Genomic DNA, 72,089 nt, shown 5'->3' with positions numbered 1-72,089 from the left:
TTATAGCCTAACGTTAGCTTTTTACTTCTGACAATTCCATTTAGGCTTCAAAAATCATAACAGCTGTGTTAACTTGTGAAGATTATCTTGATAAAAACATGTGAATTTAGCAATAATCCAAAATCTAAGAAAATATCATTCCTGCAGCACAGGTGGGAAGCACTGATACTGCAATCATGAAAATAACGTTAACATTGACGCTGGCCTTATGTAGGTTTGCTTGCACCAATTTAAAAGCCTATAGACTACTAGCTACAAGATAAGTTGGCTTATAAAAAGGCATACAGAGAATCAAAACAACGTTTAACTTCAAACTGACCCACGATACACACAGTGCAAAAGGAACAGTATAGAATAGAAACGATAATATATAAATAAATAAGAGCAATCAAGTGGTGCAAAGATGTAACTGCAGTCAATCCAAATGTGCAACTATTCAACAATTTGAATAGCAGCTTGCATACCAGACAGGAACAGTAAATGGTGAATGAGTATATGAAGTTTAAAGTGCCTGGTGCTTTTTGGGTAATATGGTTAGTATAGGTAATCAGTCAGTGGGGGTGGGTGAGATGGTGGGGTCAGGGCCGTGTTGTGTGTGTGTTTTGTGTGTGTCAGACTGCAACGCTGCAGTTCACTGGGGGCTGGGGGTGGGGGAGAGAGTTCATTGTCCTGACAGCTTGGTGGATGAAGCTGCTCATGAGTCTGGTGGAGCAGAAACGAAGGCTCTGGAACCTTCTCCCTGATGGCAGGAGGCAGAGGAGGTTGTGTGAGGGGTGGATGGGGTCACCCACAATGCAGAGGGGTTTGCGTGTGAGGCGGGTGTTGTAAATGTCCCAGAGGGATGGGAGTTGAGAGCACCAATGATCTTTCCAGCTGCAGGGTCCTGCGGGTGTAGTCAGTCACTACTGGTCAGGATAAATGTTACACATAAGAAAAATGAACAAAGGCTAGCTAACACTAACTACATTTTCACCTACAGTATGTGCATCCAACCCGGTCTTAATCTTATCCTTCATGATTCAATCTCATCTGTGAGGCTCCTGTCTCTCCTCTATCTCCCCCTGTCTCTCTTCCATTTACTTCTGTCTCTCTTCCTGCCTCTCCTCCTCTATCTCCTCCATCTCCTCCATTCTCTCTACTACTTGTCATCTGAGAAAAAATATATTGATGCAAGACATGTGTACAGTGGGACAATCTGAGATGCAACAGTCATAGATTTTGATTGTTGTAGCCTGAGGAAAACATACTGTATGTTTTACAATTGTGTAATTCATTAAACAACATCTGAATGTATATAGGCTAAAGAACAGCCATAATGTCAACACAAGTTAGTCAGCTTCATCATGTTAAACATAAATAAAATAAATCAACAAAAATGTAAATGCTCCAAAACCATTATAATACAACTGTGTGCAAAATGTTGCACTTACACCTAGTCTGAGTGGGCGGAAGTTCGCTGCAGAGATCAGCCTCTCATTGGGCGGAACAAACCACCCGCTGAAGTCCCGCCCTACCACCTCCGGCTGTGTAGCAGTTTTCAACCGTTTTCAACACGTCCTTTACTAACTTTTGCGGTGTTTGATCTTGCGGGGATGTAGCCATTTTTCTGCCATGGTTCGTGTCCTGTAGGTGATATTTTTGTGGGCGTGTTACACCAAAACCTGTTTGACCCCGGCAATATTTTTGCAAGCGCACCGTTGCTGTGGCACCGCCCAGAACGATTGTGATTGGTTGAAAGAAGTACAAGCAGCCGGGGCGTTTTTTTCTCCAATCTCAAAGTGAGAGTCAGCCCAGCCAGACCTTTCCTTTCTTGAGAAAGGTCTGGTGAGCGAGACTACATTTACACCCAATATCTATTACATAAATATGTAATAGTTTTGGTGTTTTTACTGGGAGCAGTGGATCTCTATTCTCCTAAGTCTCTCCTTCACACACCATGGATGCTGAAGACTGTCACTGAAGGAGCTATTATTTATAGTGTTTACACTTTATTTATTCAGATTGTTTCTATCATGTCATCTTACTCTCTTGTGAAGTGGAATTTCATGTTCTCTGGCATATAATATTGATCTAATAGTTGCCAAACTTAGCTCAGCTAGTATTAGCTCGTTAGCATCTCATTATCTAGCAAAGAGTTGCCAAGGAACGCCATTCAGTTAGCCTAACATCAACAGGTGTTGGCAGAAAATACGATTTTTTAGCTTATTTATTGAACCAACCGACTCACATCTGTTTTCTTTCTTTTCATCCAGTTCATCAGCGACTGTGGTTGGTGCTGGGCCTGCTGGCATTTAATTTTTCAGCCACGAAATCTGCACGTGTTTGTTTGTAGAATGCGAATTTGAAATGTACGCTGTGCGCGCGACATATCAGGACCATAGACAGTCACAGATCACTGGCGCGCGTTCACACTTGGCGCTCCAGTGTGGAGCGCTAATGGTGACACGCATGTATGTGTCGTTCCCTCATGAACTGCCGTGAACTGTACGTTGACGCGCACCCACAAAGTCAGTGGGGAGTGCAGCGCTGGGGAGGACCAATCACATGTTACCAAAATAACGGTAGAGCCAATCGATGAGCAATACGAGGTTAGAGGCGGGACGTATGGTAGACGCCAACGATTGTTAACCCTTTGTGTACCGTATTGAGCGGACGCCGACAGCCAGTGTTTATATTGGTAGGGACAATACAGAAGGGGCTGAATATTGGTAGGGACGTGTCCCTACCGTCCCTACCCAATCCTACACCTATGGAGACTGCCTCTTTCTCTGGGTTTTGCTCCATCATCGTCACAATATGGTCAAAAGACAGGTGGTGCTTCTTTTTCTTCAAGGCACTCAGTTTTTGCATTTCGAGGAGACTAGGGAGAAGAAGGTATAAATGGCAAATGTAGCAGAGTAAAAAATTCATTACTGGCTCAAAAAAGAACTCAAGTAAAGAGTAGTTCAGGTTGAAAAAAAAAGGAATGTGACACTTGGTTTTTCAAAAACGTACTTCCTTAGTCATATGTGTTACTTGTAACATGTTACTATCCATCCAATCCATCCAGGTAGTTGAGATAATTCGGTAAGCACCACAAACTGACCTAATGGTGGCGCTAAAGGACACTCAGGGGATAATCAAGGTCATCAGGTTCATCAACTGGGAACCATGAATGTCTGCACAAAATCTGATGCCAATCCATATTTAAGATATGAAAATATACAAGTGAAAAACTGGCCAGGTGCTGCCATGTAGCCACAGTGCAAACATGGCAAAAAAAAACAAGCAAAACGAAACTAAGAAACACAACAGAAGGTAACTTCAGGGGAGTGTTTGTTAATGTGGTAGCAATAAGAACTTGGTAAATTGGCATATTAAGGCTTGTTTCTAAAAGTTTGTATGTATTTTCTTCACATGGGCAGCCAAAAACAATTTAACACAGCTTTAATATCAGCACTGAAATAAGCTATACGAAGAAAACTTTACTTCCAATCTTATCATTCTCTCTTATACAAGCTCAGTTCCACACAACACCACAGTAACTGCTCCTACCACCAACAAAATAAATTTCAAAATAAGACAAATAGATGAAACAAACCCATAAACCAATACCTTTCCAGGGTGCAGAATTATAGCCCTGTCTGTCAGGATTCGATTTGTTTGTGCATCCTTTTTTTATTCCAAGGTTTCGCACCTGTCTTGAATTTGTTATTAGTGGAGCTGACAGATACAGACTGTTAATGGCATCAGACGTTCTTTTAAATCATCATTCACGGTTGATTTTGCCAAATGTTTGAGCTGCTACTGTAAGACAATTAAAATGAAAGTACTGTTTGAAAGTGAGATTTTGGACAGGATAACTGACAGCTCTATTTGATCTGATTTGTGTTGTGATGGTGGACAAATATCAGGGAAGAAAACAAACTGTTTACCCTACATTTCTTTTGTGTTCTCTGTGAATACAGGGTATTACTTCTCTCAGTTGTGCAACCCACTGTGCTCCCTCTGATGTGATCTTCATCTTTGGGGAGTAGAAGTAGAGCACTACCCTCAGCTGAGAAAGGCTTAGAGTTTCTTGGCATGCCTGGAGGCCCATGTACCTGAGGTGATTTGGGATTTGTTGCGAGAGACTTTGCTGTAGTGGCAGCGCATGGGAGGTGAAGAAGTTGCACCGAGGTAATGGCCCATTCATTTTTGTTGACAATATGCCACTGAATCTGGACTTAGGCCATGTGCTGAGGTTTTGTGTGGTCGTCTACAGCCACATTTCCAGGAAGCGTAGTTTAATCCTCAGCGGATCAAAGGCTGAAAACGCATTTGCTGAAAAACAGCAATTTGTTTAGTGGTGTGTTGGCTCTCTTGAGGAAACTCAACAATTGAAAAACGTGTAATGAAAGTCAGCAGTCTGAATAAAAAGGAGATCAGCTAACCAAGTGACAGGTTTTAGTATTTTTAAAACAGACCAAAAGATTGTTGCCAATTCAGGCCACATAATTGAAAACTTATGAGTCAGATCATTCAAGACATCACTGCTTTAGGCATTTTAAGTACAATAGACGACAGCATTTATACATTTTTCTGGTAAGCAGCAGCTTATTTAACACCGATTAAGAAATAGCTGTGTGAATGTATCAACTTCCCAGTTAAGAAGCAACAAAATACACATCAGGTGCATTGAAATAATAAATTCAACTTGATAGTGATAGTGGATTTTTAGTCTACATCACCATTTTGGCAGGAAAACCTTGTGATAATGCTGATGCTTTTCACCTGTTGTGCCTGACCTGCAGGAGAGAAATTGTGATTCTAGCCACCTGTTTTTATGCAAATTTTCAGTTTGCACATTAAAAGAAAAGAGAAAATAAAACGGAAAGGAACAGCTTGCTGGCATTTGTGAAAAATACTGGTCTCTTTTATTCAGGTTGTGTGAGTTAATTTAGTTGCCATTGTTGTATGGTGTCTACAGGTCTACAGGTTTCAAAAAAAAAAAAAAAAAATGTGTAACCAAATTTAAGACTGACAGTCAATTATTGAGAAAGTTGGAGAGGAATGAGATAAGAGGTATAGTTTATTCCTGGTTGAAAAGCTACTTGGAAAACAGACAGCAATGTGTGCAAATTAATGATACTCTGTCAGGATTTAGGATGGTCACCTGTGGCGTGCCCCAGGGATCAGTGATTGGGCCAAAACCTTTCACACTATACATAAATGATAGTTTCAATGTGACATGATTTGTTAAAATTTGTTATTTTCACAGATGATGAAAATTTGTTTTGCTATGGGAAAAACGTATATGAACATTTATGTGCTATTGAGAAGGGGTTGGAAATTCTTAAAATCTAGTTTGATGTCAACAAACTGTCTCTCAATATTAAGAAAACTAAATTAATAGTTTTTGGAAATAAAAAAAACTTGATAGCAATACTGGATTAAAAATCTGTCATGTTCTGATTTGTTGAGTTTTTGAGACAAAGTTTTTGGGTGCTGTAATCGATCATAAATTAACATGGAAACACAAATACTGACTATATTAAAGGAACCATTCCAAAGTCAATAGCAAGCCTGTTTAAACTAGGAATATATTAAACTATAAGCCCTTGTATAATATTTATAATTCCCTCATACTTCTTTATATAGTATCTTATTGTGTGCAATTATGGAGGTCGACCTTTAAAACAGTTACAAATTCACCAGTCAAGCCATACATATTTCTAATAAGGCTGGTTACTATGGCCACACTAATGTGCTGTTTTTAAATTCCCAAACCATGAAATTTAATGACTTGGTATATTATAAAATAATGGAAATTATATCCAGAGCAAAAATGAGGTCACTCCTAGAATGTGTACTGAAGTATTTTATAGTACAGAAGAGCAACTACAATTTGAAGGGTGTTTGTAAGTTCACTTTACAAAAAAATAAAAGAGATTAGAAGGAGATGGGTTTCTATTGTTGGGGTTAAAGTGTGGAACAGTGCCAATATAAATGTAAAAATCATTTTTGGTTTTCAAAGAAGTGGTTTGTTTTAAGACTTTTGATTTTGTTAATACTATTTGTATGATTTATATTTATTGTATTATGTGCGATAATAAAACACTGAACTGATTTTGGGATGAACTATCTTTTTCTTATTCAAACCATAAATCCTAGAGAAACACTCTTATTCTGCCTTGCACAGAGATGTGTGCTAAACTGACAACAAACTTGATTTGACTGAATAAATATGATTTTGATTGAAGCATTGCAGGTAGGTATATATATCTAGTCCTGTGCAGATGTAGGTTTTATGTAGGAATATGGTTATTTGAGTGAGTTAGGTTAATCTACATTTTGCCGACAGGAAAGAGCAAGTATAAAGTAAAAAAATGTATAAAGTATTAGAATCAGTGGTTAAAAGGTTTGTAACATCAGAAATGTGGACTTTCATGCAGAAAAGCTTGACTCATTTTAACAAAAAAGAAATTAAAAGATGGATAAATAAAATTAGATAAAATATTTCTGACAATTGAGACCTAACAAATTTAAATTTAAGGCTATTTAATGTCTTTTAAGGTCTAATAGTTAAAAGATTTAAGACATCTTAGGACTTTTTAAGGACCAGCAGACATCCTGAGTATGTTGAGACAAAACCCAACTTAACAAACAAAGACGACAACCAAAGAGTGTCATAAAGATAATCTCTCTACCACTGAAAGAAGCTTAGGCCATTAATGAAATTAGGATTAATGAATTTTGGATTGGCTTTAATGGGATTGTCTATAATTAGGAATTGAACAGAGAGTTAGTTTGAAGTGAGGACATAGAAAAAGGTCAAATGAAAATATGCATGACGCATTCTTGTGATTTGCTTCACAGGCTTTATAATTTAAGTGTTCAAGTTACAATGATCAATATGACTTTTTTAATTAGATTCTCCAAAGATATTTCTTGCATTTAAAATAGACATCTCAGATGGATGTGAGTAAGAGATAAGACATCCAGCCAGATATATCGTACAGCGAGCAACTGAACAAAACTGCAGCTGAATTATTAATGCACATTTGTAAGCTTGGATAGATGGCGTAGCTTGCTGTGATCTTATGTATGTCAGTTTGGATGTCTTTACCATGCATGTGTGTGTGTATTCATGGTATATTCATATTGTCGCTTGTCGATGCATGTACTGGGACTGCAGTGTCACAAGCCGAGGCTGGTTTTCATGGCTTGTGAAAGTGGTCAGGTGGAGGCCGAGCTGTCAAACACAGAAACACTTTACCAGGCTGCATCTGTCGTGGCTGTGTCAGAGCATTCAGAGTGAGAGGAAAACAAGGGGCGAGGAGCCATTTTACAGCACAATGCCCTGCTGTTTAGACACCACTCAGAGGCTGTTCAACTGGAATGTGTATTTTGAGAAAGATACTGAGGCCCAAAAACTGCAGCTCTGAGCATTTATCAAAACCCTCAACACCACCAATGCCAGTAGCGCCTGAGCTGAGAGGGACCACAACATGCTCTCACTCCAAACTTGTCAAGTATGGCAGCTTGGTCAGTGGCCTTATGCTTCAAACTATGATGCTCTTGGTACCCCCAGGGACCATGTGTCAATTTTTACTTGCTACATGCATAGGACCTTTTTAAAATAAACCTCTGTCTTTATTTTGTTACCAAAACTACTTCAGCTTTAGGCAACCAAACGACTTGGTTAGGTTTAGACAAAATATCATGGTTTGGGTTAAAAGAAGCACATTTGTTATCAAATTAAAGACATTTATTGAGTATTTGACACAAGTGATGTGTGTCAAGTGACAAATTTGTCACATGAAAATTATATAAAGTAGTTAAAAAAAAATGTTGGTGTCCTAGGTGAAAGTCCTGTGCTTGTTTGACCCATCCTTCCTGACCTACACAGATCTTCTAACTCACTTAAACTATGGACCATTGGAATCTGACGCCGACAGCCACTGCCGTATTTGATGCCCTGGGAATGAGAACAATTGTCTGAGTTGGGGATGCATACTGCAGGGGCTTGATTGTAGATATGGTTCAGGTGTGCAGGTTCACCAGCTGCTGGCACTCAGGAGGACTGGCAGGAGGAGAGAACCAGAAGGCCACATCCAGCAAACGCACAGAGACAGACTGAAAACATACATGAGACTCTAGGAGGGGGAAACAGGAAACACAAGGGAGAAGCAAAACTGAAACCCTAACTACTGTATACTTATCATAGAATTAGTGACCGATGGAGATCATATTAAACCTCAGTTGGTCCATCAATGAGCACTGAAAAATAGTTGTTGGTAGCTTTTATTTCGACTTAAAGGATGAGTCTGGTGATCTATATTTTTCTTTTCGCAACAAATCCCATGAAAAGACCAAAACCAATGATGATCTGATCCCTCTAATAATGAGTTGTTTGTGTACAGTGTTGGGGGTCGTTACTCAAAAAGTAATGTATTACACATTACACATTACTTAGGAAAAAAAGTAATCCTTACTTTACTTGATTACTCCCTGGAGAGAGTAATTAGTTACAATACTCATTACATTACTAGTCACTCTGTAAAATGACCTGAATTGCATTGTCACGTAATTTGCCAATTAACGATATAGCATTAAACCTTACATATGTGTAACAATCCTAAGGTGGGTATAGTTAACTAGATGGATATGTACTATATGGATATGTACTTGCCCACTGCCCCACAGTTATTTAGTTCATTTTTGCATATCAGCGCCATGTTCATCAAATAAAAAAAACACTCTTTACAATTATAAACTGAAAATGTGTGCTCCGCAGCAAAGAGTAGCGGAGTGAGACGTCTGTCCTCGTTCCTGCTATCTGCTGTAAACACATGAAGCTGCACCCGGGTCTCGGTGCTTGTTTGCGGCAGAAACTCTCCCATCCTCTGGCTCGTCCCCACATCTGTGTTCGCCGCTGACCGGCTGGACATGGAGGACGATCCGTTGGCAACAGCCTGAAGCCTGTTGTCACTAACTCTTAAGTAAGGGAAAGATCTAATGATGAATTTATGCAATGCAAGTAACGACTTAAGTGTTTGATTAGTAACTGTAATGTGATTACTGCATTTAGGGACAGTAGTGCCTTACACTACTCCTTACTGAAAAAAGCCATTTTTGGTGGTAACGTGTCACTCCCAACACTGTTTGTGGAGCCAAACCCCAATAGTCCTCTATGCCAGAAAGATCCATTCTTGTCTTGAAAGTATTAAAAACACTTGAATGAGCCACACTGTTAAACTGGGTGACATGTTTCTTCATTACTACAAACAAGGGCACTGTATTTTTTCAAGTCAATACTTGTTGCTGTAAATATTCCATAGAGTATCAGTGTTCAGTTTGATGGGCTCACCTCTATCTGGCTCAACACTTGTAATGGTGTACCCCAGGGTTCTGTGTTAGGTCTGCTGTTATTTTCAATTTATATTAATAGTCTTGGTCAAAACATGGTTGGTGCCGACTTTCATTTTTATGCCGATGACATAATAATATATATTTTGCAGGCTCATCCATCATCGAGGCTGTGGCCAAATTGCAGGCTGTTTTTAATGTTATCCAGACAACTAAAGCTGGTTTAAAATGCTGATAACACTAGGGTAATGCATTTCTCAAATGCTAGGGAGAAGCCTGCGAACACAGCTGGTGTTATTACTGCTCAGGGAAAGAAGTTAGAGGTTGTTACTTGTTACAAATATTCGGTATTTGGCTTGATGACTCCCTGTCTTTTAAACCTCAGGTTGGTGATCTTCTTGAAAAGCTGAGGCTGAAGTTAGGGTTTTATTTCAGAAACAAGTCTTATTTGTCCTTTGAGGCTAGGAAAAGTCTGGTTGCTGCTTTGTTTTTACCAGTTCTGGATCATGGTGATCTGTTGTACATGAATACATCTGTTGAATTAGATACTGCATATCATAGTGCACTGTGATTTGTACTGAATTGTAAAGCCCTCACTCATCACTGTATGCTTTATTCCAGGGCTGGTTGGCCATCTTTGACTTCTCGTATGCTGGTATTTGTTCATTCATAGAGCCATACTGAGTAAACTCCCTTCATACATTTGTACTTTGATTGAACAGAGACTGTAGCTATAGTCTGAGACCTCAAGTATTAGTTTTGTTGTCTTTTACAAGTCCACGAACTGAGCTGGGAAAAAAAAGCTTTAATGTGCTTCGCTCCCCTCACTCGGAATAACCTTCAAAAAGAGTTGATGCTATTTGAATTGGTCTCTCTGCCTGATGTTAAAGCTCTCACAAGTACAAGGATTAATGAATCAGTTGGTTCTTGTCATTGTGCGTAGGTGTTCTAATATTTCTACATGTTACTGTATGTCTTTTATGCTTTTTATTGTGTTGTTGTTTAGCTGTAACTTTTTTTGTATGTTGCTATCTTGGCCAGGTCTCCCTTGAAAAAGAGATCGTTGATCTTGATGGGGCTTACCTGGTTAAAAATTGGTTAAATAAATAAATGAAATAAAAATGTGTATTAATCCGCAGCTGAAAATAGTCCAGGTGGTTATGTAAATTTGTTAGCATTTTATAAAAATGACACTTCATATTTGTGAGCCATCTTTATAGATCTATGAATGCCTTTAGTAGGAACCTATCTATCTATCTATCTATCTATCTATCTATCTATCTATCTATCTATCTATCTATATCCATACACTATCCACACACACACACACACACACACACACACACACACACACACACAAACTGACTCTAGCCTCTGTGGTTCACTTGTTCTTTTCCTCTATTTATTCTCTTTGTTTTATAAAATTCCTCTTGTGATGTTTTATTCTAGGTCCACTGATGCGCTGTTAAAATCTAACGTCTTGTTATGTATTTATTCCCGGTACACTAGATTCATATGAAACTTTAATGATCTCTGTATAGAAACTGGGTCATTGCGGCAACTGTGAACACGATATAGCATAAGACAAGCAGAGGGTACTGAGAACAGCGCAAGTATTAACAGCACTTGGACAAATTGAAAATAATATACAGATGTACAAACTGGAGCAAATTTATGTGTCCGTATTTAGATATGAGAGAAGATTTTTGTATTTCCTTGTACTTAAGATCACTGAAATTATTTTGCAGTCAGACTCTCAGATACTTGCAGTTTTTCCTCCTCTCAGTTTCCTCGTTCACTGTTCAGCAAGGAAATGATCACCAACAGTGGTGCAAAAGCTAAGATTTGGGCCTGTGTCTAATCATTTTCTGCCAATTCTGCCATTCCTAATTTTCACAGTCTCTCTCAAACATTCAAATCCTCTCCACCTCTGCCACTCTCAGATCTGCATCTGCTGTCAGTCCACCCACATGTTCTGCTGCTCTCCCTATCCATCCCTTTGTCTTGTTTTGTTACTTCTCTTCTTTTTTATTCTGCTCATCTCTTTCTCTTGGGGTCCCCAGACAGGGAAGCCCTTGGGTTCTGCAGATGGACTCAGCTCACCTCTGGGAAAAAGAAAAAGAGGAGGTCTCTGTTGTAGGGGTAAAAGAATAATGACATAGTGGACGGGTTGTGCTCAGCCGGCTGATTGTGACGTCCATATCTGTAGCGGACAGTTGAAATGGTGTGGGAACTGAATGGATTTCCCTTCAGAGCAGTGTGGGAGGACAGATTGGATGGGACATGCTTCTGTATGTTCTGGGACAACTATAATGTTGCTAATAAAAACACAGAGTCATAAAGTTTCAAGGCAAAAACTAAGGGTCCAGTCGCTTTTTAAACCCCACACATGAAATACATAGGATCTGTCTGTGTGCCTTGAATATACTGTAATATGAAAAATTAATAATAAATAAATAATAAGTGGCAGCAAGTGCCAAAAGTCATCAAATTAAAATTAGCTCATACATTAATTTAACTTTTTTTGTTTTATCTCCCTCTTCTCTTTGGAAAAAGTCCTGATTCGTTCAGTGACAATACTGATTCAGTATAATCACGTCACTTCGAAGATTCGGTGTTTAAGACTTTTTCAAATATGTACCGAACACCTGTGTAAAAATATTGGTCCTTGGCTTCTGAATTCCTGCTGTTTTTGTTGCAAAAACAACAACAACAAAAAGCAACATCTAGCTAAACAGTAAGGGGTTCAAAGACATTTTTCCTGACAAAATCCTGACAAGTTTTATAACAGGGAGAGACACATTTGATAGGATAGAGAATAGCGCCACCTGCCACATGATATTATCAAACTGTCTTTGTAGTAGAGATTAAACATGTTGGCGCTCTCACCCTCTTCCTCTGTCACAGACACTTCAAACATGTTCGCTCGCCGTCTTTCTTTCCCTCTCACTCTTACCTGCGACTTACCTCATCTCTGTAGTTTTGTCTTAATATCCTCACACCCTTTCCTGCCAGCTGTCCCTCACACCGGCAGCCTCAGCTAAAATGATTTCTAAAGTCCTGTCTTTCTTGGACGTAAAAGATTTGCACAAATATCAAACATGTTTGAAATTACATTTGCATGATCGTTATTGTTATTGGTTACACAAATAACCCTAGCACCAAGCTCTTTAGATAAACCTCGCTTTTCTGTCTTTGCCTGCAGTTTAATGGTGATGCATTCATTCTTTTTCCCTACAAATTTTATTAACATCAGACTGTTACAAGGTGATGACATACTGGGCATTAAAAGGTTCTTTCGTATATGACATTCAGAGGAAACCACTATTTGCTATGTTAGATAGTGGATTAATGGTGTCCTGAGCAGAGAATGAAGTCATGCTTCCTCTGTGTGAGTTTGGCATTTTGGACATCGCCAGCTTGGCTTTTTCGAGCCAGGAGTGACCATACTTGGACGAGAGGGTGGAGCTTTGGAGGAGCAAGGGCTCATAGACTGCAGGGATGTCTCGCAGACAGCCAGTCACTCAGGTAGCCCCGCCCTTAATTACATATAACATTAAACCTTAATAACATTTTAACATGGGAGTCTAGGGGAATTGACTCCGTCTTGGAGCCAGCCTCAAGTGGCAGTTAGGGGAACTGCAGTTTAGAGGCAGCCTTAGAGGTTGCCACTTTGTCCAGAGAGGATCTCATAGTCGTTAACTGTAGAATGACTTTTAATTGTTGTGTGATTCTAACACATTTAGTGAAAAACAGCAAAAATGTTTAAAAAAGGAGGAAACTGGAAGCTGTGACATCAGATTTACACCTAGAATATGTAGTGTAGAAAAAATTCCAGCCAATCAGAATCCAGAATTCTCAGTGGCAATAATACAGTGACTTAATAACCTTTGTTTCATGTGTCTCACTCACGGACAATGATAGCTACATAAATAAATAAAATAAAATAAAATAGAATAAAATAAGCATTTTTTATTACTGGGAATGTTTTATTTTCCAGAGTAATTTCTTATTTTTGTGTCTTTTGTCATAGTTGGTGCGTGGTCTGTAAACCTGCACAATTTGGCAGATTGTAGTGAAATCAGACAGCATAGAAGTAAACAGAATTTATTTATCTTTTCCCCAGATTTGCTGACTGCACCTCTGAGAGAACAGTGTGCCTTTTATCAGTGAGATACAGCTCTCGCACAGCTCATAATATCATTTTCTAAGAGATGTATTATGCATCTTTACTCTTATCGCTAAAATCTTACAGGAAGGAGTCTGATAACAGCAACTCCTCTCTCTGTCTCCACTTAGCTTTATTTGGTTTCAAGATCCCAGGGCTAAGTGCTTCCTCTTTTGTGGGCCACATGTGCCCTGTCATTGCTATAGCACATGCAGCTTCTGCTGTTGTACAGTAGTAATGGAAACATACTGGTATAGCTACTCCAGTCAGTCCCCACTGGCTGCAGGCCTCATTAAAGCTGTGGAGGGCTCAATGGCCTGTCACACCACATCTCTCTGCCCATTTATCTGAGGGTGACCACTGTTGCATGGTTGTGTGTGCGCTCTGGTGTGTCAGTGTGTGAGAGACCCGGGATGTGTGCTAGGGTATCAGTAGGTCACTGTGTTAGCAATGTTCACTGTCTGTGTCTATTTACGGCTTTCATTTCACCACAGGCATCGTGTATCAGATGCTATAAGGACTTTGGCCTGTTCATTCACACAAAAACACTTCAACACATCCTCACAATAAACCATTTGGAATGGAATGGAAGAATTGCCCCAAATCATTTTAGAGATATCCCATTGATAATAAAGGTTCTAATAAGGATAAAGGGTAATTTATTAAGTCTTGTGTTTGCCTCCCTTCACACATACACAAATGCAGTCTACAATAGCTGGTAATTTATGCTGTGGATAAACTGTTGGCTCCTTACTTTTGTATGTTTCCTCTGCAGCCTGTCTAAAAGTCCTTGCACTTTTGGCTTTTTTCAGCTTATTAGAATTCCCCGCAGGCATAATCCAAGGACGCCCCCATTCTGCAGGTGGATCATTTCAGCTGTCAGGCCAGATTTCTGCAGGAAACATAGTAAACAACACGCAAGGAGGAGTGACAGAGAGAATTGGCTCCATGACACTCAGGAGAAGAATGAAGGATGTCTTGTTGCATTGTATTAAACCCAAGGTGCATAAAGGACATGGATTCCAACACATGCTCTACATCCGACTGCTGTAGCCTGCTGTCAAACTCTAACCCATGATGAAATGAATTAGTGTGTGTTTTCTTCACATCCATGCATCACACACAAATCTCTCAAACTCCAATTATCTGATTTTAAGGCTGTATTAATTGACCTGGACCATTCCCAAACTCTTTCATCTGCTGCAGTTCAGTGGACTGATCCACTTTTAGTTGAAGCTCTCTTGCATTTCTGATGAAGACTGTAATCTTCCCTCTTAACTCCACCTTCCTCGGTGACCTCCAGCCTACTTTGATCCTTTATCTAAACCAGGGTTCATATTCTGTACAGCCCACACAAACACACCAGCGTGGCATTTGCTACTGAAGTTGGAAACACACTGCACAGTAAAAGCTGATTGTCTCCCTAATGTGCCCTTGATAACTGATTTTGAGAACTGTGGAGTGTCTGCACAACCAAAGATAAGGCAAATCACCTTCAGTCTCTCGCCTCCCAACTGAGATTCAGCAACCCAATCGCCAGAATTTTTTTTTTGCATTGAACAGTTCTGCAAACCACAGATATGTTACATTTGTGCATTATTTTGCATGTTGAAACTTTATGTTACATTTAGGTACAAAAATCACTTGGTTTTGTTTAGGGAAAAATGCGTTTTGGCTTAAAACATCAATGTTTAGGGGCACAAAAGCCACGGGAAAAGCAGGAACGGGTCAATAAAATACACCAAGGTTAGGTGCTGCTATGTATTGGTGAAAAACACCCAGGTTCTGTGAAGAAAGAATGCAAACACAGTTACTGTGGGGGATATAAGCAAAGCACATTATGGCCTGTTCATATTTGCAGTTGTGATGATGCTATCAACAGGTGAAATACACTGCGCGCTGTCTGTTTGATTAGAGTAGTTGAATACAGAAGAATGTTTGAATGGTCTGAAGCACAAAGACTATCCCTATAGGAGAGGCTGCGAGAACATACCCCTATATAAGGACTGTAATTTGTATTACTTCCATTAGCTAATTATCCAGTCTAAGGGGAGAATGATGTTTTCTGTATTGATTGCGATTGCTGATTTTGGTTGATAGTGTCAGACAGAATTTGGACCAGACTGAGATTGCAAGAGCAGTTCAACTGCTGAAAGATATATGAAAGGGTCTGTGCCTGCAAGTGTGGTCAGCTGACTATGGATACATTACCAGGAGACTAGGCAGTACAGGCGGAGACAAGGACAAGGTCACATGATAACACCTAGGCAAGACTGTTATCTCATCAACTTGTCTCGTCGAAATCGCAGGAGTACAGCTTGATCCTTGGAAAAAAGCTTCCACTGTGCCACTGGAGTTCACTTATCCAAACATGCTTTTAGAAATCGACTCCATGACAGTCATATGAGAGCTAAACCACTGGTCACAGTTCTTATTCTCACTGCAGAACATTATACAGCACGATGTCGGTGAAGATTCTCAGTCATCCAGGTCATGGTAATCATAAGTGCTATATCGTAAGCAAGTGGACTTGCTTGCGTTTCTTGAAGATGTTTCGCCTCTCCTCCAAGAAGCTTCTTCAGTTCTAAATGACTGGTACAAAGTTGCAGGCTATAAACCTTGTGTGGGTGGGAACCCTTGCGGAGTCGTAGGGGTCATGTGAGCTCTTAGTTTCAGAGTCGTTAAGGTCACAATGTGCCAGACCCACCTGGCCACCATGTCAGTCATTAGGGTCAGGTGGGCCCAGGGGTTAATGGGTGTGAAGTCGTCTGGGGAGGGATCCTAAGACTGCATTGTAAGTAGGTGATAAGTATACAGCACAATAGAATTTGCACATGTACACAAGAACTAGCAACCTTGGCACTTGGAGCTGCTACTCTTCACAGATGAAAGCAAGTTGAGTGTTTCAGCCAATAGGCATGTCAGAGTTTAGAGATGCAGAGGGAGTGGTATGCTGACTACAGCATTGTGGAAGTCGATAGGTAAGGTTCCATCATGGGCCAGAGTGTGTCTGGGTGGTTGTACAGACCTATACATATTGGACAGAGGCATGACTGTAGGGACATCGCACAATCAAATCCCGAAGCCTATTGTCAGACCGTTTGCAGGCCTGTTGGTAATGACTTCATCCTGATGTAAGATAATAAGTGTCCCCTAACAGCTCAGCTGTCCATGACCTCCCTTGAGGACAAAGACATCTCTGTGATAGACTGGCTGGCCAAACCTCCTGACCTAACCTTGATCATGTCTGGGTCATGCTTGATTAGAGGCAGAGAACATCCCTCAGATAATGTTCAGAGCCTGTCCAGTGCCTTAGTGAAAGACTGGAAGGACGTACCCCAAAATAACATTGTGTGGATCATCAGGAGAGTTCCACATCATTGCCAGGAGTGGGTGAACACCAGAGGGGGGGCACATGAGTAGTTAGAAAACATTTGTGATGGAAAAAAAAGTAGTGCTCAGGTTTTGTTTTCAGTCTGTTTTGTACATATTTTTGCATGACTGTTCCTGAAGGGTCAAATTGTGTTTCCTTATTTCTTGGATACTGTCTCTAACTGAACAATGCAACCACACATTATGCTATTTTGGTCATACCATTTGGCAATAAAAACATCATTTTAATTTTATCTGTTCCTTTTATTTTTTGATTAGTGTAATTAAAACTTCTGCTATATTTATCTTTAAGGCCATACTAGGGACAGACAGCATTCTGTTAACAGTGGCGTTGAAAGCACAGGGCAAGAAATGAATGTAGCACATGTCCAAAAAGTTGCTGAAAGAAACCCATTTAACTTCAGTTGGAGCTGCAGAGGTTATTCTGACTTTTAGGGTGGAGTATATGTCAAGTTGCAAAAAAACTGGATCCTACATTTCAGTTTGTAATGCAGGCTTCCTGTTGAAAATTTCAGGCTGTTCTCATTCTGTAAAGTAATGCACCAAAATTCGTATGTCCTAATCATGAACAAGTCATTTGTGTATCATCCATGTATTTGGGAATGCTGTGATCATGTGACCAATGTGCTGATGAGGGTAAAGAATAAAGGACAAAGCGGTCCTGCTAGGTCAGAGGTCGGGGGGTGGACAAGTCACAAAACACAGACTTTCCTTAAAGCCGCTACAAGGAACTTTTAACTGGATATGCAAAAGTCTCCCGTTTCTGCTGATGTCTGTGCGTGACCTACAACAGCAAATGAGACCATCAGTGTGAAGATAAGCTATTTCTATATAGTGTATATCCATACCTTTAGGAAACTGTGTCTGGGTCGAAGCGATTTACGGCACTCAGACAGCACACTTCATCTTACCTAGCTGCTTATATTTAGTGACTTATAAATAGTTGCTATTCCTCCTCCTCGACCCGACGTCCGCGGGGAGTTAAAATAGCAGCAATCATCGGGTAAAAGTTCTGTGAAAGCACTGGACTCACCAACAGTCAGCCACGTCTCAGTCACACAGAGAAAATCCAATCCTTGGGAACTCCGGAAATCCTTCAGGATAAACGTTTTGTTCGCTAGCGATCTAGCATTTACCAGCCCAATCCTTGCAGGAGCCAGCGGGTCCACGGCGTTAGCTGTCCGGGGAGCCACACACAGAGGCTGCAGGTTGCGCAGATTCACCCCGCGCCAGCGGGGACGAGGAGAGCAGGGGCCGCGGGGTTGGAACACCTCATCCGGGCCGACCACAGGTACCAACCAGGTGTCGACAGGGTCCAGCGAGTGCTGAGAAATAAAGAGGCGAGGCACCGCTCCATACTCAGTCCAAGAAGCCGTGGAAGTGCTCGCCAAACAGGCTTTCAGCCTTACCAGCCGACCGCTGCGTTTACGCCAGAGAGGTGGGGCTGGGGCGTGGCAGAGGTGAGCTGGGATCCCCGATAGGAGCGGGGGCAAAGTTTTCCCGTCTTGTTGTTTCATTCATCCCCAAAACAAACACATGCGCGAGCCAGGTAAGCGTCTTTACGACAATACGCGCTAGAGCTCATGGGAAATGTAGGCTTCATTCCGGCAAAACACTACTGCTTTTGTCCACAGGGTCGCCAAAATCAACTCAAAATGAAAGTTTCTTGTAGGGGCTTTAAGAGACTGGTGTTCAGAACCATGTGAGCCGAGTGAACTTTGAGTCACTTTAAGGTACATCCTCACCCTGTTTCTTTCCCTAGACCTAACCTTCATAACTTTATGTTAAATACGTAACTCATTCATTCATTCATTCATTCATTTTTCAAAACTGCTTATAGTGTATGGGGTTGCAAGGGGGCTTGAGTCTATCCCAGCTGACATTGGGTGAGAGGCGGGTCACCATATTATCACAGAGCCGACACATATATACAGACCATTCATGCTCACAGCCAGTTTAGAGTCACCATTATTAACTTAGCCTGCATGTCTTTGGATTGTGGGAGGAAGCCGGAGTGCCCAGAGAAAACCCACACTGACATGGGGAGAACTCACCTTGAGGTTCGAACCAGAAACCCTCTTGCTGTGAGGTGACGATGCTAACCACTGCACCACCGTGCTGCCTAAATAATCTTTTCGTTAGATACGTAGCATCATGGGGTCCAAATTTGTAGGTCGTGCTGTTGTATGAGAATATGTTTAAAATTTGTAGTCTTCAAGAGCAAGTTGAGGTAACTCTGATGACAATATCATGGGTCATTTTAGCTTTTCTCCTCAGACTTTACAAAGCTCCTACAGAGCCACAGAGGACATCATACAATGCTCCTGGCTGAGCAGTGTTCACCACGGTTAACAAACTGACTCTTTAACCCCTTTAACAGCTCAACTCTGAGTGGTGTTGCCTCACTAATGATACTTTGAGGGTTTTTTTGGACACTTTTCCCTATATTAATTTCTCATTAACTGGAGGCAACTTGAAGTGACCCAGTCCACTTCACTGTTTCATGACAATCATTTTCTTATAATGTGGTAATGACTATGTAGAGCAGTAAAAGCACATTTTAGATAATACGTCCTCCCTCCCCCTCCTGAGTTATTCCTGTACCTCACAAAAACACCCACAGGTGCCTTATAATCTTATCCGAAATGTTCCATTTGTTTCTTAAGAGGAAATATGTTTAAATTCCTGTGGTGTTGCCACCGGATGAATGTGAAGTAAATGACTGTCACATCTAATGTTTCATGTTCTTTTAGGAGTGCTTTTCTGCCAGTGTTCAGTGTTCAAGTGCAGAAAACAGAAAATGAACAAGGTAACACTGGGAAGGAGATTATGCATGCACTGCTTAGATAAAACATTGCAACACTGTGGGGAAGTCAACAGGAAAAAGTATATTTAATGGCCTTGGCTATTGCCTATCAATCATAAGTTAGGTGTTGAGAAAAAGAAACAGAGCAACAAGAAAATACACTGTTTGGATGCCTGATTTAATTAGAAAATAAATAAAGAATTGCTGGGAATTATCTAATACCTCGAGACAGATGTGAATTCTGCACTAAAACATGTCTAATGAGCCACATCTGCTGCCCAAAAGATAATTGCAAAGTTGGGCTGAATTGCTTTGAACAATAAAAAGTGCAGAAGCTAAAAGAATATAAAATATACTGTCAGATTGTGTTATTAAGCCTCCCAGCGAGGGTTTTCTTGGCACACAGTGTGAATTTGTGGCATACTGACCCTATCAATTGGAATTTCTGTCCCACTTATTTAAGAGAGTGTGATGAGATTAGAGGTTTTGTTTGTTTTGTTTTATGGTTAGAGAATTTATGCTGCCGCTGTACAAAACCCCCAGTGTGTTGGTAACCTGGTTTTCTGTGACGCATTTATCTTGCTGTGGCGCATTAGTATTAGCTGTTTAATGGCAAGATCCATTAAAAGCTGAACTGAATAAGTCGCGCAAACCTCATGTGGGAAAAAATCTTGGGGTGTAGAGTGAGAAAGAAAAGTGCTTACAAGATCTTTGTAGTCCGCTCCTCATCTCTGCTTGAGGCTAGGGGCTCGAGGCTACATTAGCTGCTATACTAGCATATCACACCTGAATGTCTGACTCAACTGTTGGTGGTTGACTTGCATTGCGGGCAATGTAGTCACCAGATGGAATAAAAAAGACGATATCTTTGGTTCTGCTGCATTGATTTTCTTTTCAAATTGTCCATTGTGACTCCAATAATGTCATAGAAGGGCAATGTTAAATTGGTGGAGTACTTTCTTAAGACATACCAACCCGGTCTCATTCCCACCTCCTCACATACAGACGCTTGGTCAGTAATTCTTGGCATCAGGTACTGATGCACAGAGGCACCCTTTAGCGGCGGTATGAGACGCATTTTTTGACACTACAGGCAACTGCTGTAGTATAATGAGCAAAAAAGTCTGCATACTGTAGGCGGTTGGGGAGGTCAACAGGTCAAACAAACTTGGGACTGTCACCTGGGAGACCGCTTCTTGTTTCCTGTGTAAAACTGTCATGTCCCTGGGCTAGGAGAACCTAGACATAACATGCAGTGTGACTCCCCACTCTTCCCACTCCCAAGAAACGCCAGCTACGCAGTGTTTCAGAAAATAAAGTTAGCAGTTTATTAGTCTTCAGAGATGAGCAGAGCCCAAAACAACAAACAAAAGTACTGACCTTAAACTTACCTAACAAAAAAAAAAAAACAAACAGAGAAGAGAAAAAGAGAAAAAAGAGAAGTTTCTAACCCAAACTCCTGCAATATGAAACAAGGGAAAACAACATCGCAATACCAAACAAAAAGGGCTTCTCAATCCTACTTAAACTGCTATGACCAAACAAAAAAATACCTGAAAACTAATAAAACTACGCTACAAAGTAAACTGCAAACAAAACTCAATTTACAAAGTCTTAAGTGACAATGTTCAATAGTTTGCCTGCAGTTAAAAACAAACAAATCGACATACACAGTCTAAATGCTGGCTTTTGTTGGCATTGGAAGGTGAAAAGGAGAGAAGAGCTTCTGTCAGCTGGAGTTAAAAAAGTCTTCTGTCACCCACTGGACCAATCCAGTGAGAGCAATCTTCTAGAATTAGCCAATCAGCAATCACCACCTGCCTTTCATCATCCACTCACGCTCAAACACATGCACTCACTCTCAGGGGAGGAGAAAGACATCTGACAGATCACAGCAGAAAAAATCCAAACACATCAATACAGAAATGACCAGGGTCATAACAAAAACCAAAAGTCAATGGAGTTATTTTAACGATGTAGTGTGTTGGTATGTGTAGCATCCTGTGCACGTATCATGTGAGGTATCATGTGATGTTACATGATGTTAGTAACAAACATACTTATTGAAAGCCAAAGCATGATGTTTTTTTAAAACCTAACCATGTCCTTTCGTTGCCTAAGCATAAGGACGTAAAGCTAATTTTTTTTTTTTTTTAACATATGTTCTGAGTCTTACTATATAATGATGAAAACTCTGTCTTTGGGTGTGTCTGTCTGTGTGTCTGTTCCACATTTTTCTCCTGACTGACTTGGTCAATCCATGTGAAATTTGACACAGTGGTAGAGGGTCATGGGAGGATGCGAATGAAGCAATATTACATCAATTGGCCAAAGGGGGGCGCTATAGCAACCGACTGAAATTGCAAACTTTGAATGGGCATATCTCATGCCCCATATGTTGTAGAGACATGAAACTTTGCACAGAGATGCCTCTCCTCATGAGGAACAAATTTGCCTCAGGAACCCATAACTTCCAGAGATATAAATTTTCCGCCATTTTGAATTTTTTGAAAAACTCTGAAAATCGATCTCTTCCTAAGAATTTTGACCGATCTGCATGAAACTCAGTGAACATAATCTAGGGACCAATATCTAAAGTTCCCTCTTGGCAAAAGTTCGAAAACTTACTAAAACTGAGCTTCTATAAGGCAATGAATATTGCGGAGGGCGTGGCTCATCACATAAAGGTGTATAACATATCAAGGGTTTCACCAATCTGTAGGCATATGACCACACATAATCTGTGGGGACCCCTCCATTATTGACCCGATCAAACAGAATGGGGGCGCTAGAGAGCTCTAATTTCTTATCTAGGCCTAACCACCATATCGATTTTTACTAAACTTGGTAGATATGTAGAACAGGACGCCTCAAGGTGACTGGAGAAATTTAACTCTAATTGGCAACTGGGTGGCGCTATAACAACAGAAAAATGCTTAAAAATGGCTAAAATGCGATCGCTGTGGCTCCCCCTGTGGCCCAGTGTTGTTGTTTTTTTCTAATTTTTTCATGGTATGGTATGCTGTACATAATCACGGAAACTGTCAGTGTGTCATTCTGTCAGTCAGTCATTCTGTCTGTCCCACGTTTTTCTACTCACTACTGCTACTGGCATAGGTAGAGGGTGACAAAGCTACCAATGGGTATGGACTAGTTTATTTTGAAAAGACACAATGCATGTAACAAGTGCAAACTGACAAACAGTCCCCACACGTACAAAACAGATGCAGGAGGGGTACCTAGCATGTCATCATTTGAAGCTGAGGGCCATTGTCCAAAAATGAATGGGTATTCTATAAGTTGGGAGTGAAACTGTGTCGTACACACAGTATGTAGTGTAATACAGCTTGCTTTATCTTGCCATATTAAAAAAAAATATGTGAATGCATATGGCAGCAACCCAGTTGGCAGAACAAATTTTGGCACAATACTAAACAACGCAACAACATTTGAATTTATCATACAGCAGATATGTTGAAACATTTTCTTACAATTCAACAACGTTGTGTTTCAACATTGTTTTTCAAACACATAGGCCAGACATGGCCGTCGAGGAGGCCAGGGGTTAGTCTGGCACCATTTAGTTCCGAGAGCACCTCCTCTTTTTGCATTCTTGGTATGAGATGGAAATAAAGTAATTTTGGTTCAGTACGTTGACCAAGGTCCGAAGGTGTAAAGCAGAAAGCCCTCCACAATAAGCATGGGAGTCTCCTCCTCTTTATGATCAGACACTGGGACGATTTCAGTATCAAGGGTGTTACTGATGCCATGAGATTTCTCAAACTTCAGTGGTGTGTCCAACTATGCATAGATTGTTCACACAGGCACAAAAACCATTTGGTTGTTTTAGAAAAAAGATCATGTTTTAAGTTGAAATGCCTGGTTTGGTGCCACCATTGGCACTGGAAGTGCCGCAATGTCTCTTAAAAAAATGGTTTTGTTAATTGTTGGTCTTGTACAGCAGCCTGCAGTTTGGCAGCCGTCTTGTTCCGAAGTCCGTTCCGAAAATCATCATGATGACCTGTGGTTAAGGTTTGGTTAGGTTTAGGCACAAAAAACACTTGGTTAGGGTTAGGAAAAGATCATGGTGTGGGTTAAAATGAAGAAGAAAGTGACAAACACATAAGCCGTGAGCCTGCTCCACCTCAAGCCTTTCCCAGCTGACCCAGAGCCGGTTGCGGCGTACCTTACACCCGCCGCGAGCCGTTCAGCACCGCGGACAGTCGGACTAATGGGATGTCGAACCAATGGGCTGTCGGACCAATGACATGGACCCGCTCATATACACATAACAAGAACTACATCACTTGAAATGTTGGGTACTAGGTATGAAAGGTAAAAATATAACGCATCCATGGTTTGCAGAAACTATACAATGCTAAGATTTTCTCCTGGTGACTGGACTAATAAAGCCATTCTTTATACAATACTGATCATGACAAAAGCAGTGATGCAACAATGTGTGCAAACCAAGCCATGGAACACGAATAAGAATGAGATGTTTTAATGATTATCTGTTGAACATGAATTTGAGCATCGCAATCATAATCACGACACTGAGTGAAGCTATTAGAGCGATTCCTGCTTCTGAGTATCCATGCAGAGACAGATGTTTTCTGTATGTAGGTCAGGAAGAGAGCAGACTGTTTGCAAACAACAAACCACACCATGGCTTTGCTTTCACCTGTGAATTGTAAGAAGGTTGTCTTTTTCCACATGCATATACCACAAGAGCTGTAGCTCATGATGTAACCATACCAGAGAGTTGATTTGTGGAGGAATATCTAGGTTGGTTGTAGGTCTATCTATTTTTCTTTAGATGTTAAGATTCCTTCACTTATTTTGGCTCTAAAACCTGCCTCTTATATAACTCGTGTGTCACAAAATGTTCACTCCTGTGGTTTGTCTGTGACTCATCAGTTTCATGGTTATGATGCACAAATGGAGGGAAGGCAATGCAGTTCTTAATGCTTAATATTATGATCACAATCATTTAAACTGTTATGTGTCGGACTGTGACTAAGCACTCATTCCTAATATGATGTCTTTAAAGCAAACACATAGATTGTTTCTACAACTGTATAAATGTTAAATGTGTATTAGTGTGAGTAGATACTGTATGGTGTGGTTCTGGGTATTGATGAGGTCTCTTTTATTTTACATCTCTTTTCAAGGCTATGCCTGGCTATTTCCACTCACACTTTGTCTTTCTAGTTTGGGAATGACTCCCTCAGATGCCATGAATTAGTAATGGCACATCTCAGAGTTGCAGAGAGAAAAGTGTTAGCTAAAAGGGAGGAGTGTCAGTTTTGTCTTACCCATTGCACTACAAACGTTTTACCTCAGGAAAAAGACACAAGATCAATTAAACCAAAGCAGATTTCAAACTTAATCTGCAAATCCATTTGATCTGAGACACAGTGGTGGAATGTAACAAATTTTGTAGGTCTTAAACCAAAGTATTGGGAAAATTAGGGTTTTGACAAGGTGATGGTGCCAGATGAAATGTCAGGGGATGACTGAAGTTATTACAATTTGTCCTGAATAATGAATATCTCCAGCCTTGGATGGTGTGAGCTGTCCGTATAAGCTATAATGAATATTATCAAAGTTAAATAAGATTTATCCTCTGGGAACAATGGATGTCTGTAGAATATTGTGCCAATCCATAGATGTTGAGATATTTCACACAACAGGCCAAAGTGAAAAATTTGACGTGCTGGTGGTGCTAGATGAGAAATCAGAGACTGAACAATGACATTAGGATTCATCTACTGGGGACCATGACTGTCTGTAGAAAAATCATTGCAATCCATCCAACAGTTTTGGAGATATTTCAGTCTAAACCAAAGTGAAGGACTGAATGACACCAGCCTCACCAACCCTTGTACCTAGTGCAAGCACTGTCATTCGCAGGACGTCAAAGAGCAGCGCTTTGTCATGCCCCTTGGCGTGTAATAGTGATTTCACCTAACTCCAATGTAAACCCAGCTGCAGCAATATTTGACGCGTAGAGCAACTGACGTAGTATGAAGACCGAGAAAGTCCCTGTAGGGTCGGACGACTGGTCAAACAAACACTGACTTTCACCCAGGACACCGCAGTTCGTGCTCCGTGCACAAAAGTCAATGCTGTTTCAAAGTAACATAACATTGTTTTTCCGTAATGTTACACAACTGTCACATACTTACATCACTTACATATGTACGCCACATCAAGGACTTACTTTAATCCATAATGTAATATTTTTTTCTGAACCTAAGCAAGCAGTTTTGTTGCCTAAACCTAAAGGTGACTGTTTGACAGCATTAACTACATGTTAGAATGTGTTTTACCCAGTAGACAGTGGTGCGTCACATACATACACTAAAAGGTATGTCTCACAGAGATGCAAAAGGGTGCCTTCAGAGTCGGTATCACATGCTGAGGGGCATGAGAAAACGTCGGTATTTGACAACCTGGGATGAAAAGGTGCTGGTGCAAACACAATCAGAAAACATCCTGTAGTCAGGAGAAAGTGTCTGATAGTATACCATCAGACTGAAGAACCTGTTGGAGAGAAAGTGTTTAGCTATGACTTGTCCACAATTAAAGAAAGATCCCGTCACTTAAATTTGGCTCTAAAGGTACGCACAGTGCTTTTTTTTTTAAATGCACAGACACATGAAAAGTGTAAGTGAAGGTGTGGGTGTGAGCTACTCTGAGTTACCACAGGGCTTTGTAAGCACTCAAAGATGAAGTCCAGTACTGGAGCCAAGTATATGTTATGTGGAGATACCCTTTATTGAACTAAAAGAAATATTCATTCAGAAATCTTGTATAACAGGAAGAGAAATTACAGTATAAAGAGAAAAACAATAAAACAGATGGCACGTTTTAGCATTACACAATGTGCACATTGCTCTCTTCAGACCTCATACAATAATGCCTTTGGATATCACAGCTGCCTATTAGTTTTTAATAAGCACCTTCCTATCCACAGTGGGCCATTAGAAGCCCAAAAATAATAACAGCAGGGTCCAAAGAGTCCATCTACAGCCTGAGCCAAAGAGAAAGACAGAGATGGAAATTCCATTCAGTGCAGAGATGCAGTGAGGAATGAAGGGCTGTATACACAACTAAAAGAACACGCTTCCGTGAAGCATGACTACTTTGAACAAAAATCTAAATTTAGCGATCGACTGAGCAGCCTCTATAAACATAGGAAGAAAACATTGGGGTTTTGCAACAATGGAAAGAAGAAAAGGTCATTACAGCGTGTCGGGAATAGAGAAAGGAGATATCAAATATCCATGTGACAGAGAAGAAAATCTCTCAAGTTCCCTCTTAACTGTCTCAGGTTGAGTGCATCGAGCAGTGACAGGCCCCTGAAGCAGTCATGGATCTGAATCTAGTTAACCCCGACAGAGACCTCCTGTCAGAGAGCTACTGTGGTCGAGGTAGCCATGGTGCTGCTGCTGTGCCAGGTAAGCCTGTTCTAACATACGCCCTGACACCTCCTGGCTCTCTGACCCCTCACCGCTTGCTGATTAGCCTTTCCATATATAGCTTCTCGAGACGACTTTGCCCACAAGTCCCAGCCTGTGTCACTGCTTAATCATACATACATTTTTCATGAGAATTTCCTCACACAGATAAAACCTGAAGGTCTCATAATCTATTAAGCTTCTGTGATAGTATCAACTGCCTCAAAGCTCAGCTGTCATTTGGACCGTGACAAGTCTCCTGATGGAAGTGATTAGCTGAAAACTAGACGGCTGGTTGAGACAAATACATTGTAATGTGGTGTGATTTGATCTGTGTTTCAAATGTATACAGCACATATGCCTGTATGTGTGTATGGACCTAAAGATAGGAGAAAACTTGAGATATAAAATTTCATTTGTAACTTTTAGTAACAGTGTTTCCTGTAAGTGCTTCTGAGCCATAATGTGTTTTGCCAGTTGAAATCTTAATCTCATCCCCTCATTTACGTGGTGAGACCAGTAAACAGTAAGGACGTTAATTAAAGGGAGACTTTGCTGATTTTCAACCAGCTTTGTATCATAACGATGTGGGTAGTATGTGTAAAACTGTGGTAAACTTCCCTCCATCTTACCTGTGCCCAGATCTCTCTGCTCATCTCTCAGCTTAAATAAAATCGATGATGTAAAATGCTCTGAGGCTGTTGCGTGAACTACAGACTGTTACTGTTTCGCACATTTCTTGCCTAAAATGTCTGGAAATAAAATAAAATATTTGCATTTTTCTACTGCATAGATAGCCCACTTTTATGAAAAGACCATTGTTTCAGCAGTGAAATACTTCTTTAATTAGATAAAGCTGTATTGTTGTAATTATATGCATTGCTTTCCAATGAATCTCTAATGCTTGGGTATGCAATCTGCATCCACTCCGGAAATGGCGGACTCCGCCACTACCAATAAAAACTATTATATAGAGAGATAAACACTAAAAATAGGGTTTGATTTCATGACAATATTAAGGATTAGAACTTTGAAGAAGTAGTCTGACATTTTGGGAAATAGCCTACACTTATTCACATTCTTATGACAAGTGTTAGATTAAAAGGATCAGTACTGATGTAGAAAAAAACTTGGTGATGAAGAAAATAACTGTGAGCCACAGTTGATATTACATGAATATGTGTTTAATACAACACAATTCTGATCAGAGAACCTTTTAAGTATAGCACATGTGCACGGACAGAGACATACCAAAAAACAAAATAACAGAACAATGATTTAGGAACGGCATGGTGGTATAGAGGTTAGTACTCACAACAAGAGGGTTCCTGCAAACCCTGGGGTGAGGGAGCCCTTCTGTGTGGAGTTTGCATGTTCTCCCCTGTGTCAGTGTAGGTTTTCTGCGGGTACTCCAGCTTCCTCCCACAATCCAAAGACATGCAGGCTAGGTTAACTGGTGACTCTTAATTGGCCGTGAGCGTGAATGCTTGTGTGTCTCTATGTGTGAGTCCTGTGATAGTCTGGCGACCTCAGCGTTGCCAGGTGTACAATAATTATCGTATTTGTACGATAATTTGGCCCTCTGTACGATGTACGATCAATAATCCCAAAAAAGGCCAAATGTACGATAATTTGACCATTTCATGAATGTGTGGTTGTAATCAGTATGCCCGAATTTTTTTGTGAGCCCTGAAGGCATCTGTTCCCATGTGACATGTTTCCAGCCAATTGCACTTTGCTTAGCGTGAGATATGGGTGACATTTGTCTCTGAACAATGAGTACGATTGGCTGAATGGTCAGCTACCTGCCCCACGTGGTGCTAGGACCCGTCAGAAAGTCGAGCAAGAGTGAGATTCAAAACAGAGGAAGAAGAAGAGGAAAAACAGAAGCAAGGAAAATGGAAAAAAAGTAAACACTAGAGTGACTACATTTGCCTATAGTGCATCAGTAGGATCGTTATTTTGGTTATAACGGATGTACGATAATTTCCCTCAAAATACGATAATTTTGAGTCTCTGGTACGATAATCCTACTTTTCCCACCTGGCAACGCTGGGCGACCTGTCCAGGATGTACCCCACCTCTCGCCCAATGTCAGAATGAATGATACAGCCTTAAATAGTGTATTTCACACATCATACAGAGTGTCTAACATTAGAGTCTGCACATCTACAAGGTCTTAATCCCACGGTATCTTAACCTTCAGACAGCCTGGGGCCTCCTCACATATCTGCATGCAGACAGTGAAGGACTCTGGAGGCCTCCGCATATACCTAACCATAAACATTTGCCATGACAAATAACACTCTTATATCTGTATGATAAATATGGAGTGACAGGCAGTAGTTGCTTAGCTTAGCATAAAGACAGAAAACAGGGTAAAAAGCTAGCCTGGTTCAGTCCAAAGGTAATAAAATTTACCTATTATATCTTGCTTGTTGAATCCATTTAAATACCAAAGTTTGACCCCAACCAGTAAAACCTTGACTTGTTTTGCTACCGAAAGGCAGATTTGAGTAGTTGGACAGAGACAGGCTAGCTGTTTTCCTCTGTTTCCACAGCATGCAGATATGAGAGTGTTGTCAGTCTTATCATCCAACTCTCGACATGTGAGCAGCGTATTTCAAAATATTCCTTGAATTAGCTCTCTGGGTCTTCCTGTAGTGTTCTGTGATTCATCCTCTCTCATCTCTCCCTCATTGTTTACCAAAAACCTTGCCGTGTTTCTACTGCCTCTACCCATGACTCTTCATAACCTCCCTTTTCTCTCTTTGTTTCAATTCGTTCATCCCTCTGCCTTTTCTATTCTGGATGGGAGGCTAAATTAGTGTGTAATTATAGTCGCCGGCTCTTGGCTGTGTAGCTCTAATGGAACAGAGCCTCTCCATATACCTCGGTAATAGTCTGACAGAATCCAAATGAGAGGGGCTCGCGCTCCCTAATGCTAACTCGATTCCGTGCACACACCTTATACAGACAGCTCACACATGGCTTGGCTGGAATTGAAACAAATGAGACACAAAGAAGATGACATGGCCCGATAGCTCTGACATTTCCAATGATTGTCATTGTGGTTGCAACAGCAGCTGTTGTTGTTGTTGCATTCGTTTCTACTGTATGTCTGGTGGCACCGCTTTGAATAATGAACTAGTTAGAAAAGTGCGTGATGAATTTTTCTTGTCAGTGAAGTGCAATTTTGTGTTGGGTCATTACAAGTACAGTATATTTTCATAAATAATGGCAGTCATGCATACACACACACACGCAAACAAACACATGAACACACAGACAGAGATGCTCATTATCTCCTCGGAGTTGTCCCCATTTTCATTCCTTCAGCGGCAGAGAAGAGGGTTGTGAAATCTCTCCTGGAAAAGCGCAGTGCCACAGAGGCCAATCCTGACCCAGATTCATTTCCTCATTGTTTAAAGGTAAGGCTCAGATTTGGAGCTGCAGGTGCGCTGTAGGTATACAAAACACTTCCCCTTATTAAATGTGCGCTGACATCTATCTTCTCACGCATTTTCTCAGCTGGAACGGAAGCATTGCGGTTACATAAGCCGTTTAAGAGAGCGGCATCATTGCAAACTAGGGTAATTTAATGTTGTTTCCTCTGGAAGTGGTAAGAATCAAACCTAGCAAGCTGAGGAGCAGTAATGAAGGTAACAGGGAGGAAGGAAATGGTGGGGGTTGGTTAAGGTTCAGAGGAGAAGAAGACAGAGACAGGAGTGATGCAACAAGGGAGGGATGGGATAAATTAAGAAGGCGGCGGGGCAGGGGGTCGGCGCAGAGCGCTAAAGTTTGAGAGAGGAGCATGAATGAATAACTGAAGTGGAGAGGGAACTTGTTGCAACGCTACTTATCTCAAATGCTTCTAACAAAACATCACACTGTTGTCCCCAAGCATCCAAATCTCAAGTCACTTTAGTAGCACTGCAAAAAAATGGAGGAAAAAGCAGTAGCAGTTGCAGTGTAATTGCCCGTCTTCTAAAGCTTTTTATGACTGTAGAAAAAAAGGAGAGAACAAGAGGGAGAGACAGCAAGCATGTTGGTGGTGACAAAGAAAAACAAGCAAAACAATGCCACACAGCTCATAAAACTGAGAAATTACCAGCTTTTTTTTGGCAACACAAGCAAAATCTTCTATCAAGCAGCTACAATCCTAACAGAGAGATCTCAACGTACACCTTAGTAATGCGTGTAATTATAGTTTTAATTCACCATATGGCTCTGTACTAAGAGCTGTCCACAGCGGGCCTGTAAACCCTACACTGTGTTACAGATGAAGTGTTAGTCTGGCTGTTCCCAGCAGTATGGCAACTACAGCAGCTTCTGATGGAATATTTAATGCAGGAGACTCTAAGAATGGATTCCTGCAACATTTTCTCACATCTCACCACACACGCTCTCTCTCCAGTTCCCGGTCTATAGCCTCTCTCTCTCTCTCTCTCTCTCTCTCTCTCTCTCTCTCTCTCTCTCTCTCTCTCTCTCTCTCTCTCTCTCTCTCTCTCTCTCTCTTCACACGCCGACATAGGAGCCACACGGAACAGATGCAACTTAAAACACATGCAACTGTGTTTGCTCAGGAGTATTTCGGCTACTATGTGGATGTTTTTTTCTATTAATTTATCTACGACTGCATCAATAAAATGCCCACACATCTGTGAAAACATACAAATATACCCGGAGGCAGAGAGGAAAGATGCTTTGAAATGAGACTCAGGAAAATCAAAAGGGAGGTGTTCTACAGGAGCATTAGCCAGGCCTCGATAAATTATGTACCACTGAAATGATTCCAATTCCCATTGTTCTCTCCAAAGAGCCACGTCTCTCTGGCCCTCACTCTCCATCAACAGATAAAAGACAGAAAAAGCAATAAGGGAAGAGAGGGGAAGATGGAGGAATTCAGAAAGGCAAACGGAAGGTAATTATAGAGGGAGAGAAGGTAGACATGTCTGTGAGCTAAAGTGACATTCGTTAATATGTAAAGTATACTTTTAATCAGCACCGAATGGGGACGGGAGCTCAAAGGGAGGAGAATGGTGAGAGGAATGAAATGACAGGAAGGCTGAAAGGTTTTACTGAAAGCATGTTAGAGATGTAGGTGAAAAATCCAATACATCATGGCAGTGGTTTCCTAAGGGACCCTATGGGGGAAACTCATGCACTTCACATGAGAATTTGAACAGGTATTTCATTTTGCTTTTAGTATAACTGTTAAACAGCAAAATCCAACAGACTGAACACAACTAAGTACAATTGTAAGCCTTATTAGCAGGGGACTGTTATTGCAATCATGTGTCCTTCAAAATGTGTTATGTACCACAGATATGCTGTGCCAATTTGCTTTGGCAAATTAATTTTTTGTAGGGGAAACTTAATGGCTGCCTGAATATGTTTACTGGCATTTTTTTTAACAAATCCAGGAAGTCTGCCATCTCTAGCCACACACAAGTCACAGGAAGGACATCAGGTTTGATGAAAAATGAGAGAAAGTAATGGCACTGTAAAGGTGCAGTATGTAATTCTGGAGAAAAGAGCTCATTCCCAGGTTGTCAAGGCAAGGTGGGCACGTCCAGCAAACACAGGACTTTGACCCAGGAGAGTGGAGTTCAAGACTAACAAACGACATCAGTTGCAGGGTTTTTGTCACTCAAAGCCAGTTTTTGTTTTTTTTTTGGGGGGGGGGGGGGGGACCCACTGCTGGCTCTCTGGCTATGTTTGTGGCAGTCAAAGCTGGGTGGTTTTCTAGCAACATGCCACTGCATTTGTACCACTTACTTGAAGCAAAATATTTTAGCAATATTCCTAACCCTAACCAAGTAGTTTTGTTGCCTTAACCTAACTGCCGACCCCTTCTGCATGAAGATACAACCCAAAAGGCTGCCCCCAGAGTCATCTTAGTAATGCTGGGGCTTCTGTCCAAGCGGCAAAACATGACCAGTAGATCATTCATTCTTTCATTTGTTTTCCGTAACCGCTTATCCTGTTGGGGGTTGCAGGGGGGCTGGAGCCTATCCCAGCTGACATTGGGCAAGAGGCAGGGTACACCCTGGACAGGTCGCCAGACTATCGCAGGGCTGACACATAGAGACAGACAACCATTCACGCTCACATTCACACCTACGGCCAATTTAGAGTCACCTATCAACCTAACCTGCATGTCTTTGGACTGTGGGAGGAAGCCGGAGTACCTGGAGAAAACCCAAGCTGACACAGGGAGAACATGCCACTACACTACCTTGCTGCCCCATTGTCATATACCAATGTGGTCTCATTCCCAGGTCGTCGAATACCGACATCTTGGATTGGTGGTTTCGGTCTGACTACCAACCCTGGGTCATCAGTATTTGAAGACCTGGTAATGAGATTCAGCAATTAACTTTTTTGTTTGTCAAAGATGAACCTCTTTTTCCAGAAATGCATACTGCATCTGTGAATTATTATTTTTTTCTTAAATCAACAAAACGAGAATTCCTCTTAATGACCGCATCTGCACAGTCTGAAAATGTTACATTTACATAACATAGCCATTAAAAGCTCACTGACAATGCAGCACAATATCTGTTTGGTGCAACAAAAGAATGATTTAACATTTTTATGACTACGTTATGGCACACACAGCACTTAACTAAGAATAAGCAAAGACTGTGAGCTTCGTTAAACTATAAAAAGAGTCAAAAGGTACTTGAAGGACGTGTTTTCTTCATTATCATTTAAATTATCTTTTCTTTAACCAAAGTGCTTTTGTTGCCTGAACCTAATTACACCTGGCGGGTTGCAATCTTGTCACTGCTGTCAAAATCCTGCCCCTTGCTGACCCTTCATTCCCTCTAACCACCATGGTATGCCTTGTGAGTGCTACAGATATGTAGCAATTCCATCCCTGGTCTAAAACATCGCAACTGTTTCTCTCATAAAGCATTTGGCAAACAAGGGTGTATATGTTTATTGGTTTTTTTTTTCATGCATTTAATTCACGTCAATATAATTTTTCCAACAGTTTTTGTCATAAGTACTTTCACATAGAAGGTAAAGCACATCAACACAGATCCACAGCAGTACGCCTACAGGAAGAGCCGCTCTACATCAGATGCAGTGTCGTCAGTTATCCACACTGCTCTCACCCACCTGGAGAGTGGGGATGCCTATGTCAGGCTACTTTTTCTGGACTTCAGCTCTGCATGCAATACGATCATCCTGCAGACTCTTGCCAGCAAACTACTGCTGCTTGGACTAACGCTTTGCCTTTGCAACTGGGTCCTGGACTTTTTGACACACCAGCCACAGACAGTGAAGATCCACAGCATCTCATCCTCCTGTATCATCCTCAACACCGGCTGCCCCCAAGGATGTGTCCTGAGCCCCCTGCTGTACACGCTATTCACATATGACTGCTTAGCCAAACGCCCAGGCAACCATACTGTGAAATTTGCAGATGACACAGCAAAAGTGGGACTGATATCCCACAGTGATGAGTCGTCATACTGGCAGGAGGTGGAAGATCTGGTGGACTGATGTGAGGAGAATAACCTCTGCCTCAATGTGGGGAAGACAAAGGAGCTGGTCGTGGATTTAAGGAGGAGAAGCCACTCCCACTCCCCACTGTTCATCAGTGGTAGAGCTGTGGAAATGGTTCATAGCTTCAAGTACCTTGGAGTCCACATTTCCAGGGACTTGAAGTGGACCATAAACACCTCCAACATCGTAAAGAAGGCCCATCAACGCCTTTATTTTCTCAGGAGGCTGAGGCAGGCTGGCCTCAATTCCTCAATGCTGGCAGCTTTCTACAGGTGTGTGGTGGAGAGTACACTCACCTTCTCCATGACCACCTGGTACGGGAACTGCTCTGCTGCTGACAGGAAGGTGCTGCAGAGGGTGGTGAAAACAGCCCAGAAAATCACCCGCAGCAGCCTACCTTCCATTGAGGACATTTACACCAGCAGGTACAGGAGAAGTGCGGCCCGCATCGTGGAGGACTCTACCCACCTGGCCCATGGACTGTTTGAATCCCTTCCCTTGGGTAAGAGGCTGGGGAGCATCAAGTCCAGAACAACCAGGGTCAAATGTAGCTTCTTACCTAGAGGCTGTTAGACTGATGAACTCCATACCTCACTGAATGCACTTTCATCTCTGCCTTACTGTGTCACAACATGCTGCCTCGTTCTTAACGCTGCTGTTTTTATTGTATTGTTATTTTAGTCTTACTATTATAGTTTATTTTAGATGTATTGTATTGTACGCTGCTGGGCCTGAGTACAAATTTCGTTTCATGTGCAAGCATTCAAATGACAATAAATAAATGAACATGAACATGAACATGAATATTACATGACGAAAAAGGCTTAATTTTTTTTTTCGTAATGAGGTCGATTTTTCGAAGCTTTTGTGTTGCAGTTAAAGGCATCAACCAGTGTTGTTGAGCATTATAAAACAACAACAAACCAGATGCTCCATAGTCCAAACAATGGGCAAACCAAGACAACAAACTTTATTACTCTTTTCAACAATGACAAAGGCAGCACATACCAGATCCACTACTTCCGTTTGTACCTTTCACAAGAAAAGTCCTTTAAACTGCATAACTGTAAATTCACTGAGAGCATTTCACTGAAGGAAAACTTAATAAAATAGCTTACAGTAGCTTACCTCAGTCAGACTTCCAAATGCTGCTCTGCTTCTGTAGGGTCCCAGTAGTTGTTGCAAATATTGCATTACTGTCAACTCTATTTGCATTGAAAGCTTTTATCGAACAAATTTTGTAACTATCACAAATGTGCATCGCTGCTGTTATGAACAGCTTTTTCGCACTGTTTATTTGTCACACTCCCGATATGTAAAGGCTTTAAAGAGGCAACAGATAGGATTCTTTTTTTTTTTTTTTTTTTAGCTTGGCGCCACCTAGCGTCAATGGTGTTGCGTCGCACTGTCGCAATGACCAAATTGACCATGGGGATCAGAGATAATCAATCAAATGTAGGCTGTAAAGCCACTGGTATACCTCTATGTATATATAGAATGAGAGGGTGTGTGGACACTCTACTAAAAAAATGAGTAAAGAGACCGAGCAACAATTATCAGATTTATCTGAAGAAAAAACAAATAGTAATGCAAATAATTATATCAGAATGCACTGTACCAGGACAAACAACTCACAGTAAATTACACCAGTATCAGTACAAACAACAGTAGACACAGTGGAATTATACCAATATGCACACGTAAACAGTCCCGATTCTAGAATAAACGGTACCGTATGGAAACGATGCGGCCGGTTGGAGCTCAAATTGAATGGGAAACAAAGTTCAGTGTTCACTTAGCTGGGCGTAACTTAGCTGGGCGATGTCCGTCTATAGCTGCCTCCATGAGAAGAGAACAGAAGGAAGGGAGGGGGGTATCACTGTCCGAGGGCTGCCGTAGAATGGCAACAAGGATGTCAGCCGACCAACGCTCGCTACGCAGTCCCTGGTTGCAGCGATTTGCGATGCTGGCCAGCTAGGAGTTAACTAGCAGCCAGTACAGTACAGTCCTCTCTCGTCTAGCTAACATTTAGCCGTGTTACTTACTGATCCATTAGAAAGAAAGCTAGCTGGACATCGGTTTTGAAGCCTCTTTGGTCACAGAGCTCCCTCCATCTCTTGAACGCCTGACTGAGGTTTACTGTTGTTTTTCCTCTTCTTTTATCACTCTCCTTTTTGTTCTTCTTTGCCTCCTCAGACAGATTAGCTCGTTTTCTTTCGCTAGGCCGTTTTTCACTTGTCTCCAAACTTTGTCCGTCTGCCATTGTGCTTGTGACTCAACTATCACATGCCCAACTCCTCATAAGGACCAGCTCCAGTCCCTGATTGGCTGACCGACCAGTTTTGCAATACATGACACATTTCCTGCCGTAAAGACGATTTTTTTCCGCGAAATTTCGTCTCCGGTGGCAGAAGCTTATTGCAAAGATTGCAAAGCCATTAAGTAACCTATGTAAACGCTGATAGTCTGATTTTACTGTGGCCACTACCCTGTGCAACCCACATTATTTTCATAATGATATATTTAGGAAAAGAGCTATCTGTTGCCTCTTTAAGAAAAGGAGCGGCCAGGAGTGGATATTAGAGGGAATGAAAATTTCAGTATGTTGACAATGAACATCAGCCATCTTAGAATATTCATACATAGATTATATTTTCTATGATGAAAGAAACTTCTACTATAAATATTTACCTCATGTTAATAAATCTTTGCAGCATTATGTTTCCTACAAAACATTTGCTGTTACATAAGAATATATAAATATGATTTTTAGGAGGAAGTAGGTCAGACTGTAAATCTGGATGGACTTTGCAAACATGTTGATAATTATCTGTAAATATTGCAATGCACATGAAAGAGGAATTAGCCTTTCAACGTCACGATGCATTTCTCAGCCCACTTCCCTTTGGAATTAAGTTCCACCATCATTCCTAATAAGCCCAGCAGCAAGGTCACAGTGTGCTGTGTGCTTTTGTTTTGAAGGTGAGCAGAGTGCTAAAACTGTCTCTGGCAGGTATATTGTGGCCAAAAGTAAGATGAATGTGGTTGTTCTGAGAGTTGCAAAACAAAACCGAGAAAATATTTCATCACTCATCACTCTTTGGTTTATCTGAAAGCCATGGTTTCCTCTTTTTTTGAAGCTTGTACATGATCCCCTGACCCCTTTTATTTTTTGGGACCAGACCTACATTCCCTGACATCTTCATCATCTGTGACCTCTGCCCTCTTGCTGAATATCCAGCAGGTATGATTCCTTAATGAGAAACCTCTTTCCAACAGTTTCTGATCAGACACCATCTTGTTTAATTTTTGATTTCTGATTCAGCCCCTCAGAGAGATGTTTGCTCATCAGGAGAATCGGTGTATCATGAAGTGAGACAGCGAGCATGGAGGAGCCTTCTCCTTCAGTCTGCTCCTGAAGCCATTTTTGTTTTGTCATTGTGAAGGCACCTCTGCGTGTACAGCAACAACTAAATTATCATAGGTTGTGCTTGTGAGTATGTATCAGCTGCACAGAACATATCTTCTCCTGCTGTGGATGTATGATATTTGCATAATAATGTCTTGTTTCAAATTGGTTTTCTCAGTGTGATGGATATATAAGATGAGTTTTGCCTCCTGTGCAGCGGTGGTAGCCTTACCCAAATAAACAGAAAATGTATCAGTGAATTGTTATCATTTCCTGCCATTTGTTGACTTTTCTTTCACTTTGCTGTTTGTAAGTTTTTAATTTGCTGGCCACCTGTGGTCCACATTATTTCTCCCACTTGGCTGAAAGCATGTTTAATCGGTGTTTCGCTGATGGTGGGAGGGTTTGATTGCTCTTTTTATTTTGAACAATAAGGAGAGGATGTTCAACAAATGCCTGCTTTTGGTCATTTCCTGCCATCAGTACAGTAATATAAACACAACATTTCCTGGCTTCACCCACCATCTTGGGATCCTTAGTAATCTGAGTTTCTCACTTGCAGGGTTTCACACTTTCATTTGCAAAGGTTTCGACTCAAATTACATATTAATTTATGAATCTCTGTGTTACGTCTATAGGCCCAAAATCAGTATAGCTGCCCCAGCAAAGGCTGTTGTTGCTGTGGGTACACTGGTAGGAACTGTCCTGTAAAACACCGTAAACAACTGGCAGCAGGCATGACAAAATGTCACTGTGAAATTAACATTTTTTTTTTAAAGATATTTTTTTAGGGCATTTTGCCTTTATTGGACAGGGCAGGTAAGAGTGAAAGGGGGAGAGAGAGAGGGGGGATGACATGCAGCAAAGGGCTACAGGCTGGATTCGAACCTGGGCCGCTGTGGCAACAGCCTTGTATATGGGGCACCTGCTCTACCACTAAGCCACCAACGCCCCAAATTAACATTTTATTTAAATGGTAAATGGACCTGCATTTATAGTGCCTTTCTAGTCATCTGACCACTCAAAGCTCTTTTTACACTACGAGTCACATTCACCCATTCACACACACATTCATACACTGGTGGCTGAGGCTACCATACAAGGTGCCACCTGATACTCAGTTTTTTAACTCACTCACACACCGATGGAAGCATCAGCGGGAGCAATCATGGGGTTCAGTATCTTGCTCAAGGATGCTTCGACATGCAGACTGGAGGAGCCGGGGATCAAACCGGTGATCTTCCGATTGGTGGACAGCTGGTTCTACCTACTGTCACTAAAATTCATGGTTTGGTACTGTTAATGAAAAATAAAGCGTGAACTGTTTTTTATTACAGTATTTTATGGTTGCCGTGTTAAGAAAAAACATTATATAGCTATTTTGTTTTGTTTTTTTATTATTTTTCAGTTTCAGGAAGATTTTCCCTAGGGGTTCCCTATTCAACTATGGATTCATCACCCTCCTTAAATCGCACCATCTCTACGGGATCTAATCGCCAAAAACTTTCCACATTTTAATTCTTATGTGCACCTGTGATAAATATTCTTTTTACTATTAAAAAAACCCAGAGTCTCTCCTTACTGAATTAAGTCTGGTACATGCCTATGGCATTGTTCATTGTATAAATTAGCCTAGCCACTAGTAGAGATTTCCTCTACTCATATGAAGTTGGGATAAATCACACACAAGACTGAAAATGCTATTCTGCAGGGGCTTTATTGTCTCCACAATATATTGTTTCTTATTTGTGAAATAAAAGTAGGTAAAAGCTTCATTTTCTTTGAGGGAAATGGTTTTTAGCTTACAAAAATAAACAGGAGTTCTGTGTCACTGCAACATTTCTGTGGAGGTGCACATCAGGCTATGGCGTAGGTTACAGCATTGATTTGACGCATAAGTATAAATCCCGCTTTAATCAAATACTGGCTCCCAAAAATGGCACTCAGACATCAAAACCGTGAGGACCCCTGATCTGAGATTTTTGTATCAGAATACTCTAAAATGGTACCCTGGAAATCCAGAGTTCTCGCAAGAGCACAATTTGAATTTGCTCAGCGAGTAACTCTGGCAATCAGTAATGATGCTCATTACCTATGCCCATGAAACCGAGCTGCACCAATCACATCGGTGTATCTGAAATAGGTGGGCCAGAGGCGAGCTAAACAGATGATGACAGCGCTGTGACAACGAAGTCCAGAATCAGTCGGTAAACATTGCAAGATAGCTACGGATGAACGCCAGTTGTTTGAAACGGCTTAGGCCACTACAATTAACGAATTAGACTTGGCTTTTTCTCTAAAAGAGAAACAGAAGACGACGCTCTAGTCTTTCCTTTGCAAGAAGGACATTTTTGCTGTTTTGCCGACCGGATACGGCAAGAGTCTAATCTACCAGTTAGCTCCGCTGGTAGCTAAGCGTATACACCCCGTGTATTGTTCTGATTGGTCATAGTGTTATCCAATTGCGTGCAGTGATATTTACAAATGCATGCTTGGTGCCGCCCCTCGAGTTGGGCCATTTTCATTACTCATGGCCAGACCCTAAATCTTTCTAGATTTGGGTCTGGATATTCTGGGGGGAATTCCTCTTAGACTCCCCTCAAGGGTTGGATTGCGGAAGGTGCAGATTGAAAATGGTCCCCCCCAGTAGGTGATTACGGCCCTGGATACATGATGCGAGCAATTAGGCTCTTGTTCTTGAGATGTAGGCAGCGCCAGAAATCTCTGCTTGCTGGGGCTTCGTGGAGGCTTAATTATTTATTGGAGGGGCTATGAAATATGTTTTTAATAAGGCGAGGTGGGAATGTGAGGCCCTCGAAAGTTAATTTCAAGTATCATATGTCTGCTTAAACACTTCTGACGTATCAAAAGTACTACTCAGTTCTGTGTAAGGCTTCATTTCAATGTCAGAAGTTTGCAAACATATATTGATAAAATGCTAATATTATTTTGAACAGATTCATTTATTTTTCTTTTACTTCTTAAATCAAGAAAGCCTGTGATCCCCTGTGAATCTTTGGTTGGGAACCACTTAATAGCTATGGAGTGAATGAGAGAGAACATGGAGAAAGAGGAGGATTCTTGCAGAGAACTGGAAACAAGCTCTCAATAGCTTTGATAAGCGCTTTTAGAACAGCAAAACTGGCAGTGCACTCTGTTGCCATTTTTGGAAAAAGGTTGTGTGATCTCCTCTCACTCACTCTCTCCCTCCCTCGATCACCCCGCCTGTTCTGTTCTTTTGCTCACACAACACCAAGGAGCTTCCATTTTTATGACTTTACATAGTCAGGTGCTATCACGAGAATCACTGTGAGCACACAAATTAACCCGCAGCAGCCACGTCAGTCAGGCGGTGCAAGATTAAATATAAATGCAGATGCATGCTTTGATCTTAGCCAAGTGCAAATCCAATAATATTTAGTTGGGATGAGCTGCAACAGAAATGAACCCTGTATCACTTAGTGAAAAACACATACTCCATGATCAGATCAAAAGAGCAGGGGCAGTAGTTAAAGTACTGTAGCTACCTGCTTATTGTTCCACTATTCAACCAAAGTAAGAGGCCTTTGACCCAACTGCATTCCACCATTGCAGTGTTTTAAAACACTTTAATATAAAAGTTCCATAAAGATCCTTAAATTGATCTCATTTTTATCCTTGAAACACTTTTGCCCTTGCATTAAGCATTCATTGCGCCCAGCAGCTGTGTTCTGGGGCCGATGCAGAACTATAAAGTAATGTATTGCTTTTATATTCTTCGGAAAAAAACATGCATTGGACACTGGGAAAGCTGACGGTGGCAATGACAAAAAACATAGCAAACATTCCCATTCCTTTAACCTGCAAAAAGATGCAACTATAAATTGTGTATTTGGTGTGATGCATTTACCCGCACAGAGCTTTTTCACAGCTTTGTTTTCTCCAAGGTTCAGTCATAAATCATATGGCTATAAAGAGATGCGGTGCCGTGATTTTAAAGCGGCCCCACTAAAAGAATGTTTTTGTGAGCTGAGAACATCTCTTAGGGCAATTCAGAGCAGATCTGAAAATACCACCTCCCAGAATTCTGCACTGCATGAACATAGGAAATGCATTACCTGGAGGCACTGTTATGTGGAGTGCTGTATTCATCTGGCACACAACCACTCTATAACCCCACCATGATGTGCTATCCAAAACACAAACCTGTGGCAGGTGAATTTAGAATAGATTCTTATTGACAGTGATGGCCTGTGAAAATAACAAACACACAAGACACCCTCAGGACAAGGGTTTCGTTCTTAAATTATTAAGAAATGTTTGTTTACTCCATTCTTGCACATAGTACTAATAGGAACAGTGCACAGGATTTAGTGTTTTCAGGTGGTGAGGATTGCAGATTGCCACCAGTAACTTCTCCCATGTGTCAAGTGTGACCTCCTGGTTTGAATTCAGTGTTCATTGTTTAGGAGGTTTGGTAAGACCATTCTGATGACATAAGCTCAACATTCTGTTTTGCTCTCTGCATCAGTCTGGCACTGCTGCTGCAAATGCTTTGCAGAAATTAAAATCCAATCTGGTCCAATCTGCACCATAGCTGACCATGTCAGTAGCTAGCAGCTAATAAGGGACTGCATTGCAGCTGATGATGTAAAATGCAATGCTACTTATGCATTAGTAGAGTAAACACAGCAATACGTGAAGTTATTGCAGAAATAGAGTCAATGACAACAATTAAACAAGAACAAGAGTATGCACTTGTGGAGTATCTTGAAGGCAATGGCGTTTTTGCTGGGGTGGCAGCGGGGCTGATACAAAGAGTGAAACAGAATGAGGAGTCATCATCAGGATGGTCTTACCAGGCTAGTTTTTACCTGAGGCCGAATTGTTTACAGAATCTCCAAAACAAACAGATCTGGTGATTAAAATTGGTAAAAACACTTAATAAATCAGTTTCCCATTATAAATCAGTGTCTCTTCAATGCTGTTCAGCATGCCGCAGATAGGCCGCTAGCCCAGCACTTGCTAGTTTGTGCATACCTTTTTTTCTTTGATGACTTAAGATCCAGACATTCGGGAGTCTTTTTTACTAGGAGTCGAATTATCTGCAGAGGTCCCTTCCTTATTTAAACCAGTAAAGGTTTCACTGTATATTTACTTAAAACATCATATTTTATATTCCACTGGCATTTTTCTTTGGAAATGGTTGTGTGGAAGCAGAGTCAGCAGAGACAGTGCTGGAACATGCAGTCCAGAGATAAGCCCACAGGCAGACACCATGAGGGCCAATGAGCAAGAGCAGCCAACAAAAGGAAAAGAGAGACTAGCATTAGCAGCTAAAGCAACTTAAAGTTAGCCCCAATCACCATGGGTGGATTATTAGACAATGGGCCCCTGGCTACAGATATGCAGATGGCCCCACCACCTCTTCTACAGAGGAGCAAGACTCACAGACTTTGTGGTTTTGCCTCTTTTTGTGTTGTTTTGCTTTGTAGTCACTATGAATCCTTTTGTGCTTTTGTGTCTCTTTGATGTCATTCTGAGTCTCTTTGGGTTATTTTGTGTCTCATATTTGTTATTTTGTGTTTCCAGTTACAGTTTTGAGTCTGTTCCTGGTCGGCACATATTACAGTAATTTGAGTGACATTTTGCAGATGAAGGCCAGTGCCCGGTAGTGCCCGTTCTGTAACCCATCCATGCCAAACACCTTCTGGTTACTGATGCTATGTGCAGTTTGATTTTCAAGGACATGCGCCTACACAGCGTTATTGAAAATAACAAGTTCAGAATGATGAAACTCACCCAGGAGCTGAAGAAACAATACACAGCGTTGTAGTAAAAAAACAACAACAGACATCCTCCTCAGGGACATACCATTATCAGTGCACCTGTAGAAATTATTTTGTGGGGAATTTATTTATTTTAACATTAAATCTTAATTACAGCTAAATCGAATTAGCTTTAAGTTGCAGTGTATTGTGTATCTGTTGAATTGTTTGAGATAGCAACTTTCTAAAAGAGACTTTTAAAAGCGCGACACATTAAATTTACAGAGCAAAACATGCAGTATTGGTGGGCTTTTCATCTACACCAGTGGTACCAGGATAAATAAAAGTCCTTTATGTCATTAATAAACCACCTGATAAGAACACATTAGATCTGCCATTATGTTTGGATCAAATTTACAAACCGCACCACTGATTTTTAAAGCTACACTATAGCAGCATGCACTTTTGTCCTTATGTTCCAAACTAAGTAGAGCAGCTGTGTAACAAACAAGATTCACATGTACGACTGCTGAAAAACACTGACTGAACCCACTCACCTCAGCGTTGCCCATGTGAGTTATGTGTTGCTGTATTTAATGAAGGCACACAGCCACAACTTCGCTTTAAACCTTATCTCCCGCGCTAGACATCAAACTTTTCCTGCCAGCTGCTAGAGGTCCAATAAATGAAAGTCTTATCTGACTATATGTATTAAGGCAAAAGCATACAGCATACATAAAGAGACTCCATGGTTACCAAATCACAGCAACCCTGCTTGGTGTGTGTCGCTGCTACCTGCAGAGATAGAAAGAACAATCACCAACTATGGATTTGTTTATCAATTTGTTTTCCTGAGTTATTATCATTAAATGTTCTTTGAATGCTCTGCTGCTCATTAGGACCTGATGTTGGAAGCGGTGGCACATCTTGGTTGTTTTTTATTCTCATAACAAAGTAGCTTTTACAACCATGTTGATTAGAAAAATGAGGTCACACTTGGATCTCTCCCCCTCTTCCTCTTGCTTTCTGTATATCTGATTGTTGTGTGACAGGTTTGTGATTTTCCCCTCCCACGTACCTCCACCTCTGCAGTAAGATCACCTGCAGTATATTGCTAAATTGGCCAGCCCAACTCTTACCACGTTAACGATGTCTCCTATAAATGAAAACAGTCGGCAATGCCTGCTATAGGCAGGCTTTATTACTTCACCCAAAAAATGCAATTTTTAATAGTGCTGATGCAAAAAGAATTGAACTTCTCTCTTTGTCTCCTTATTTTCTTGGCTACCCTTATTGTATTATGCTGCAGTAATGTCAAGATGGTTGTATTATTACAGAATAGGTTGTGTGAGCATTAAAATACTATGAATTGACAATGTAACACCATAACCATAACATCTAGGTTTAATCACCTTGAACTAGTCTTTGGCTGGCCATATTTGTAAGGTTGTCAGGCACTTACGTATTATTAAGCACCAATTCAAACATATTGGAGCTTTCTGAAAACTTCCAGTTGTCATAATGCGTTGGATTTTAAGGGGATCATCTAAAAGTTACAAGCTGGTATTTATTGTGACACTACAATGTGACATGAACTCAGCATTCATCCCCCAGAGCCAGTCTGCGAAACCAAGGGTCAGCACGCCAGAGTCCCTGCCCCTGACTGCTGCCTGGCATACAGTGCACCTGACCCCAATACCAGTCCCTGCGGGTGGTGGGCCCACAGGTTGGCGGCTCCATGTCAATCATTCGGGCTGAGCCTGACTGGGCCCCATGTCGGGCATTCAACCTAGTCTCACTCCCAATTTGTCAAGTACTGACACTTGGTCAGTGCGGCATCAGATACCAACGTACTGAGGCACCCTTTAGTGGTGGTATGACGAGCAACTGCTGTAGTAAAAAGAGTGAGAAAGTCTGCATAGTGCGGGTGGGAGTGGACGTGGACGGGTCAAACAAACACAGGACTTTCACCCAGGAGACCGCTGTTCATGTCCCTTTTGTTAGTTATTTTATTTTATGAACAACATAGTGTGCTAGTATGTGCAGCATACTATGCTTATGACGTATGTCATGTGACGTACAGTATGTGACAAGTCACATGACAGTACATTGGGTTAGCAAAAAACATTCTTTTTTTAAGCCAAACTATGATGTTTTATTTTCTAAACCTGAGGAAAATAAAATAAATACCTAAAACTTTTTTTTTTTTTTTAACAAACTATGTATTTGATAAGCAGAAACTACATTTCCTGTGAAAACAGAAGTTTAATTTCAAAAGACACAATGCATGTAGCGAGCGTGAATTGATAATGCCACCCCTCAGCTTCTGAAACTGATACTGGAGGGTACCAGAGCGTCATAGTTAAATATGTAGGACCACTGAGCAGGTGTCGCTATTTGAAAGCGGGGAGTGGGAACGTGTTTTCATTTAATTTTCATTTACCTTTATTTGTTATAGAGGGACAATGTACATTAATTAACATTTTAAAAATCAAATGTAAATGCACCCAATTATAGCCAAAAGGCGAATTTCCACTGGCAGTCCCCCTGCCAGAAGGAACACGGCTAAGTGACCTGGTAATAAAAGCAACAAATTACACTAAAAAGAATTAAGAAATAAGTGTTAATCCATTAGCATCTTGAAAGGTTTTGAAAATCCATGAACCAATACTTAAGTTAACTCCGACAAGCACTGAGATATTAATTGAGTATTCTCTGCCCTAATGTAGCAGACATTTATTGCACCCACAGCTTTGTCAGAAAGTTGACCTGCACTTGTACACCTGCATACTGGCTCTCCTGGAACTGCAGAATAAATGGTCTTCTTGCAGTCCTCCCAAATCTGATGTGCCATTTTGTCAGTGACATGCTGTGCACCCAACATATAGGACATAACTGGAAAGTATAATGTGTGTGTGCCAGTCAGTACAGATAAACCAGGACATCCAGGGGATAACTGCAGCGGTGCAGTGGCTGAATCTGCCTCTTTACTGAAAGCTTGGCACTGTCAGCCCGGCAAAAATGATGATAAACATGTGCATGTAGGAAACACATGCTTTTAGCCAAATTATTTTTTATCATGTTGTGATTAAATAAGATGATAACACCCATATTTGTTGTCTGGAGCCTTCACCTTTCAGGTTGAAATATTATTTTAATCTGCTGTGTATTGCCTCAGAGAAAATGAAACCTTTATGCATTTTAATACTGTTGTAGACTAATGACACTGCTCTAGCCAATCAACAACTCATCATATCAAGTGACTAGAGTACCAGCAAAGACTGGCCAAAAAACGCTTTTCGTAAGGTAACTGTTTATACAACAGTGACGTGCACAAAATATTTTTTGCCCTCAATCCAAAAAAGAAAATATTCCTATGAAAGGGTTAACATGGCTAAAATGAATATACATTTATTTTTCCTATATACATGCAGATGTGCATACTCCAATCAATGTGAAATGCCTCAGTGACATATGTCTTTATACTTCGTATTTGTGCATATCTTAAAACCTGTTGATCAAAGTCTTTCATAATGGGCATGGATTTTTACCCCCGTCTTGCTTGGCTAGTTTGGCTGTGTACCCAATCCGTATTGGAAACCCAATTTATTCAGGTCCTTTCCTCTCTCCAATGGGCTGTCCTGACCCTAAACATTCGAGGTCAGTACCTGACCCCAACCAGCTTTGCACATTGGGTTTCTGGTATTTGGCAGTGACAGTGTACAACGCACAGTGCGACTATGTCGAATGATATTGAGAAGATATGTTCATTTAGAACTGCCTCGATAGCAGCGCCTGTCTTGTTTATAGTACTTGCCATTGTTATTTCTCCTCATTGGTTCCGGCACAGTGCTTCACAATGCTTGACAACAGCATAACAGTGGCATTAGTCACACCCCATGGCACTGATTGGCTGAGTCCCACATCAGCGCTCATTAGTTGTCTTTTACTTTAACTGAGAAAATGTTGTTTCATGTCTCGATACCAGATTATCTAGCAAACTTGAACTTGGTGGAGTGGACAGATTCAGATGTTCGGACCCAGGCAAGTCATATTTGGAATAAAAGTACATTTTAGTGAGCATGTAAATGTCGTCATTAACTGTTCATTATTATCAATCTTCACTAATCTACACTGATCCACACTGCTCCATTTCTGCTATTGCGCCACCAGAAAAAATATCCCCCAAAGGTTGTGAGTTGCCATGTCATTATAGGAGGGTGCAGGTGATCGTGTCTGTTATCATGTTCAGTTTGTTTCCATTCATATAACTACAACGTGTCCAGTTCTGCTTTGCGTCCTAAGGCTGCCTGAAAGCAGCGGGGATTCTCCTAATGATATCACATCTGGGTGATGTTAGTATGTGTTGGATGCAGGGAACTATGTGGGAGCCAGTGGGAGCTGAGCTCCCATAAAGATGGCAGTAGCTCCCATGAAAGCTGTAAAACCATACATCTGTGGGGGTCTCTAAGAAAACATTAACAACCACTATTTTATCACAAATGATGTATTTTTCAATGTAATGAGTATTATTTAGATAATAACTACTCCAAAATAAGGACACGTTTTCCAAAAGAACGACGATATTCTCCCGTGAATGACAGGCCTTTGGCTGCAATTATGGTGCCAAGACACCATGGGGCGCTGTAGGCCTATAGCCTATCTGTGTTGTTTTATGTGCTGTAGATGTGGTGAAATAGAGCTCTGGTAGCTGACATCACGCAATCCCGGCATGCAACAGTCAAAATCAAAACAATGCCATATTGGCAGGAAAGTGCGCTGTTCAACTGACTGCCAGGCATAGGACAGCTAACAGCTAACTCGTCTCTTCTTCGGGCTGTATTCATATAAAAGTGTACTGTACATGGTGGACAGCTGTTGTGCCCTTGGGTGTCAGAACAGTCGATACGTGAAGGGGAGGGCGTTTTATCAAATCCCGAAACATCCCGAAAGATGCATCAGTTATGATTAATCGGTCAAGTTTTGCGATATATCGCTCAATTTCCGGGGCTTTAACGTGTGAAGTGAACTCTGACGACCTGAAATCAGCTCTGGCGCCATTCATTTTCACTCAAGGACTGCCAACATGGTGGTGTAAACAAACCGAGTCATGTGACGTCCAGAGCTCTATATGGGTGATTAAAATTTGTAAGTCCCATGGCTGTGTGGGCATGAATTGAGTTATTTTGCACTGTTATTTTGGAGACCCCCACAAAGCTCAGTTTATAGTTCGAAAACTGGTTGGATGTATCCGTTCACATCCTCTACAACTGCAGAGCAACTCTGGCACACTGTCCCATTATTATGCAATCACTTTCTCTTCGGTGCTGTAGCTGACCAGCACAACAGGTGTATTAATTTGCACTCATCATAGTGACTGAATCACATGCCATTCCGTTAATTGTGCTAACCTCAATAATCATTTATTGTGTTCCATATCATAGGCCCCCAAATATTTATCCATATCTCATAATTATCAGACTGTGATCCTCTGCCTGACCCTCATTGTGTCCAAGGCTATTAATTTGTTTTAAAAGGTCTAAGCTATATAACTGTTCTATATCATCACACTATTAATAATATCAGCAGGGGATTTTACAAAGTTGTAACCACTATATGTGAATGCATGAATGAGTCAGACCTGCACAGCACTGGATTTGAAATGAACTGTAATAAACTGGAGCTTCTGTGCTCTGAGCACCTGCTGTGAAACAATGTGACCCTCATCCGTTTAGAATGTCTGTTATTTCTTCTGAGGTAATTTTGCTGAAAGTAACCAAATAAGCAACTCATTACTGTACACAGACAGTAATACTGTGATATAACTTTTAAATGAAGGTAACTAGCAATATGTAACATATTACATGTTCAGAGTAACTTGTCCATCACTGCTCAGTATTGGAAAGCCTATTTATCTCAGTCAAATCCACTCCACAAATGTGATGAGGCAGTTACCTGTTCTTATTAATGGTGGAGTGAATTGTTTTGACTATTGGATGAATTGCCATGAAAATTAAGTACACACACATTCCTCCCCCCCTTAGGATGCATTTTAATAATTCTGATGATCTCTTGGCTTTTCATCTTGTGCTATCATACAAATATTTTCCAATACTTGCCTGCAAAACCACATTCACATCTGCCTCGGGTGCACTTTGTGTTCAGTGCTGATTAATTCCAGCATGCAGACACTCCAAAGTAAGATAGTAAACAAGGTAAATGTTATACTTGTAAAACATCAGGATGTCAACGTTGTCACTGTGAGGATGTTAGCATTCAGCTCAAAGCACCAGGTGTACCTCAGTACAGCCTCACAGTAGTTGTTTTCTGCAGTTTATTTTTGCACACTTGGTTCATTTTGGTTTAGTTGAAGCAATAATAGACCCTGAAAAAAAGTCCATACTTGTTGGAAAAAGTGAAATTGCATAACACTAAAATATAGTTTTAGAGAATGGAGATTAAATAAGCATGATACAGAAATGCAGGGCCTAATTAGGGCTTATATTTGCATTTAGCAAGCTGATTAACTTACCCTTTCTGTACCTAACTTATACCTAAATGATTACTTAAGTAACTGTGAAGACAAGGGTCACATACACACATTTGCACACAGATCGCTCTGACAACACTGAAACAGAAATCAAATTACATCCTACATGCATTTGTTGGCACACGTGGAGGGAGTATTTTTCTTTTCTCTCCATCGTTCTTTTCCTCTCTCATTTGCTTCTCTCCCACAGTATCACACATCCCCCTCCCTTTTTTCTCACTCTCCATCTCTATCTGTCTCACTCTCATTCTCTTTTGCTCGCACACTCCCTCTCTCTCTTTCTTTCTCTGTCTCATGTTTATTTCATCGGGCCCTCCAGCATCTCAGAATAAATAAATTATACATTTCATTATGCACTCATTTCAAAGCTCCTTTCAGGAAAGGGACTAAGCTCATTTGTCCCTGAGCTTCTGTTTATCCTAAATGACTGCATCAAACATTATCACGAGCGTCTGGGAGCCCTGACTGTCCGTGCTCGTTTGTCATGTATCAGACCTAATTCCCATAAAGTCCACATTCCTCCTTCTAATACCGCAGTCTGGCGCTGATCCTGGGATTAGACACAGCAAGTAGGCAGAGAAAATATGTGGAAGCATACACCAATAGAACGCTCACATAAATTATATTATGGTAGATGCCCGTCGAGTTGACACTCATACCTGAAGCAGGCAGTTTTCATGTTTTTTAAAAGCATCAGGGCGAAGTTGTGTAACAAATATCACTCAATACTGCTGGCGAAGATTCTCAGTCATCCAGGTCATGGTAATCCTAAATGCTATATCGTAGGCAGCTGGACTTGCTTGAGTTTATTGAAGACGTTTTAAGAGGCTCCTTCAGTTCTCTATCACTCGATATTGTATTTTTCATTTACATATATTAAAACCTTCAGCTAGAAACAGGAGTGCATGTGTCACCTTTGGGCTATAACGGTTTTAGCTGTTATTCCTCTTTCTTAAGCAAAAAAGATTATTTAGTGTGATTACACCCCCATCTCACTCGCAACCCATCAAATACTGACGGTTGGTGAGTCGCCCTCGGTGTCAGATACCAATGCACTGATGCTCCATTTAGCAGCAGTAGAGATGCACCAGATGGTGGCATTTTTGGAGACACTGCTGTGGTATAAAGAGTGAGAAAGTCCACATATGCAGGGTGAAAGGGGAAATGCATGTCCCGTGTAAAAACCTAAAGTCAATTGCACTATTTTAATAACAATGTTTACGTTACATTGCGTTAGTATTAAGTGAGCTTATTTATTTTATTTTTTATTTATTTTAAGTCAAACCATGTTTTTTTTCTCTAAACTTCACCACATGCTTTTGTTGCAGTGACATTTTTATTTTAAAATGAGAATATATGCAATTAAGGAGCAGAAACTGTACATTTCCTATGACAGATATTTATTTTTAAAAGACAAAATTCATGTAACGAGTCTAAATTGACACACTGTCTCAGAGCTTCCAAAACTGATGCTGGAGGGGATGGGGTGTCGTAATAGGGGGAAAAGTGGGACTGAATACTCAGGGCCCCAATGAGAAGGGGACCCTCGAAAATATTTACTGACATAACTTAATTAAAATTGGTTGAATAAATTTGTTGAAAGACTGAACTTTATATAAAAAAATAGTAGATGCTTTCTGAGGCCCCCCTCACCCCTTAAAGATGCAAAATGGTTTCGTCCACCCTTGCACTTGGATTGCCTCTAAATGCAGCTAAAGCCAGCATACACATACATAGTCTGACAGGTTGAGATCGAGAATGTGTTGCCGATTTGTGTAGATTGTAGATGGGTTTCTGAAACCACACTGGCTGCATGCCTCAAGGTAAGCATTACAACAACCTTAACTGGCCTACATAACTATATGTCAAGCTCTGAACTTTTTATTAGCTTGATAATGTTTGTTTTTAGTAAAGGCTAGGCATTACAATATGGATTTAATGTTAGAATCCCTGGAAATAAGGCTAACACCTAACGTTAGCTAGCGTCCAAAGTCCACTTGTATAATGTCACTGACTTTAGCACTCTGAGACAATTCATTTAACATCTCTAACGTTATCATTTTGTTGATAACTACATCATCAGTTGAGCTGCTCAGCCAAACGGCCAACTAATATAACGTTAATGGTAGCCCTTGTTACCAAAAGCTAACCATGATGTAATTAAACCTTTTGCTTTTGGATTTGTATTGGAACATGAGACGTATTCATAAAACAATGAATTAGACATTTACCTAAAATGGACCTGTTACTTATGATGTAGCTAGTTAAATGGAGCACTTGTTTTAATACCTTAATTATGTTACCTGAGAAAGGGGCAAATTCCAAGCTCACTGAAAATGACAGAGGCCAGAAATACAGCTGTTCTTTTGGTTTTCGTAGTTAAAGAAATAATTTTATAAATGGCATATCAAGCCCTTTCTTTTAATTGACCAAACAGCAGTTTCAATAGCTGTAATGAGCAAAAAACATGTTAATTTTTACTTAGTCTCTATATACAGAATCTACATTCAGTGAATGTAGAGTCTGTAGGCAAACCCCGGAGATCTTGCCTCAGGAAGAAGAGCGGAAGAGCCCTGGTTTCCGGTTGCAGGCTGTTTGTAGTCCGCGTGATATTGACCAATCACGTTTGAGCCAGCTGCAGTTGTTGCCAGGTTAAACGGTCCGTGCGGTGAACTAACGAGGCGGAACATAATTGGCGTCACTGCAAACTCTGAATCCATCGCAATGGTTCAATGGTTCAGCATATTTACTTATATATAAACGGAAGTCAGAAAAGGAAATTCGCCTCCTCTGCCCAAATCAAACCAGAATGCCAAAAAATCGGGGGTCTGCCCCCAGAGGATGCCGAATGCAGCCGATGGGTTCCGAGAATGATTTTTACCAGCTACAATGTAGTACAATGTACTTTCATACAAATTTGGACCCAGCTCTGCACTTTCTTGACAGTGCCCTGAAGTGATTTTTCCCTTACATTACTTTTGTGGCAATAATATTCCATTAATTTTAGGCTGAGTTTTTCCATGTATCCTAATGCAAATAATTGACTGTAAACCCACATTTTAAAGCTGAAAAACAGTTAAAAAAAAGTATTTTATGCCCCCAGACCCATCTTTGTCACCTTTTCTCCCCTGATGAGTTCGCACCCTTGTAGAAATGTCTTTGAAAATTGAGAATTGTTTTGCTTTTTTTCTACAGTTCCTCTTAGATATTGGTCTTAAAGGACAACTTCGGTATTTTTCAACCTGGGCCCTATTTCCCCATGTGTATGTGTGCGTATGATTCATAGGTACAACTCGTTCTAAAACTGGTTCAGTATTGAGGGAGGCGGATGCAGCTGGCAGCCGCGAAACGAGCTAAAACGGTAACGAGGGCAAATGCGTCTCGTATAAGTTTGAGCATTAAAAGTGCTTTTTTTCGCCACTGACTGGTTCAGATCGCCAGTGCTATCTCTGTAAATAGCACACTAAGCGTTTCGAACATTGTTTATATAACATTACCTCCACTGTGTCTGTAGCTCTCTCTATTCGTGAGACAGCCGTTTCTTGAGGAAGAGGTGTTTCGGGATTGGATGTCTTCTCTTCTTCGGCTGGCAGTAGTCATCTTGGGAGAAGTGAGCACTGCAGACCCGATGGTCTGCAAGGTGCAGTGTCTGGAGAGGAGTGTTAGCATCCATTTGTAGCACAACTAGCCACAACTTCAGCATCTCGCCGTCCGACAAAGGCAGCCTATGAAAGCTGTACGGGGTGTTGCGCAACATCCTGTTCTTGCAATTCGGATATGCACAAACACAAACCATTGTTTTCAGTCGATGCAGTAAAACTCTCAACTGTACTCTGGGACAACCAGCGCCACTCTGAGCAGCGCTCAGCATGGCTCCTATGTTTTCTTCCGGCAACAATCAAAGCTCTCACGAGATGACGTCACAGCCGGGAGGAAGTGAAGGGTAAGGGAAACGCTTAGTATGCTATCTACAGAGATAGCACTGGCGATCTGAACCGGTCAGTGGCGAAAAAAAGCACTTTTAATGAGCAAAAACTTATACGGGACGCATTTGCCCCCGTTACTGTTTTAGCTCGTTTTGCGGCTGCCAGCTGCATCCGCCTCCCTCAATACTGAACCAATTTTAGAATGAGTTGTACCTATGAATCATACGCACACATTCACATGGGGAAATAGGGCCCAGGTTGAAAAATACCAAAGTTATCCTTTAACAGCAGCCCACGCTGGTCCTACTGGGTCACGCTCTCTCTGTTTTTGGTATTCGTGCTCATGTGTTTGTGTATGCTGCTGTGCCAAGCTGGTGGGCCATGTGTGGCGGTGACTGCTGCTGACCGACTGACGTTAGTAATGCCATGTTCTTGGCCCTCCTCCTGCAGACGAGGCTTTCACGCTGAGGGGCAGTTTGACCCGTGCTGGTGGTAATGTTAGGGGCAGTGAAATGTCCAAAAAGTTGTTTATTCCCTTCACACATGGACACACACAAAATGACAGATTTATCTGTATGCACTTGCACAAGATACACAATCCATAGGTGCACATATGGTACATTAAATCACATAGTTTCACACATGCACACGCAGGAAACACACGTTTGTGTTCATGTAGATAGACAATGCCAATAGATCGCTTGGACACAATCTCCACCCCATATGGACCCTCATGACCATCTGTCCCACTGTCTACGTGCCAGGCGCTGCTCGTTCAATCTCTTCCTCTATTGGACCACAGTGCTGCCCCGCTGCAGTAGGCTTCAGCGTTTTAGCCCTTTCTACATGAACTGTGGTAACCCAACATGAACACTATCTACACTTCAACGAACAGCATCCCAGAGGAGCAACTCCCAGGAGCTGTTGAGTTTTAAACATTTTTCCACTACAGAAAAATTGCAACAGCACATATGGAATTTTCTCTTGGAAGATAGATATACTAAATAATACATCCAGCTGGGACTGGGCAATATGGTTGAAAACAACATTTGAATATTAATAAGAATTATTTTCAAGGTAGGGTTATAACAAATTGGTGCAAATATATTCAAAATATGATCAGACTGAGGTTAAACTGGGTGCTAGTGTTATGGATTATATCAGAAAAAATCCTTTACACATATAAAACAACAATTTCAATTAAGCCTATTATTGTTATGTTAGACATTTGATAGAAATCATTAATTTGGATGACACCATTTTTTGAAAGCAATAAGCTTATATTTTACTTATTGTCAACAAATACACACAACAGAAAATAGCTGAAAATAGTCTCTGTAAAATGCACTTCTTACTCCTGTTTTGAATTTTTTTTCTTACAAAACTACAGTGCCCAGTTATTTTAGGAAATTACATTTTTTAAAAATATGCTATGAAATTAAGTTGACCTATATTCTAAAGGGCCATTTCACTCCAAAATTGAAAATACATATTTTTCCTCTTACCTGTAGTGCTGGTTATCAGTGTAAATTTTGGTGTGAGTTGCAGAGTGTTGGAGATATTGGTCCTAGAGATCTCTGCCTTCTATTTGCTTTAAAGGAACTAGATGCCACTCAGCTTGTGGTGCGCGTAAGTGCCAAAAAAACACACATAAACTCAACAGCAATGTCTCTTTCCAGAAATCGTGACCTGGTTACTCAAGATAATCCACAGACCTTGTTGTGAGCAGTTTCATATTTTCATGTAGGCAGTATTTTCTACTGAAATATCACCGCACAGAGGAGAGCGTGCATCTACAGCTAGCTCACCCAGCACCACTGAGCTAGCTAACGTTACAACTCAGCCGAGGAGAATGCTATTAATGTTTACATCTCATGCTCTCATGAGCACAAGCCTCTCATCAATGAGTAGGTCCATGCTTCCCTCTGTGCAGTGATACAGTCAGCCGCTATAGTTCAGCAGAAAGAATATAGTTCCTAAAGGAAACTGCTCACAACAAGGTATGTGGATTATCTTGAGTAACCGCATCATGATTTCTGGAAAGAGACATTGCTGTTAAGTTTTTATAATGTATATATACAGTACTTCACAGGTGTGCCTTATCAGGGTTAATTAGTGGAATTTCTTGCTTTATCAATGGGGTTGGGACCATCAGTTGTGTTGTGCAGAAGTCAGGTTAATACACAGCCGACAGCCCTATTGGACAACTGTTAAAATTCATATTATGGCAAGAACCAATCAGCTAACTAAAGAAAAACAAGTGGCCATCATTACTTTAAGAAATGAAGGTCAGTCAGTCCGGAAAATTGCAAAAACTTTAAATGTGTCCCCAAATGGAGTCGCAAAAACCATCAAGCGCTACAACGAAACTGGCACACATGAGGACCGACCCAGGAAAGGAAGACCAAGAGTCACCTCTGCTTCTGAGGATAAGTTCATCCGAGTCACCAGCCTCAGAAATGGCAAGTTAACAGCAGCTCAGATCAGAGACCAGATGAATGCCACACAGAGTTCTAGCAGCAGACCCATCTCTAGAACAACTGTTAAGAGGAGACTGCGCGAATCAGGCCTTCATGGTCAAATAGCTGCTAGGAAACCACTGCTAAGGAGAGGCAACAAGCAGAAGAGATTTGTTTGGGCCAAGAAACACAAGGAATGGACATTAGACCAGTGGAAATCTGTGCTTTGGTCTGATGAGTCCAAATTTGAGATCTTTGGTTCCAACCGCCGTGTCTTTGTGAGACGCAGAAAAAGTGAACGGATGGAATCCACATGCCTGGTTCCCACTGTGAAGCATGGAGGAGGAGGTGTGATGGTGTGGGGGTGTTTTGCTGGTGACACTGTTGGGGATTTATTCAAAATTGAAGGCACACTGAACCAGCATGGCTACCACAGCATCCTGCAGCGACATGCCATCCCATCCGGTTTGCGTTTAGTTGGACGATCATTTATTTTTCAACAGGACAATGACCCCAAACACACCTCCAGGCTGTGTAAGGGCTATTTGACCAAGAAGGAGAGTGATGGAGTGCTGCGGCAGATGACCTGGCCTCCACAGTCACCGGACCTGAACCCAATCGAGATGGTTTGGGGTGAGCTGGACCGCAGAGTGAAGGCAAAGGGGCCAACAAGTGCTAAACACCTCTGGGAACTCCTTCAAGACTGTTGGAAAACCATTTCAGGTGACTACCTCTTGAAGCTCATGGAGAGAAGAGTGTGCAAAGCAGTAATCAGAGCAAAGGGTGGCTATTTTGAAGAAACTAGAATATAAAACATGTTTTCAGTTATTTCACCTTTTTTTGTTAAGTACATAACTCCACATGTGTTCATTCATAGTTTTGATGCCTTCAGTGAGAATCTACAATGTAAATAGTCATGAAAATAAAGAAAACGCATTGAATGAGAAGGTGTGTCCAAACTTTTGGCCTGTACTGTATATTAATATTTTTTGTTGCTTATCACAAGCCGAGTGCTATCTAGTTCCATTACTGGAGAGAAAGCAGACATCTCTACGGCCTATAACTCCAACACTCGACACTCAGCAAAACAGTCTACACTGATGAATAGCACTACAGGTGAGAAACAAATACGTATTTTTGCTTTTGGGATGATATGTCCCTTTAAGATTTATGTAGAAAGAAATGAGCTTGGGACAGAGAGCACCAGAGGTATGGAAGTTAGAGAGCACTGAGATGGACTATCACATTTTTGGTGTTGGTCTTTTCATTGGATTTATTCACACTAAGAAATATGCTCACCTACATACAGTGTTTCAGATGAATACATTCTTGTTTCCTGTAAATGTGTTAGCCCACACAACCCAGCCCAGATGTTGTCCTTATTTCCTTTGACAACAAAATAATTACCAAAACAAAGACAGAATATTTTATTAATTAGGATTACAATTTTGATACACATAACATCATCAGTCAGTCTTCAAATGCTTATGGATAAACTGTAACCACATTTCTATATTTGGTCTGTTCAGTCTGTAACTGTAAATTTCCTCCTTCTGGCACCTCTTCCACATATGTTTGTGTTAAAGGCGTTATTCCTCTTTCTAAATCTGTACCTGGTCCCATTCTGAGTGCTACACCAGTGATATCTCAGGAAGAGAATGACTCACACTCCCAACCCTGAGACTGTGGAGCAGGAGCCCCCAGGGGAGCCAGTCTGTTAGGGAGGCTGTTCCAAAGAGCTGATAGGCTCACCTTAAAGGTGTGATGCTATCCTCAGACATGTCACCTCATCCAAAAAAAACCCCAACCTTTTCACTGCTTGGTAGTGCCTTCTCAGACAGAAAACAAGCGAGAAAACCCAGGGTTATTTTCAAGGTATTTGTTCTGTGCTTCGCCTTTGATCACATGTCTCTTTGTTGTGGAAATTACAAGCAGACTGAAGTCTTCATGGAATAAAACAACAGTGGCAATAGTGATGGAGGGGTAGTGAGCTGAAGGGGAAAGTTGTGTGTTTACTATGACCTCATTGGCCTTTTTTGTTTATATATTTATTTTGAAATAATTCTCACTAAAAAGAGTGATGTGAAAATAGTTTTTAGTTCATATATAAGTCACATTTGCAGACAACATGAGATTGCCACATCAAGACCAAGGAAATATAGCGATATCCAGCATACAAGGAACCTGTAAATTATCTTCCATCCATCCATCCATCCATCCATCCATCCATCCATCCTCTATACCACCTTGTCCTTTGCAGGGTCACAGGGAGCTGGAGCCTCTCCCAGTTAGCAGTGGGCAAACTTCCATATGTTTGATATCTTTGAGACACAGTAGCCTATGAAATTTGAAGAAACAAGGTATTCTTAAGATACACAAGAATGAGACGAACGCACAGACATAAGGACAACCCAAAAACATAATGCCTCTGGCTACGGCTATCGTCGGCACAAAAGCATAAAAAAGATTATGGTTTGACTTAAAATTAGTACGTATGTTACTACATAATGTGATGTATCTCATCACGTGACATACTATGAGATACGACATTATGCTGTTAAAATGATATGTCATTGATTTCTGGTTTCATACATGGGATATGAACACCCAACCCATTTTCATTCAAAGGTCGCCAAATACTGCTGCTTTGTTACGCCCCTTGGCAGGTGATGGGAGGAAGGTGAGGTGAATGGTTCGAACAAAAAAAGACTTTCACTCAGGAAATTGCAGTTCGTGTGCCGTTTTAAAACATCAGTCAATGTTGTTTTATCGGAATGTAACATCATTTGCATAATGATCATCGAGCATTTATGTGACCTTGGCCTCTAGTTTCGCAGACCGGGTGAGGCGGAGGCGCAGCGCACCTGCGCTTAGCCAACTGGGTGTGGCCAGGTGGATTTTGCAAGTTTGGCACACCGTGTGCACTGGCGCAGCTACACCTCTTTCCCACCTCTGTCCCTCCTACCTGCGCAAGTCAGAAAGAGGGAGGAGAGAAGGCGTGGAGTGGGTTTTACACAGCCGAATCACATCACACCAATCAAATGAGCCCCTCTCCTTGCCCTGAGAGTTTACTCAATTCGCCATGGCAGAAGAGAGCAGCAGTGTCAGACGGCCAAACTTCTCCCAGCAGGAAACTGATGTTTTGGTCCGGGAGGTCCAAGCTCGCAGTGTCCGAATATATGGAACTGCAAGCAGACCTCCACGGGCTGATGATGCAAAGGTAGCCTGGGAGGAGGTCACCACAATTGTAAATCAATGCTGCTTTTCTCTCGTGCATGCGCGCTCTCTCTTTCTCTCTCGCAGTCTCACTCTGTTTCTTTTCTTTTGACTTTTCTAAGATGACAGATGCTGAATATATACTCCCTATCTGATGCTGTGGCTGGTTGTGGTTGGCTGAGAGGGATGTGAACTCATTAGTTTGCAGCTGTGTTAATCAAATCAGGTTGGGTTTCCATTACACGTGCCAAACATGCCAAACGGTGCCAGTCCCCTTTGATCTGACATCAGATGTGACGGGACAGTCGATATAGAGATACATTTATGTGCTGATTGCAGATAGTTGCATTGAATAGTGGTTTTGTGGCTATTTATTGCATCGTTAATGTGCCTGATATTCTGGAAACCTGCCTGTGAGGTTTTGGTGATGTGTGCGCACTGTCCGCCGGTCAGCCAAGCTTTGGCTTACACCGGCTGCGCTCTGCCTGCGCTGACAGTAGACCTGGTTTCAGCTGGCAAGCTTTTAGCGCACCTTCGGCAAAGCCTTTTGGCACGAAACTGTCACTGTGCCAAGCTGGATCTGTCGACACCTCCCCCTGCTGCACCGCCACACCCATCTCAGTGCACCTCGGTCTGCCAAACTACCAAACTGAGCGCGCCTCGGGTTGCGCTGCTCAAAACTAGCTCTGCGCGGGGTGCGCCACCCTGTGCTGTGCCGGGAAACTAGAGGCCCTTGTGTTACATGACAAATAAAACTTATTTTAATCCAAAACATATTTTTTTCTAAACTTTACCAAGTGGTTTTGTTGCCTAAACTGTGACTGTTTCACAACATAAACTATGTGGTAGAATGTGTTTTAGCTGTGCGAAACATAGAGATGCTAAATGGTGACCTGTGTGTTGCTATCACATACCCAGAGTGACATTGGTGTTTGATGACCTGGGATTGGGAACAGGTCGGAACACTGGTGTCCTGGATGAATGTCCTGTGTTTGTTTGACCTCCACTCCACTTCCACCTCCATCCACCTCCACTTCCACTTAATAACACTTTAAGAAAAAAAAAAAAACACTTAAAAACACAAATACTTGAACCACAACGGGATCATGTTATTGTGATTTTTTTTTTGTTGTTGTTTTTTGGATGAAGCTTAACTCTCAAAAATGTGAAATTCCTGGTGGAATAAACCACAAAAAGGGCAGTGCAGATATTCTTTAACAACTTCAATAATGCTTTGTAATGACAGCAACATAATACTTCTTTCTGTTCTATGCAGGCATAGCCCTTGCTAAATTCATTCATTCTGATGGCAGGATATCAATAGTTTTGCTAAAAAGAGGAGAGAAAAGACAAGAGTTCATTATGTGTTTAAAAATACATATAAATATGGTTAAAATACAAAACTGTTTGAAAAAACCATGGAATTGGGAAAATGTGTTAAAATACAAGTCATACTATTAACAGTTAAAGTGAAAAAGGGTTAAGTTCATGTAAATAAGTATAGTTGATGTAATGTGTACATGAGCCAGCATGTTGGGGGTAACACGTTACTGGCAAAAATGGCTTTTTTCATTACGAGTAGTGTAAGGCACTGCTGTCCCTAGTCCCCAGTAATCACATCACTCTATATACTTCATCACCAGACTTCCTTTTTTGCTCCTATTATAATTACTCAATATCGGTCGTAATTGCTGCTTGTAGGAAAAACCTATGTGGTCATATTTTGGAGGAGTACAGTCTCAAAAAAATACACGAGACAGTGGTGGCTCCTGCCAAATTTCTCAGGGGGGGGGCAATTGTTGTGATGGTGGCTGAGGTGACCCGTTCAGTGGGTAAATTTGAATTAGTTTGGCTCTGCAATGACTTAACAATCCACTGTGGTCATCAACAATCAACGTCATCAGTTTGCCCACACAAATACCTTTGAATGTAAACAGAGACCTGTTTTAACATTAATCAAATAAAATTGAGTAAGGTATTCACTGAGTCACTGTCAGTCTTAATCAGAAAACATTTTATTATAGCTAAGTGGAAATGAATTTTGTGTTCTGATTAAAGAAATAAGTGCAGGCATACACTACAACTTAATACAATGCACATCACATAGTATCACTGCTCTTTGACCTGACCTGAACGTTTTTTGTTGTTGTTTTTCAGTTTCAGTTATATACTGGGGGGACATTTTGGGCATTTGGGGTGGGGGGGCACGTGTCCCCCTCAATGTATATGGTGACTACGGCCCTGTCAGCATGCATAATTAGGCTACAGTTGTCTGGGTATGAAAAGGTGAAGTGGCTGGTCATACAAAGTTTGATGGAGTGTCAACTGGACAATATGGAGATATTTGCATCTTGAAAGCCAGACTACAAATGTGGATAGACAGGGAGAAACACACGCAAGCCTAAGACGTGGTAAGATACGATATTCCTCACTATATGAAGTGACTGATAACAAGATCTGTATAATGGATTGTAAAGAAATTCGTCAGGTTTTCATTTTGTAGACAATTGATCTGTATTTATAATGTGATGGGATGACAGCACAATGATGTTTGGTATCACATGAAAGCTCTGCTCCTGGGCTTTCATGTGATATGCGTGGCATTTCTGTGCGACCCTGCATTCGCAAGTAATCCATCCAAGAGTAATGTGTGTGCAAAGCTGTATGAAAGCTCTGTTACACATTATTTTAGTGTAACTTTATCATTTTTTTTTTCGCTGTGAAAACATTGGACTACCGACAAGTGTTCGACAAAGCTGCAGTTCCGCTGTTTCATGTGATATGAGTGGCTTCTCGCTAATGGTCGCGGAGAAAATCCATAGAGAGGAACGAACAGGTGTGAATTCGGGCGCACTATGTGTCTTTCCGTTTTAACCTACAGTACAGGCCAAAAGTTTGGACACACCTTCTCATTCAATGCGTTTTCTTTATTTTCATGACTATTTACATTGTAGATTCTCACTGAAGGCATCAAAACTATGAATGAACACATGTGGAGTTATGTACTTAACAAAAAAAGGTGAAATAACTGAAAACATGTTTTATATTCTAGTTTCTTCAAAATAGCCACCCTTTGCTCTGATTACTGCTTTGCACACTCTTGGCATTCTCTCCATGAGCTTCAAGAGGTAGTCACCTGAAATGGTTTTCCAACAGTCTTGAAGGAGTTCCCAGAGGTGTTTAGCACTTGTTGGCCCCTTTGCCTTCACTCTGCGGTCCAGCTCACCCCAAACCATCTCGATTGGGTTCAGGTCCGGTGACTGTGGAGGCCAGGTCATCTGCCGCAGCACTCCATCACTCTCCTTCTTGGTCAAATAGCCCTTACACAGCCTGGAGGTGTGTTTGGGGTCATTGTCCTGTTGAAAAATAAATGATCGTCCAACTAAACGCAAACCGGATGGGATGGCATGTCGCTGCAGGATGCTGTGGTAGCCATGCTGGTTCAGTGTGCCTTCAATTTTGAATAAATCCCCAACAGTGTCACCAGCAAAACACCCCCACACCATCACACCTCCTCCTCCATGCTTCACAGTGGGAACCAGGCATGTGGAATCCATCCATTCACCTTTTCTGCGTCTCACAAAGACACGGCGGTTGGAACCAAAGATCTCAAATTTGGACTCATCAGACCAAAGCACAGATTTCCACTGGTCTAATGTCCATTCCTTGTGTTTCTTGGCCCAAACAAATCTCTTCTGCTTGTTGCCTCTCCTTAGCAGTGGTTTCCTAGCAGCTATTTGACCATGAAGGCCTGATTCGCGCAGTCTCCTCTTAACAGTTGTTCTAGAGATGGGTCTGCTGCTAGAACTCTGTGTGGCATTCATCTGGTCTCTGATCTGAGCTGCTGTTAACTTGCCATTTCTGAGGCTGGTGACTCGGATGAACTTATCCTCAGAAGCAGAGGTGACTCTTGGTCTTCCTTTCCTGGGTCGGTCCTCATGTGTGCCAGTTTCGTTGTAGCGCTTGATGGTTTTTGCGACTCCACTTGGGGACACATTTAAAGTTTTTGCAGTTTTCCGGACTGACTGACCTTCATTTCTTAAAGTAATGATGGCCACTCATTTTTCTTTAGTTAGCTGATTGGTTCTTGCCATAATATGAATTTTAACAGTTGTCCAATAGGGCTGTCGGCTGTGTATTAACCTGACTTCTGCACAACACAACTGATGGTCCCAACCCCATTGATAAAGCAAGAAATTCCACTAATTAACCCTGATAAGGCACACCTGTGAAGTGGAAACCATTTCAGGTGACTACCTCTTGAAGCTCATGGAGAGAATGCCAAGAGTGTGCAAAGCAGTAATCAGAGCAAAGGGTGGCTATTTTGAAGAAACTAGAATATAAAACATGTTTTCAGTTATTTCACCTTTTTTTGTTAAGTTCATAACTCCACATGTGTTCATTCATAGTTTTGATGCCTTCAGTGAGAATCTACAATGTAAATAGTCATGAAAATAAAGAAAACGCATTGAATGAGAAGGTGTGTCCAAACTTTTGGCCTGTACTGTATATGGTTAAAAAGCCTCTTGGATCAGCTGGAAACGTTAGCCATGTTGATCTTGAATGACCGCTGCGCAGTGGCGCTGCCTCATGTGATGTCGGAATAATCGGAAAAATTAGTTTCCGACCATAAAGCAATATTTCAGTGGAAACGGTTCACGACGTGTTTTTTAAACATTTTAAGTGATAAATTACAACACATCTTCTTTGTAATGTCCATGATGTCTCCACATTACCACCTAAACGCTCATGAACACACAATGAAGTAAGAACGACTTCCCGACATGGGAAATCGGACCATCCGAGGAGCACATGAATGATACTTGGTGGTTTACGTATGACGAAAACACGTTGGGGCAAGCCCTCCCGGAACCCACAGAGATTGCATTGGAGTGCCTGCATTTAGAAAAAAAAGCATTTTACATGGAAGTCTATGAGAGTGAGTCGGGGCGATTTCCAGCCAGGCTGATATCGCCCCCAAAGGGTCGGAACGTGACTTCACACTGCATCTGATTGGATATTCAGAGGCAGGACGAGCTGTTTCAAGTAAAAATTATCAGAATAAATAATATATTGTGTGTATATATGACAATAATTATGATGATAATCATACATTTATTATCATCTTTCTTTTCTTTTGTGGCTCGAGGAGGGGCGGCGCCCTATCGCCCTCTATTGGCCAGCCGCCCCTGACATGAGACTCTAAAAAGATTAAAAGATCATAGCCATTTGTGCAAACAGAATACAAAGGTAATCAAAAGCATCAGTCAAATAATACAATTTCACTGTTGCACGATAGTCATGAGATATAACAAGAAGTGTTCTTGATTTATGCTGGCCTAACAGTGCTTGATGCACACAATATGGTGCCTAAAGACTTTTTTTTTTTATTTATTGTTGTCATTTTTGTTGAGTTGTTTGAGTCCTTTTGTAGTTAATTCTTGTAAGGTTATATTGAGGAATTAAGTCGTAATTGATTGTCAGTAATATGCACAGGCGGCAAAGTCCCTGATTATAGAAAATTCATTGTAGGTGTGGACATAACGGCCTTGCAGTGCACGGCTCCGTTGCATAATAATAAAAGTGCATTTTATAGTTATTAGCTTATAGGGGAAAGCTGACTGATAAATTAAACTGTGAATAAAACCTAGAGGAAATGCACAGGATTAACTACATATTTGACAAAGCCAAGTTTGCCTTTCTCTGCAGAGGTACAGTAACCCTTGTGCGTTAAAGTTGTGCGGTAGAGGATTTCTCTCCCAGCACTGCAATGACCTCAAACATGCATCAAAGATAAGCCGGGACTGTTTGAAGTCCAAGAAACAGCAAGCAGTGCTGCCTCCACATTCACCACACACTCTCTGACTCTTATATATCATGGTGTTTCATTCAGAACTCCAACTATTATTGAATGAGAATCTGAAAATGAGTAAGATTCATAAAGACTGGTGACACATACAGTGGTGGAAAATAGTTTTCGGACACCCTTAAAATTTTACACAATCTCAAATATTATCATGAAATATTTGTGGAAAAATCTTTTTTGTGTTTCAAAAGGTGTGGCTGCATTAGACAGATACAAACAAATACAAATTATATTTTTTTGTTTATTGTTTACAAGAAAAACTAACAAAACTAAATTCTTGACAGTTTCAATATGTCAGTTCTCAACATTGTCGGTATCAAAGTCAACAAATAACAGAGAATGTGTTCAAAACTGAACAAAAAATAAATAAACCATCACATCATCAAATTAATATTTAGTAGTCCTGCCATTGGCACGTAGTAGAGCTCTAATCCTGGCTGGCATGTTCCCCACGAGCCTTTCACACTGTTGAGGGGTAATCTTGTCCCATTCTTCTTGAATTACTGCTTTTAATTCTTCTAAATTCTTTGGTTTATGCTTTGAAACAGACCTTTTGATAATCCACCACAGATTTTCAATGGGGCTCATGTTCGGGGATTGAGCTGGCCACTCTAAGACCTGGATACTGTGCTCCTGCAGCCAAGTTCTACTGGCCTTGGATGTGTGGGAAGGGGCATTATCTTGTTGAAACATCCAGTTTTTACCTCGACGGAACAGTGCACGCACAGAAGGGAGCATGTGGGTTTCGAGAATGGTACAATACTTGGTAGAGTTCAATGTGCCATCACAGACAGTGAGATGACCAACACCAGCAGCACTCATGCATCCCCAAACCATGATACTGCCTCCATCATGCTTGACAGTAGGTACTGTACATGCTGGAGAAAATGCTTCGCCTGGCCTTCTGCGTACCCTCACATTAGTAGGAGGAAGATAAAGCTGGAAACTGGACTCATCTGACCACAAAATCTTCTTCCAATTCCTGGCTGTCCAGTTCTTGTGTGCCTGGGCCCAACAACGCCGGGCTAACCTCTGTCTCTCATTGATCAGGGGCTTCTTGATAGCCTTGTAGGACCTTAAGCCATGATCTAAAAGTCGGCCACGTACAGTGCGGGTGGAACACTGGACACCAGTTTGGTTTGACCACTGCTGCTGAAGCTCCTGTGATGTCATTCGGTGGTTTTGCCTGCACATGCGGATCAGGATGCGGTCATTTCTTGCTGAAGAAACCCTTGGACGCCCAGATCTTGGTTTGTCTTCCAAGCTGTTGGTTCGTCTGTATTTCTGCAGCGTGTATCCAACTGCTGAAGGACTGCATCTGCACTTCCTGACTATCTGGCGGCAGCTGTACCCTTCCTGGCTGAGAATCTTTATCTTCAGGCGTGTTTCCTGCGTTAGGTTCCTTGTTTTAGCCATTTTTGTGTCTGAAGAACTTTCAAATGTGCTGGCTTTATGTAGACACGAAGCTTGGCAACAAAAATTGTGTCTTTTAATAAAAAGAACGACCTTCATCACTGGTACCAAAATGACCCAATACTCAAAATTTCTTATGTATTTTTATGGAACCAATCAATTTTAAGTTTTTAATGGGTTTTTTAGGATTTATTTAGTATTTTGGCTGTGACTGTACTAAAAGAAATTGCACTTGAAGACCTAAGAGTGATTCTTAGTGCAATATTTCACAAATGCATGGGGTGTCCGAAAACTTTTTTTCCACCACTGTAGTTTGCTGTGTCCCTAGAACAATCCCATAGATCAGTGCACAAATAAACGTTAACCTTCACTATGAAATTCTGGCACAATGCTCACGCAAGTCCCATTTTACTGACTTTACCCTCATCAACATGATACTCAACACGCCTCACTTGGGACGGCCTCTACTGAGCGGAGTCAACCCACAGTTTTTGAGTACAGCACCATGGCCTCAAAGATGCTGACCCTCAACTGCTTTACACTTGGCAACCCCTAGAAGGCATGCTGGAGGTTACAGCCTGATGAGGCCAGCAGAACTACACCATCATCATGAAAGAGCAGTGAGATAATGTTACCAAACTGGACACAGTCCAAGTCCTCCATCCATGAAAATCAAAAACAGGTAACAAGGAGGAAAGTGAAGATGTCTAGTAACAAAGGTTATAGTATTGTGACCCTAGCTCTACAAGCACAGGCTCCGCCCTCTACAAGACTCTATGGGTAATATTCTCCTCCGATCATGAACACGCATTTGCTCACTGAAATTTGCATAAACATAGCCGGCCAAGCTGGAGTTCACAGTATATGTGACAGGGCCTGTAGTCAGAGAGCTCTGCCCGTGCCAACAGAACTAGGGTTACAATATCGTAACTTTAGTTCGCTCTCACACATTCTACTTCTTCTATTGGACTCTGTGGGTATAGAGGGTGGAGTTTGATGGATGAATGCCTTGTCCAGTGTGCATTGGTGATTGCTGAAGAAAAAAGGACAGCAGATGCTGCCATACACCTCCCATATACATACTGTGGGCTCTGCATGTATTCAGTTAGGCATGTTTTGATTGGCCGGCTACGTTTATGTAAATTTCAGTAGTTATATGTATAGTTGTGATTGGAGGAGGGTATTAACCATTATCCATATAGTCCAGTACAGGGTGGAGCCTGTGTGAGATAGAACATGACTTTTACTTATTACTTTAAGCAACTCGTCAGAGCAGTCGATAAGACAAAGCTGACTAATCACGTTCAATTAACTAAAATCAATTTGCCACAGGTGAACTCCAATACATAGTGTCCTGCAACTTAACTGGGGTTTATTTGTGGTGAATTGATTTTATTTTATTGAACATGATTTAAAAAGGTCCACTGCCATCCATAATAGCTCCCACTGCTATTATGAAAACAAAATGCATGCAAACCCACAGAAAATTTCTCCTGAGCTCCAAGATTATTTTAATGTTCTGTATAAATTCAAGGATAGATACTCTCAGAAACACAGTGCCACAGTTGCATATCAAATCTGACCATCTGGCCAAATTCACGACAAAAAATTCTTTGGTCAGGAAAGTCACTGAGAAACCAATTGCTCAAACAAACAGAGATTGCAGAGAGGTGAGAGAATCTGTGAAAAGGACAGTCGTCTCTGCAGCACTTCTGTCATCCACATCTTTATAGTAAACCCACCTGAGGTTCGCCAAATGCCACAACAAAATGTTATGTAAATCATCTTCATCTGGTGAAAAGCAGACATTGTCCCATCACTACAGAGATGTAAGGGATGGTTAGGCCAGCATGGGGGATGAGTGCTCCTTTCAGCAGCAAGGACTACAAGACTGGTAGGGATGGAGGGAACAACGAACAGACCAAATTCAAAAGAAACATTTGAAGAATCTGTTCCAGAGCACACAAGCTGAGATAATGCTGAAATGGCTTCTGAAACAATCCCTGAACGTCCTTGAGTGGTCCAGCAAAGCTTGGACTTAGATCTGTGATCTCAGTAAAGATTCACTGTTCACTGATTTGCCTCATCCAATCTGTGAGGGGAAAAAAAGGACAAAATGTCCAAAACCAGGTGGGCAGCTGATAGAGGGGATAAAAAAATTCCAATCACTGTGCAGTATTAAAAAATAAAGGCCAAATACTTAAAGCGGCTATAATTGATTTTTTTTCCCCCCATAATAGCAGTGTGACAGTGTGAAAGGGGCTGCTCTTAATGATAAACTTACAGAGAATTATCCCCCAAATCTACAGCTTTGGAGCTTTATAGCAAGCTTCAGTTCAAGCTGCACTTTGACAAAGTGACTAGCTGGGGAACATAGGGGAGTATTTAGCAGCTAAAGAGTCAGATATTTCCCTCAGGAGCTGATAAAGACCAAAAACAGCGACTAGAGGAGAGTGAATATTGGACTTAGATTCATCAGGTGGCCAGAAACACGACTCCAAATGAATGATAATGTGGCTCTATAACTGTTTTGGATGTGTAAAAAAAAAAGCATCTCTGTGCTACCAGATTTGCTGTATAAACTTAAAATGTGATGATACAGTTTGTCAGTGTTCTTGTTTCTCCTGCCACTAAGTTGCCAAAAAAAACCTGATATTGTAGGTTTAAAGCTGTTTTACACCAAGCATGGTTTTTTGTATGCAAAATTCACACCGTAATATAAACTTTTTTAGATTTTGTGGGCTCTTATGAATGTTTGCACACCCCCGCAGAAAATTTGAGGAACATAAATATTTGGATGGACCTTGGTTTCAGCAAGGAAATATCCAATGGCAACCTCTGGGGCTGATATATGAAGCCAACATGGAAGTGCCAAAAACTACAATTCTTTGAATGGCCACTTGGAGTTGGCTCTGGAAGCCAGTCAGTCCTTGAATACCTCCATGTTAAAATGTCAAACTTTACAGCAGAAATAAACATGTTTACAGCCTGGTACAGAAAAGGTTTATTCCTCTAGAGCTTATTTCCCCCTTCATGACATGACAACTGTGCAGGGATGAATCTTTATATAACTCACTTTACATTTTGTTAAGGCTTAAAGTTACACATAATGAAGGGCATGCCACTTTGAGTGACAGGCTGTCTGCCGAAAGTATCCTCAGCTTCTCAGTCAGATCCACTCGTCGCTCCTCCACAGCTCCAGCCTCTCACCCAAATATGATCACTTATGTCTCCAAAAAACCTAAGATGGCGACTGCTGAAATGCTGAACTCGAGGCCTTAAACAGAAGTCCACAAACCAATAGGTGACGGTAGCTATGTCCATTATTTTTTACAGTCTATGGAAAATATATAATGTAATGTTCTGTAAATTAAAATATACATGTTCTGCATTGTTCAGTTAATTGTTTTCATTATAATACACTACAATTTTAAAGTCAGTTGAAATGATTTTAATTTAAAATACAAGTTACCTGTTAAATCCATTTGATTCAGCGTCCTCTAAAACTTCTAAATCCACTTTAAGTGAATCAAGTTGAGTTAAAATATGGCTACATCTGGTTTTAACAGTAATTTTGAATTTTTAAATGTGTCAGAATGGATTCAGCATCCTCAATAACCCTCAAAACCACTCCAATACTGTCCAAATCAGCCAAGCAGTTGCTGAAATATAGTCCATATATGTGATTGTGCTAATCAGTGCTAATTATGGTAATTATGCAAAATTCCCAATATATGCAAGTTAGCATCCAACAATTTCTAAATGCTGTGGAGCCATTCTAACATTTTCAACATAAAACTTTGGGGAACTCAACACATCTGAGATCACAATAGCGGCAAGTAGTCCCTCTGGTATGCTTGTGACTGAAAATCCTGTCTTCTCTGATTTGAGGTATTGTAAGTTTAGGCAAAAGCAAGTGTAATTTTCAAGATAGACTAGGTCAACTTGGGCTCAAATTGAAACCTATCAACTTCTATGTACAAGTGAAGCAGTGATATGAAACACAAAGTGATGAAAATAATATTTTTTTTTAATGAGAATTTGTCAAATGGCCATCACTTTTTTGTCCAAGTGAGTGGAGGGGGGTGTGGCTTAGCCACAGGTCAATTGGCACGTGACCCAGTGTACATAGTGGTCATGCACAAAATTTACATGCCGATGTTCCATATTCCTGCTTTACATTTTAGCACTGCACTGGGAGGAAACAGCTTTAAAGATAGAAAAGCCCAACCACTTAACTAACAACAGTACAATATTTTCAAAACTAATCATTTTTACGACTTTTGTCGTTGTTTTTTGCCTCTGTGTTGAAGTTCGGTGCGTATTTGTGCTGTGGTAGACGTATGTTAGCCTGGCTTTTAACTTTTAGTCTTGCAACATTTTTTGTGTCTGTCACTTCATTTCGTGAGCTACAGACACACTGTGGCAGGAAAAGGTACAAGCCAGGCATGTTCTGACTTCAGAGAAGAGTGACAGATCAGCAAATCCCAGACCCACTTACTGACTTGAATCAGACACGTTTCCTATACAGTCATGTTCAGACAAGGTGCTCTGCTTAGATACCTGTCATAGTTCTGCATATCACAGGAAGCAGGGAGGTATGTAGGAACTAGAGCAGGGAGGAAAGGAAATGAGGATGAAAAAGGAGAATAAGAGGAGAACATTTTACAGCAGCAGCCTCTAGAATGACATTGGCATTGTTGTTGTAACTAACAGGAGCTAACTGGCTTGGCTGCTTAAGAGAGGCAGGTGGCATGTGACGGCCTGCAACAACACCACTGTCGTGAAAAGTGACAAAATAAAATGTGTCATTGTGAGA

This window comes from Epinephelus lanceolatus, chromosome 19 (assembly GCF_041903045.1).
Source record: "Epinephelus lanceolatus isolate andai-2023 chromosome 19, ASM4190304v1, whole genome shotgun sequence".
NCBI lineage: Eukaryota > Metazoa > Chordata > Actinopteri > Perciformes > Serranidae > Epinephelus > Epinephelus lanceolatus.
The sequence above is the reverse complement of the archived record's forward strand: the minus strand, read 5'-3'. Positions refer to the sequence as shown.